Here is a 72,089-nt window from a genome sequence, read left to right as displayed (position 1 = left end):
TACAAGTGCTTCATATGCAAGGAAGAAGGACATAAAGCTGCTGATTGCCCAAAGAAGAAGGGACCAACTGTTGGCAAAGCTTATGTGATGCATGCCAAAAAAGAAGAGGAAGAGCCAGACACGACTTTGATCACTGGTAACTTAGTTATTTAACATTTTTATAATGCTATTATTGCATGAAATGTTAAATTGGTTGAGGTATTTGATTGGGATAATAAGAACCTAGAGGAAAATAGGTTGCATGCTCTACTATAGTTGGATTTAAGGTATGACTTGGAAAATCGTAAAAATTGAGCATAAAATATATGCTTTAATAATACAAGGGAATGAATTGGACAAAATTAAGAATTTTAATGCTTGATAATGGGAAAATCGAGAAATTGGGGTAATTATTGCATAAATTCAAAATTTTATGGACCAAATTCCAAAAAAACGAAATTATAGGGGCTAAATTGCAAAACCAAAAATTTAAGGGGCTAAATTGCATAGGGCCTAAATTTCAAGGGCCAATCCAAAAAAAATTTTGAGTCCAAAGACCGAAATTGAGATAAAAAAAATTCGAAGGTGAAATCCGGAGTTCAAGAAATTCGAGGGCTGTTTTGCAAATTCAAGATATATAGGGGCTGATCTCGCAATTTCTTGAAATTAGGGCAAAACAATAATTTACGAGATTTTAGGGCTGGAATTGATGGAATTTAGAATTTAATAGGGCTAAGATGCAATTTTTGAAAATCTTAGGGCCAAATATGAAGAAAATTCAAAATTTAGGGGTTTAAAGTGCAAATTTCGAAAATTATTTGGGTAAAAGTTTGTAATTTTTGAGAAATTTTGGGTAAATAAGGGTAGAAATTCTATAAGTTTCAACACGATTGGATTTAATGGTATATTTGTCTCCGGAAGGTTATTCATTTTAGGTTTAGCTACCTATGCATTGTTGGATTCGGGAGCTACACACTCATTTTTATCTGAGACATTCGTCAAGCGACTAAAGATTATACTCGAGAATATGGAATTACGCTTTGAAGTTATTATTCCTTCTAGTGATCAAATGGTAACTTCGAGCATTGTGAAGAATTTAGAGTTTCGTTTGCAAAAAGATGTGATTCAGGCAGATCTCATCGTACTCCCAAAGCCTGAATTCAACATCATTCTTGGCATGGATTGACTATCTATGAATGGAGTTTCGATAGATTTTTGGCAGAGGTCAGTATCCATTCGACCACCCAGCGAAAAATTGTTTGTCTTCGAGGCAACGAGGAACAAGCAAATGCCACACATTATATCTTGCATCTGTGCGACGAAGCTTATGAAACGTGGCTGCCAAGCCTTTCTATCATGTGTTGTTTCAGCACTTGTTCCAATCAGCCAGAAGATAGAGGATGTTGAGGTTGTCAGAGACTTTCCTAGTGTCTTTTCTAAGGACGTTTCTAGCATTCCACCTGACCGAGAGGTGGAATTTTCTATTGAGATGATGTCGGGCACTGTGCCAATTTCTAAGGCACCCTATTGTCTATCACCCGTCGAAATGAAGGAGCTAAAGGATCAAATTCAAGAATTGTTGGACAAGGGTTTTATTCGCCCTAGTTGTTCTCCATGGGGCGCGCCGGCATTATTTGTGAAGAAAAAAGATGGAATTATGAGACTATGCATTGATTCTAGAGAGCTGAACAGAGTCACCATCAAGAACTAGTATCCCTTGCCTAGAATCGATGATTTATTTGATAAACTGCAAGGAGCGTCGATTTTCTCAAAGATAGATATTCATTCGGGATACCATCAGCTGAAGGTGGAGGAGTCCGATGTTCATAAGATGGCTTTTATGACTCGATATGGGCACTACGATTTTATGGTGATGTCATTCGGGTTGACCCATGTGCCAGCGATCTTCATGGATCTCATGAATCGCGTATTTCAGCCGTATCTGAATCAATTTATCATAGTATTCATCGATGATGTTTTGATCTACTCGAGGAGCAAAGAAGATCACAGTCAGCACTTGAGAACGACACTACAATTGTTGAAAGATAGAAAGTTAAGTTCACCAAGTGCGAATTTTGGCTCGAGAGGGTGACGTTCATAGATCACATTATTTCTAGAGATGGAATTGAGGTCGATCCAAGCAAAGTTGAGGCAGTCAGAGAATGGCCAGTAGCAAAGATCGTAATCGAGATCCGTAGTTTCTTGCGTCTAGCTGCTACTACCGGAAGTTCATTCAAGGATTCTCTTCTATTGCAGTACCCATGACTGTCTTGAAGAAGAAAAATACGATGTTTATTTGGGGATCAAGCAACCAAGAGAGTTTCGAGAAGCTGAAGCAAGCTTTGACTTCAGCATCAGTTCTATTGATGACTTCAGGGCAAGGAGAATCTGTTCTCCATACAGACGCTTCGAAGCTTGGTTTAGGCGCAATTTTGATGCATAATGATCGAGTGATTGCATAAGCGTCTAGAAAGATGAAGGTTAATTAGAAGAATTACTCGACTCATGACCTCGAGATTGCAGCAGTAGTATTTGCTCTAAAGGTCTGGATACATTACTTATATGGGGAAAAGTGCAATATTTTCACTGATCATAAAATCTTGAAGTACTTCTTCACCCAAAAAGAGTTGAACATGAGGCAACGAAGATGGTTGGAGTTTGTAAAAGACTACGACTGCGATATTAGCTACCACCCAGGTAAAGCTAATGTAGTTGCGGACGCTTTGAATAGAAAGACAGCAGTCATCGTGCAATTGACAGCTCAAAGACCATTGCCAGTGGAGATTAAACGATTCGAGCTTGCAGTGTATGCTAGGAGCGAGGCTCTTAATCTTTCTGATGAGCAGTTGAAATGGTCTTTGAGCTGTCAATTGCAGTTGACACTTCAGTCCAATCTGAGAGATAGAATCCGTAAAGGCCAGTCTTCTGATGAGCAGTTGCAAAAATGGAGACTGAGAGACGAGTCTAAGGGTCGGAAACTGTATTCCGAGGAGGATGGCATAGTTCGATACCGAGATCGACTATGGGTTCCTAGTGGCGATTCACTGAGAGAGGTTATTATGAAAGAAGCTCATAATACTCCATACTCCATTCATCATGGAAGTACGAATATGTATAAAGACATGTAGTCATTGTATTGGTGGCCGGACATGAAGCGAGACATCTTGTGTTTTGTGTCCGAATGTTTGACATTCCAGCGAGTTAAGGCAGAGAATCAGAGGCTAGCAGGGAAGCTAAAGACACTTTCTATTTCCGAGTGGAAATGGAAAAACATTGTAACGTACCGTACTTTTAACTATTTTAAAATTTGCGAAAAAATAAAAATTTTCTTAAATAAGAAGTAAACCTTCAATCAAAAACTATTCATCCAAAATATTTGCAACATAAAGATCACAATCAAAGTTTTGCTAAAGAAAAATACGTGTTTGAATATCGTAAACCAAACTTGAAATCAGAGTATTAAAATTAGTCATGCTTAAAATCTTAAAATAAAACGTGGGCGGTCATCGGGTTTAGCCTCCTGCGCAGTCCAAGCCGGCTCATTAGTCCCCACCCCTCGCCTCCTCAAACTCATCATCACCTGCATCGATCAAGTCTAGTGAGTCTAAAGACTCAACATGTATAAACTGGAAGTAGCGAGTAATACGTAATAAAGCCACATACATCTTTAAAATAGAGCGTACATACATGAAACTTGAACATCTCATACATAAGCTTGAACATACATACATACATACATAGACGTGCCATCAACGTAAAACTTTTCGTAAACATGCTTGCTTCATACAAACTTGAGCATACATAACATCATTTTGCGTAGAGGCATGTTTCAAAGCAAGTGACCCATACATAAAAGTGCATGATCAGATTAAACCACAGTACTGGGTGGATTGGTCCCTGGTCATACTTACCACTTTCCAATCCCACATACATGAGATCCCCGTTTATACTTTAACGGGTGGATTGGTCTCTGGTCATGCTTTACCGCTTTCCAATCCTGATCTAAACCTGTTCATACTTTAACGGGGTGGAAAGGTCCTCGACCACGTTCATCGACTTCCAAACCCATGCATAATTTGGTCACAAGACATTTAGCACACCTCAAAATCTTAAAATATTTTCTTTGCACGTCGAACATACTTGGCGTTGAGGGATTCGTTGGATCTCGAATGGGGTCATTGCTGCACATGCTAATATGAGTTCAAACCCTTATCTTTCATTGCTTAAACGTAGGTACTCGTGCTCACCACCGAAGTAAATAAATAGCTTATGACATTCTAAATCGCTCGGGACTTGACATCGTTTAATCATCGTACTAAACCAAGACAAAGAACCCCCAAAACATATCCTATATTTTTACATAAATAAATTTTAACCATCGTACTAAACCATGATATAGAACCCCGAAGCAAATTAAAAAAAAATTAAATTTTTTTTAAAGAGGTACACGGACCCCATGTAGGGGTCCGGGTAGGGGTCCGGATACATGCTGGAAATTCGCATTTTGAAGTAAAAAGGGCACGGACCCCGTGCCAGGGTCCGGCTACGGGTCCGTGTAGGTGCTGGAATAGCGAAAAAACAAAATTCCCTACACTTGTGACCTAATCCTACCTCAAAACTCATTCTTAGGATGCTAAGACACTAATTCAAACTCAAACGAACGCCCCAAAACAACTACGCATCACAAACAACGCAACCCAATTCCGGAACACGACCTTTGACACCAAAACAATTCCTACGGCTTCTAATACAACCAAGTGCCTAACGACACGAAACGAAACACCAACAATCATCCCAACATCATTCTTGATATACCTAAAGGCAGCAGCGATCACCCGTCGATCCCCAACGAAGCCTGCAACAATAAAACTTCAAAAACATATTTTCAGAAAATTTTAGTTTGAGCAGTCCCACGGAAACGATCATAACTCACTCGTTTCTTATCCAAAAGTTACGAATTTTATATCAAATCGAAGGTATCAAAGAGTACTACATTTTATTTTTTGAAAGGTTTCCAGAAACTTGACCGAAAAATCGCAGTTTATAAAATGACAGCAAAAACGAATTTCTGAGATCTAAAAACGTTTCAAAATCAATCCAACAACTTTCTGCTCAAACTTTGAACATCACACATGGATTTTTACGCATAATAAACAACAACACAAATAATATGACAAGATCGATGCAAGAATGAAAGAATATACATGACTCTAAATCATTAACGTTACCGAAATGACGACACCGAAGCGGGGAAAGATGCGAGGTTGATTTGGGACGAACGTGGCACGATTTTTCTTGAAATAAACTTCATGAAAATTTGCTGGAATAATGAAGGGAATGGGGCGGCTGCTCTCTCCTTCAAGAACCCTAGTTTTGCTCTCAAATTCTGAAAATAAAATGTGTAGGTGTGTGTTTTGGGTTCTGGTGTGTGTAAAAACATGTAAGTGTGTGTGAGTGTGTGTAACGTGTGTGTGTGTGTTTTAATTAGGAGAAATTATTGCTATATTAACTAATTGAAATACTAATAAAAAGGTTAACCCACACCAATTTAATCAAACACCTCAATTAAAATAAATACACACTGATTTTATAAAATTCTCCTCTTTAACAAAATAAAATGCACAAAGCCAACTTTAAAAGTTTTAAAATTCTAAACTCACTAAATACATAATTTAGGCTTTAAAATGCTGAAACTTATTAAATTAATTAATATGCCCAAACCTTAACTTAAAAATAAAATACCACGTTTAAAAATTGCCAAAATCGTCACCGGTCTCTTTTCCTCGATCCCGCATCGAATAATCGCCTGAAACATGAAACTCAAAAAAACGTTTAACGTGCATCACATAAACATAATAAATTTAAAATAATGCATTTGGATAAAGCATGCAACGCTAAAACTCATTTTAAATTAAATAAAGATTTGACAATTAAATAATGCATGGGTTTTACGTGTACTGATTTTGGGCTCTACAATTCCTCCTCCACTTATATAAATTTCGTCCTCGAAATTAAATCTTACCGAACAACTCCGGGTAGCGAATTCTCATATCCGCTTCGGTCTTTCAAGTGGCCTCTTCTATTGATTGTTTTAGCCACCGGACTTTGACCAGCTTCGTCACCTTGTTCCGAAGTCTACGCTCCTGTCTGCCTAAGATTTGGACAGGTCTCTCCTCATATGACAGATCTGGAGCAAGCTGCAACGACTCATAGCTCAGAATATGCGAAGGATTAGTTAGGTATTTCCTCAGCATCGAGACGTGGAACACATTGTGTACACCGGTCAAATTCGGCGTTAAGGCTACACGATAAGCTAGTGTCCCAACCCTGTCAAGAATCTCGAAAGGTCCAATAAACCTCGGACTAAGCTTGCCTCTCTTCCCAAATCTCATAACACCCTTTATGGGTGCTATCTTCACGAAAACCTGATCACCTATGGCAAACTCTAGATCCCTTCTCCTCTTGTTAGCATAACTCTTTTGACGACTCTGGGCGGTCTTCATTCTATCTCAAATCTTGACCACCACATCTGCAGTCTGCTGAACAATCTCTGGACCAAGTTCTGCTCTTTCACCGACTTCATCCCAATGAATAGGTGATCTGCACTTCCTTCCGTACAATGCCTCGTAGGGAGCCATACCTATTGACGATTGGAAACTGTTGTTGTAGGTAAACTCCACTAGAGGTAGCTTAGACTCCCAAGTCCCATGGAAATCTATTATACAGGCTCGCAATAAATCCTCCAAAATCTGAATCCCTCGCTCAGACTGGCCATCTGTCTGCGGGTGAAAAGCTGTACTGAAAAGCAACTTCGTTCCCATGGCTGCATGTAGGCTCTTCCAAAAAGACGATGTGAATCTCGGATCCCTGTCAGACACAATAAAAACTGGGATTCCGTGCAACCGGACTATCTCCATGATATAAAGCTCCGCATACAGCGTCATGGAGAAAGTCGTCTTCACTGGCAGGAAGTGCGCTGACTTAGTGAGTCGATCCACTATAACCCAAATAGCATTAAATCCTCTGACTGACTTTGGCAACTCAATGACGAAGTCCATGGTGATATTCTCCCACTTCCACTCGGGCATAGGGAGTGGCTTAAGCATTCCTGCTGGCCTCTGATGTTCTGCCTTCACCTGCTGACAAGTGAGGCATTCAGACACAAATCGGCGGATGTCTCGCTTCATCCCTGGCCACCAATACAAAAGTATGTAGATCCTTGTACATCTTGGTACCTCCTGGGTGGATAGAATACAGAGATGCATGTGCCTCTGTCAGAATATCATTTCTGATCAAATCAACACTAGGCACCCACATTCTCTCTCTGTACTTCACAATATCATCAAACACTGTGTAGAGTACACTGCCCTTAGTTTCATCCTTTAGTCTCCATTTCTGCAACTGCTCATCTGAAGACTGACCTACTCGGATACAGTCGAGCAAAGAAGATTGGACTGTCATATTAGACAGCCTCGGAGCTCTGCCCTTACGATAAACCTCAAGGCCAAACCTCTGAATCTCAGACTGAAGAGGTCTCTGCACTGACAACTGTGCTACAACTGCCAATTTTCTGCTCAAAGCGTATGCGACAACGTTAGCCTTTCCCGGATGGTAGCTAATTTCGCAGTCGTAGTCTTTTACTAACTCTAACCACCGTCTTTGTCTCATATTCAATTCTTTCTGCGTGAAGAAGTACTTGAGACTCTTGTGATCAGTGAATATCTAGCATTTCACGTCATACAAATAATGTCTCCATTTCTTCAACGCAAAGACAACGGCATCTAACTCAAGATCATGAGTCAGGTAGTTCTTCTCATGTACCTTCAACTGTCTGGAGGTATCAGCTATAACCCGACCATGCTGCATCAAAACTGCGCCTAAACCGAGCTTAGAAGCATCGGCGCATAGCAAAAAAAAATTGCCTTGCCCTGCTGGCATGGTTAACACTGGCGCTAAAATAAGAGCTTGCTTCAAAGTATCAAAGTTCTTCTGGCACTCATCACTCCAAAAGAATTTAGCATTCTTCTTAGTCAATGAAGTGAGTGGCACTGCTATCGAAGAAAATCCCTGAATAAATTTCCTGTAGTAGCCTGCTAGGCCTAGGAAACTGCGGATCTATGACGCATTCTTCGGCTCAACCCATTCCTTAACCGCTGCTACCTTAGCAGGATCCACCTCAATGCCACTGCTAGAAATTACATGACCCAAAAGCGCTACCTTCCCCAACCCAAAATTCACACTTACTGAATTTTGCAAACAACTTGCGACTCTGAAAGACCTGCAAAACTGTACCCAAATGTTGACGGTGCTCTTCATGGCTCTTCGAGTATATAAGAATGTCGTCAATGAACACTTTGACGAACTGATATTGGTAGGGCTGGAATACTCTATTCATGAGTTCCATAAACATCACTAGAGCATTCGTCAGTCCAAACGGCATCACTAAAAACTCATAATGTCTGTATCGGGTCCTGAAGGATGTCTTAGGTTTACTTTACTATGACCTCGAATTTTGACTTTTCTCACAATTCCCACTATTAGAAATGGAGGTTCAAACTTATCGTATCATTATACCCGTAATGTTCATCGATCTAATACATTATTATTTATGCAGTTCAACCTAAGAAATCTTAACACCAAAAGTTACTAATCAACTTCTATCCTTGGTACTACACTCAAAAGTTAAATCTTATCTTAACCCCGTAAGAATATTAACCTACGATCCTTGAGTCGAATCCTTACATTATGACACCAAACTTACGTAACTTAGTTATTTACAATTACATCCCAAATATAAAATTGTTGCTAATCTTAAATTTCGAGTAACATTAAACCATAAAACCCCAAAATATATAATATCGATCTTCTGCTTAAATAATAAAACTTTCCTAGCATCAAACACATGCTTAAACTATTTCCTTCCCAATTACAATATAGTTGAGGCCTAAGATACTTGGACTTTCCTCATTGGAACGAATGTCACACTTTGACATATCCTCAATAGTTAATTCATTCTACTGTATAAAACTTAATAAGTTTCCCACTGTTAATGATGGACTAATTCTAATAAATCAACTTCACTTATAACCCATAGAATTCAAGAATCCTCATATAAAGATTTTAGATTTTCTTACTCGGTAAAAAATCTTAATATTTGACCATTTATAACCTATGTTGAATACAACTAATTCTCTTTTCTTTTTATTTCACCCAATTTCCCCGTATGAACACCTATTTGACAAATTTGAAATTAAAACTTACACAATCCAAGTAGTCTTAGATAACCTAATTCCAGTACTCATATCCACTTAATCCTAAGTTTCTTAATGACTTACAAAGGTTCCTCAAGACAAGGTGCCTGATAGGGCCCCTTGCCCTGCCTATTGACCTCAATGTCTCTCTAGTCCTGCTTTGCCGCCAAAGCTCTTGACACGGCAACTGCATAAGTCGTAGGACCAGCAACCCTGACATCACGGCGTGATATCGGCCGCAACCCATCAATAAAATGCCTCAACTTCTCCCGGGCATCATTCGCAATCAAGGGTACGAAGTGACACCCCTCTCTCGAATTTCCTCACGAACTCAGCTACGCTACTGTCTCCCTGACTCAACGCCATAAACTCTCTAGTCAGTCTGGATCGTACTTCTTCAGTGAAGTACTTGGAGTAAAAGACCTCCTTAAAGCCATCCCATGACCGAGTCTATAGATTCACCGACACGAACGCACTCTCCCACCATAGCCTGGGGTCCCCTGTCAACAAAAAAGTGGCACATCTAACTATGTCTGCATCCTGCAGCTCCATGAAAGCGAAAATCACCTCGATGGACTTAATCCATCCTTCAATTATCATCGGGTCAATAGTCCCCGCGAACTCCTTCGGATCCATCCTCCTAAACCTCTCGTAAACAGTCTCTGGTCTGGGCATTGCCCCTATATCCACTGGAGCATGGTTCCCGCAAACTGTGCGAATAATTGAGTCATCCCTGCAAGCATCTGAGCCTGCATATCTGGCGGTGGAAGAGGAGGAGTGACCCTCTCCCCATCATGGGCTTCCCTATTCTTATCGCCTGCTCCACGACTAACCAAACGTCTAGGAGGCATACTGTTCCAACATTTCCCCATCACGTAAACCCAATATGCATGAACATAATACTAATATCATAAGATGCACGTAATTTGAATTTAAATATGCACTAGCTGAAATCATGATTTGATGCTTACTACATGAAATAATTTAAAACTTCTAAACTTACAGACTTGAGGTGTGACTTCGTGAGCTTCTCGCAACTGGCTGTAAGTGTAACCCTTTACGAGAACACCGCTCTGATACCAACTGTAACGTACCATACTTTTAACTATTTAAAAATTTGCGGAAAAATAAAAATTTTCTTAAATAAGAAGTAAACCTTCAATAAAAAACTATTCATCCAAAATATTTGCAACATAAAGATCACAATCAAAGTTTTGCTAAAGAAAAATACGTGTTCGAATATCGTAAACCAAACTTGAAATCAGAGTATTAAAATTTTTCAAGCTTAAAATCTTAAAATAAAATGTGGGCAGTCCTCGGATTTAGCCTCCTGCGCAGTCCAAGCCGGCTCATTGGTCCCCACCCCTCGCCTCCTCAAACTCATCATCACCTGCATCGATCAAGTCTAGTGAGTCTAAAGACTTAACATGTATAAATTGGAAATAGGGAGTAATACGTAATAAAACCACATGCATCTTTAAAATAGAGCATACATACATGAAACTTGAACATCTCATACATAAGCTTGAACATACGTACAAACGTACATACATAGACGTGCCATCAACATAAAACTTATCGTAAACATGCTTGCTTCATACAAATTTGAGCTTACATAACATCATTTTGCGTAGAGGCATGTTTCAAAGCAAGTGACCCATACATAAAAGTGCCAGACCAGACTAAACCACAGTACTGGGTGGATTGGTCCCTGGTCATAATTTACCGCTTTCCAATCCCACATACATGAGATCCATGTTCATACTTTAACAGATGGATTGATCCCTGGTCATGCTTTACCGATTTCCAATCCTGATCTAAACCCGTTCATACTTTAACGGGGTGGAGAGGTCTTCGGCCACGTTCACCGACTTCCAAACCTTTGCATAATTTTGTCGCAAGACATTTAGCATACCTCAAAAACTTAAAATATTTTCTTTGCACGTCTAACATACTTACTTGGCGTTGAGGGATTCGTTGGATCTCGATTGGGGCTACTGCTGCACATGCTAACATGAGTTCAAACTCTTATGTTTCATTGCTTAGACGTAGGTATTCGTGCTCACCACCGAAGTAAATAAATAGCTTATGACATTCTAAATCGCTCGGGACTTGACATCGTTTAATCATCGTACTAAACCATGACATAGAATCCCCAAAACATATCCTATATTTTTACATAAATAAATTTTAACCATCGTACTAAACCATGATATAGAACTCCGAAGCAAATTAAAAAAAAATTAATTTTTTTTAAAGACGTACACGGACCCCATGTAGGGGTCCGGGTAGGGGTCCGGATACATGCTGGAAATTCGCATTTTGAAGTAAAAAGGGCACGGACCCCGTGCCAGGGTCCGGCTACGGGTCCGTGTAGGTGCTGGAATCGTGAAAAAACAAAATTCCCTACACTTGTGACCTAATCCTACCTCAAGACTCATTCTTAGCATGCTAAGACACTTATTCAAACTCAAACAAACGCCCCAAAACAACTACACATCACAAACAACGCAACCCAATCCGGGAACACGACCTTTGACACCAAAACTATTCCTACGGCTTCTAATACAACCAAGTGCCTAATGACACGAAAAGAAACACCAACAATCATCCCAACATCTTTCTTGACATACCTAAACGCAGCAGCGATCACCCGTCGATCCCCAACGAAGCCTGCAACAATAAAACTTCAAGAACATATTTTCAGAAAATTTCAGTTGGAGCAGTAATTTTATATCAAATCGAAGATATCAAAGAGTGCTACTTTTTATATGTTGAATGTTTTTCCAGAAACTCAATCGAAAAATCGTAGTTTTTAAAATGACAGCAAAAACGAATTTCTGAGATCTAAAAACGTTTCAAAATCGATCCAACAACTTTCTCCTAAAACTTTGAACATCACACATGGATTTTTACGCATAATAAACAACAACACGAGTAATATGACAAGATCGATTCAAGAATGAAAGAATATACATGTCTTTAAATCTTTAACGTTACCGACAAGACGACACCGAAGCGGGGAAAGATGCGGGTTGATCCGGGACGAATGTGGCACGATTTTTCTTGAAATAAACTTCACGAAAATTTGCTGGAATACTGAAGGGAATGGGAGGCTGCTCTCTCCTTCAAGAACCCTAGTTTTGCTCTCAAATTCTGAAAATAAAATGTGTAGGTGTGTGTTGTGTGTTTTGGTGTGTGTAAAAATGTGTAAGTGTGTGTGAGTGTGTGTAACGTGTGTGTGTGTTTTAATTAGGAGAAATTATTGCTATATTAACTAATTGAAATACTAATAAAAATGTTAACCCACACCAATTTAATCAAACACCTCAATTAAAATAAATACACACTGATTTTATAAAATTTTCCTCTTTAACAAAATAAAATGCACAAAGCCAACTTTAAAAGTTTTAAAATTCTAAACTCACTAAATACATAATTTAGGCTTTAAAATGCTGAAACTTATTAAATTAATTAATATGCCCCAACCTTAACTTAAAAATAAAATACCACATTTAAAAATTGCCAAAATCGTCACCGGTCTCTTTTCCTCGATCCCGCATCGAATAATCGCCTGAAACATGAAACTCAAGAAAACGTTTAACGTGCATCACATAAACATAATAAATTTAAAATAATGCATTTAGATAAAGCATGCAATGCTAAAACTCATTTTAAATTAAATAAATGATTTGAAAATTAAATAAAGCATGGGTTTTACGTGTACTGATTTTGGGCTCTACAAACATCACCATTGATTTTGTAGTGGGACTGCCAAGGACTATGACGGGATTTAATGTCATTTGTGTGGGGCCCTTAACTCCTAATCGTTATTACAATGCAATTTGATTATGGTTAATTAATTACAGCGGAAAACGAGTTTAAAATTTCTTTACAATGAGCCCAAAATATAATTTGAATACTAAAAATAGTATTTCATCTCACATCATAAAATCTGCCCACACATAATCAAAACAACTCATACAACAATAAATCATAGCCTCGGGACATGTCCCGGTATATAGCTACATATATATACTGGAAAATATAAACCTCAGCTCAACTCAAACTGTGACTCCCTCCAGAAGTACCATCTCCGGTCTCCTGATATCCTGGAGTACCTGTCATTGTCCACATACAAAGACAACAACAGCCCATCTGGGGTGAGCAAAGCTCAGTCTGAAGCAACCACAATATATACCACAGATATCTAAACAATGATATATGATATGCAATGCATGTATGTCGTGGAGGTATCAGGTCAAATGCCCATCCACTTAGCACATATCAGAATCAAACGAATCGCTATCAAATCAATGCTCGAGCTGGCACACCGGCCTCAATAAGGGATACTCGTATGATAGCGTCGACAAAGCGCCATCAAATCCCAAATCTCATATCCAATCATCGGGGCCACAATTGTCTATGCTTTACGGGTCATATAATACCGGCATAGCGACTGTGTTCACAAACCGCAGAATCCAATCAAATCATATCAGGGTATCCAAGGATCATAGCTCAATGTGCATGTCATGTATCGATGTATGCATCAAACGATGTGTGTTAACAAAACATTTATTTTATACATCGATATCTCAATCTCAATGTCATGTATGCCACATCAATCAACAAATAAGGCATATAGACACATAATCTCATTCTAATCAATCCAATCTAACCGACATATATCATATAATACAGATACCTGTCGTATGTTATCCGGTCGTAACATACCTCAATTCTTCGTTTCCAATTGATGTAGCTTGAAGATTTCGGTATAATAATCTATCTACATCAGTAACATATTCACTTCAATCAATAACATCATTCAAAATCAACAATATAAGTTTCAAATATCTTTTGAAACTTTGAAATTTCATATCAAATTGAAATCATAACATAATTCAATTCCGACTTCGAATACGAGTTTCTTGTCGGTTATTCTATCGCATATATTAAAATCGCCTTCAATTACATGCTATTCCAGCACTTTAATATTTAGAGCTGCTGAAACCAAAAGAATCTTACCTCAGTCAGAAGCCCTCGACGCGACGATCACAAATATATAATTTGTTTCGCGTTTAGACAGCGTTTCGAAGTCGATTCGGACGAAAGAAAATCGAAATCTCTCGTTTATTCTCGAATTGTAGCGAAGGAAATAAAGAAAATGATAAGGAAACCTCGTTCTTATCACTCCACCGCTCTCGCGCTCGAGCGCGAGACGTTCTGCCCCCGAGAAATATTTGTGCCGCGCTCGGGCAGTCAAAAGTTACCGCTCGGGCGCGGAATGTTCTGCCCAAACATTTACAGATTCTACCCTGGCGCTGGGGCGGTCACTTTCTACCGCCCGGGCGCCACAAGTTCTGTACAATATATTGGCGTACGGCTTCTCCACTCGAACTCTTACAATGTCAATTCATATTCATTATTCATTTTCTCAATTTCATTGTCATGATATACATCACATACATAATTACATGACAATTTCATAAATTATCGATAATCAACATATGATTTACGATAATACGATACACGGTCCTTACAATTTGATTGATAGTTGATCGTCTTACGAAATTAGCGTATTTTTTACCTATTAAGACGACATTCACCATGACGCATATGCAGAGCTGTATATTTGAGAGATAGTCCGACTGCATGGGATTCCAGTGTTTATTGTTTCTGACAGAGATCCGAGGTTTACATCGTCTTTCTTGAAGAGTCTGCATTCAGCGATGGGAACAAAGTTGTTGTTCAGCACAGCATTTCATCCTCAAACCGATGGTCAGTCTGAAAGTGTAAGGTCCAAAATTAAGACGACGTAATCCAACTGCATGAAAATATAGGGAATATGAAAAATGGTCAAATAAATTATTTTAGTTGCTAAATTGATTATGTGACATGTTTATGTGATGTTTTAATAGTTTATCTACTTACATGCATTAAAGTATATTTTTAAGGGTTATTGGAGTTGCGATCGAGGAACGGAAACCGAAGGCTAATAAATGAAAAATGTTTTTATTAAATAATTGTTTTTAATTATTTAAAATATGATTGATGCTTTTTATGATTTTTGATGATAAGAGATTTTGAGGTGATTTTATACGCCGTGATATAAATTTTATCAGTATTCGATTTTCAACAAAAATACGAACGAATTGGCAACTCGGCTAATAAATTCACAATTTTTTCTGCTCAAAATAAATTTTTATATTTCAATTAAGCACTAATGGGCCTAATTAACCTCCTTAATAGGCCTAAGCCTTGTTAATGGTTTATTAAGTATTTAAAATACAAATTTCACCCCCACACCTCCATAACACACACCCACACCCAAACACAATTCAAACTCTTTTCTCTCAACACCACACACGACACACACATCTTATTCAAGGGAAAAGTTCGAAATCTTCAAGGTTTTCAAAGCCAAGGTTCTCCTCGTCGTCGTTCTTCAATCGTCAACAATAATTCGTGCGTTAAAAACACAAAAGCACGCCATAATTCTTTCCATCAAACATCTATAACACCATAATATTTATTTGAGCATATTTTGAAAGACAACAAGGCACAAAACTTGATATTTTCGTAACTATGCATATAGGTATTCTAAACTCTTAATTTTGCAACTAATAACTTGTTTATTATGCTGTTAAAGGGGCTGCCATGGCTAGGATAGGATCAAGGATGTATTTACACGAGTTTTGAGTCCTAGAAGACAACCAAAACATTGCACAAAACGAAACAAACAAGCTGGAACCAAAATCGTGTAGGGTTATGGTGTATATCGCTTGGCTTGGGTCACGGCTGGGATCAGGGCTTAGCCAGGGTCTGTGAGGGGTCAAGGGAAGAGTCTTATCCATGCTATGACTCAAGTCAATGGGCTGGGGAGGTGTCCTAGCTCCACATGCGCAGAGGAGATTAGGCTCGGCCAGGGGGTTTTGGGCTAGGATAGGTCAAGTCTTTAGGGTCCTAGGAGGATAGGTCAAGTCTTTAGGGTCCTATGAGGGTGCTTGAGGGGCTGGTTCAGGGACTGGTTCAGGGGCTGGTCCAGAGGCTAGGTGCGATTCGAAGTGTCTTAGCATGAGTAAGAGTCTCGACCGCCGCTTGCACCTCTTGTTGTGGCTTCGGTTTTGGGGCTAGTATTAATTCCAAAGGGTTATAAGGGTCCAGTAGGGTCCATAGGGGGTCTGGTTCGTGGGTGGTTCGAGCATGGCTCGATAAAAATTAAAGATGACTCAAGGGTAGGCTTGGTTCGAAGGTTAGGGTTTTCTTTTTGGAATTTAATTCGAAACATGGCTCACGGGAGTCGAGTCATGGTTCACGAGGGCCAAAATAATATAAAAAGTTTAAGTTTTGAATTTGATAATTTTATGTCAAAGTTTGAAATTATTCGCGATTAAAACGCCGTAAAAACGAATAATTAAGGATTAATTGAAAAATATAGTATTTAAGATAAATAAAATTATGGAAAAATTAATTTAAGCTTAAATAATTATTTGGAACATGTTGGAGTCAATGGAATGAAAAAAGTCAAAAATGTGAAATTTTACGTCTATGGGTAAAACGGTAATTTTACACCCGAAAATTAGTAAACATCATGGCAGTGCTCTGAATGTTGTTTTACATGCTAATATGATTATTTTAAATGTTTATGAATTTTTATATGTTAAAATATGATTTTTAAATGTTTATGGATTATTATGATTTAATACTGACATTTAAAAAATATGTTGCATGCTTGGTTTAAAAGAAAAACGGTATTATATGCATATTTTTATTAAGTGATGAAAATACGAAATGTTGAAGGATGTGAAGGGATTGTGACTAATACGATGATATGTTGGAGATATCGTGAGGGTGAATGTCCTAGTGGGAGCCCGACGATCGTATTTTCATTGATACAAATATGATGATATGTTGGCCAAGGCTCAGTTGATGTGTGATAGTGTCACTGATGTCCCTGCTGCCCAGTACCGTGGTTATATGTAGATGGATCCATCGCCCAATACGAATACGAGTCACAATCACTATCTGAATTCAACGAACACGAATATGAATATGAATATGTTTATGATGAATATGTTGTTATGAAAATGTTTAAGTTTAAAGTTATGCATCTTTATGAAAATGTTATTTTAAGTACATGTATTTTTCACTGTTGTATGTAGTTATCAAGATTATGGTGTGTTGAGTCTTTAGATAAACTAGGTGTGACTGATGCAGGTGATTATGATAATAATGTTATTGGAAATCTTGATGGTTGACCTGACTGGACTGAAGGTGCACATGACCCGAGGACCAACGCTTCTATTATTTTTCCGCACTTATGATTTATGTTTATGATTTACGTTAAAAGATTTTACGACTTTGTATTTATGTTTGATAGGTTTTTGAGAGGAGTTAGTATGAGCTATACTTTTCAAATTATTGCTTTTTAAGTTTCATAAAACATTTGACGATTTCATGTTTTGACTATTCCCTTTGATCTTCAAATATTAGTTAGTTGTTTATTTTAAAAATGGAGTCAAAAATATTTTATGTATGTATATGTGTTCGGCCGATCCTATGAGATTTAAAAAAAATCTTGTACTTTTTAAGCAAAACGAATAGTGGACGTTTCAGAAAGGATGATTCAAAATTTGGAGGATCTACTCCGAGCATATGTGATCAATTTCCAAGGAAGTTGAGAACCGAAATTACCTCTAGTATAGTTCACCTATAACAATAGCTACAAGTAGTCTATATGCATGGCTCCTTATGAGGCACTTTACGGGAGGAAGTGTAGATCACCAAACTTAGAGATTAGCGATTTTGTGAGTATGTCTCGTTTTGGTCGTTCCCAACAAGTTAGGTCTGCTGTTTCAAGATTATAGGAGGTATAAGGCGGGTCATATGTTAGGAGCCATCGAACTATGAATCAAGTTAGGTCAAGTCCCGGGTTGATTCGGGTTAAGCGTGACCCCGGTCTAAGTTTTGAAACGAACTGTAGAACCTAAGACGAGGGCTCGAGGTTACGTCTAGGAATTTATGATAGCTATGTTTCGGGATTTCTCTAATAAGTTAGCGGATCTATCAGCGCCTTGATCAAAAATTCAGCATGTTTTTAAATATTTATGTATCATGTTTATGACTTTTTACGTAAATATGAAAATACATTCCATGCTTGATTTTAAGGAAAATTTTTTTATATGCATGATTTTGTTAAGTGATGAAAATGATGATGTTTTGAAGGATGGGAGTTGGTTGTGACTGACGATGTATATGTATACGATGATGATGAGGCCAAAGCTCAGTGTATGGGTAATACTATCGCTGATGTCATCGCCACCGGGTACCACGATTATATAGATGGATCCATCGAATAGAGCTGATACGATAAAAATGATACGATTAGAGCTAATACGAAAGTCACAACTAATGAACTGAATACAACTAAAGTAAATGTATAAGTATATGATAATATGATGAAATGTTTTGAAACGTTGTGCTTTTACGATATGTTTATGTTTACGTTTTTAAGATCATGAAACGTATTTTATTACATCACTTTTCAATGTTGCTTGTTATATATATATTTGCTATTAACGTTATAGGTATGTTGAGTCTTTAAACTCACTATGTGTGACTGATGCAGGTGAGTTTGTTGACGAAGAGGCTGGAGGTGCCGAAGTCTGAGTAGGCGGGGCTGGCTGTGCGCACGAGAATCCAAGGACCACATATTTTCCGCATATCATGATTTGAGACAGTAGTGGACATGAATATTTATTACTCACTCATTAGGATTTTTACTCGTTCACAATTGTTTTATATTCTTTTAAAACTGCAGTATTTTCATCTGGTTATTATTATTATTTTTGAAAGGGATATTTTCAGCAGTGTTGCATACATGCACAATTCATGAAATTTTCGAGATTTAATTTGTAAAAAAAAATTTATTAGCGCTTTTAAGTAGTAGATGTTTCAGCACAAAGCCGACAAAAGAGCTACGCCGATAAGCGACGAAGAGAACTAGAGTTTGCAGTAGGTGACCACGTATTTGTGAAAACAGCACCTATGAAGGATCTTATGAGATTTGGCAAGAAATTCAAACTCAGTTTGAGATTCGTTGGACCATTTTAAATTATAGAGGAGATTGGAACATTAACTTATAGAGTGGCGCTGCCACCAACGGTAGCTGGAGTGCATAATGTGTTCCATATCTCGATCCTACGAAAGTACATGTCGAATCCTTCACATGTACTGAATTATGAACGTCTGCAGTTGACTCCAAATGTATCTTACGAGGAAAGACCTATAAAAATTCGTAATAGGCAAGAAAGAAGGCTCTGAAACAAATTTATTCAAATTGTCAAAGTCAAGTGGCTAAATCAGTCGGGGGAGGAAGGTACTTGGGAAACTGAGAGGAACATGAAAAGTCGCTACCCGGAGTTATTCGATAAGTTTTAATTTCGAGGACTAAATTTCATTTAAGGGAGTGAGGAATTGTAAGGTCCAAAATACGATAACGTAACCCAACTGCATGCAAATCTAGGAAAAAAATGAAATATTACTAATTGAATTGTTTTAATTGCATTTATTAAATGTGGAAGACATATTTATATGTTTAAATAGGGTTTTCTATTAGGATGCATAAAACTGTGTTTTTAAGAGTTATCCGAGGCGCGATCAAGGAACGGAAACCTGGGACTGTACATGAAAAATAATTTTATTAAATAATTATTTTTAATTATTTAATATATGGTATATTTTATATGATATTTTCGAAAATGGCAAATTTTGAGATGTTTTTACGCGTCGAGTCGTATTTTAAAATGACAATCGATTTTTTACAAAAATATGGACTTTTTGGAGGCTTGGTTAATGTTTTCAAAAAGTATCCTACAGAAAATATTTTAATTACTGTCTAATGGGCCTATTATACTATGATTAATGGGCCTAAACTTGCAACATGTATTTATATCAAAATTGAAGCTATCAAACCCTACTTTTACAACACAAACTCACGCGTGCAAGCACCTAAAACCCAAGGACTCTCCCATCAACAGCAACACACACACACTCCACACTTTCAAGGTCTTCAAGCAAATCGTTTTCGTGCGTTAAATATGCAAAGGTACGTCTTAGTCTTCCTTCACTCATATTTCACGCCATATTATATGTGTTAATACATGTGTGCATGTAAAGGGTCATGAGATGCATGTTTAAGGGCTGGACAAGATAGGGCACCTTGATGAACAAAAATTTGATTTGCATAGACTAGGGTTTCGGCTTTGGGCTCCTAGAGGGGCACAACTCTTAGCTGTTGTAGGGTAACATCCATGAGACCTAAGAGGATGGTATGATGGTTCTAGGGTGGTTGCATGAGGGCTGGCTCGAAGGCAAAGGGCTGTGGCGTGAGGCTTGGGAGTGCATGGCTTGTAACAATCGGGTTTGGGGGCTGGGGCTGGGGCTTCTAGGCTTGTTAATTTCTGTCCAGTAGGTTCCCTAGGGTTCTTTCTCACCAGCATCCTTCTGAACCTTTCTTTCCCTAGGGTTCTTCCATGGTCCTAGGATGGTCAGCTAGGGTCTGGTTGGGTCGGCCAAGGGCTAGGGCCGAATGAAGTCAAGTTTTAGGCAAGTTAGGGTTTTTGGAATTAGGGCAGAATTTTCCGGCAGAGAGGCTTGTTCAAGGGTTTTAATTTGCCTGATTTGGGTTTAATAGGGTATGGTTAGGTGTTAATAATCTATGGTCCAAGTTTGGTAAGGTTTGGTTAAGTTTTGAGTCGATTCGGGTTAAAACCGAGGCGTAGGGTTATGTTTTAAAACAAATTGGGAAATTAGTCGAAGAGCTTAAATTTACGTCCAAAAAATGTTTATGGGTGTATTTTAAGGTGTTATGTTAAGTTTGGATGGATTCGGATCGTCGTTTTGAGGTCGAAGGGTAAATTGGGAAAGTCAGGGTTTCAGTGGCAAAACAGTTATTTTACAAATGAAAAATGTTAGACGTCCTAGTAGTATCCTGAATGTTGTAATGAATTTTAAAATGTTTATGGAATTTTATGTTGAAACATTAATTCTAAAATACGTGTTGCATGCTTCGTTTAAAAGAAAAATGATATGTATGTGCATGAATTTTTATAAGTGATGAAAGGAAGAAGGAGATGACTTGATTGTGACTAATATTTATGATGATATGTAAGCCCAAGGCTCAGTTGACGGATGAGAGTATCGCTGATGTCCCCGCCGTCTGGTACAATGGTTATATGTAGATGGATCCATCGAACTACAGCTAATACGAAAGTCACAACTAACGATCTGAATTCAATAAAAATAGGAAAACGTATGCGTATATGGTGAAATGAAATGTTTATAATGAAAGGTTTAAATTTATGCATATCTATGAAAAACTATTTTGTTAAAAGTATATTTCACTGTTACTTGTAAATGTATATGTATTACTTGTTATTATGGTTAAGGATTGCTGAGTCAGTAGACTCACTATGTTTGATCGATGCAGTTGAGCATGATGTTGTTGATGATGGAGGACTTGATGGTTGAGCTAGCTGGACTGATGATACACATAACTCGAGGACCTTTGCTAGTTTTCCGCATTAAGATTACTTTAAAGTTTTTATGACATTTATGACTTTTGATGCTTTTGAGCAGTTTTGAGAGATTTAAGAGTTTATATTTTATTTTGAAAAACACTACTTTGAGGTTTTGGTTTACGATTTATGATTTTATGTTTTGCATACGTTCTTTTGGATTTTCAAATAATAGGTTGGTTGGTTTATTTTAAATGGTGCAAAAGTTTATTTAAAAATACATATACACATATATAGTATATTTCGGCCGAATGGAAGGAAAGGAAGGAAAAAAAAAAATTTAGTACATTTTAAAGAAAAACGAGTAGTGGACGTTTCAAAAAACAGAGAAAGTAAGCCTGAAAGATAAATCAAGTAAATCTACCTACTTGTAACGAAAGAAACTTGACAGTCTTAAGGTAAAACTAAGTTTGTTAGCCACTGTGAATGATTAAATGAGAAGAATGTTCCAACACACTTTGAATGAAAATCAAAATTGCTTAAATTAATTAACACTTGGAACCAATCTTTAGTTTCCTTAAATAAGATGTGTGAAAAAGAAAAAGCAAGTTGGTGATAGAATCGGCCTAGGCATTGGCAATGGTGATTGCAATCCTATTGAAACAAGTACTCAATCATATCTGGACAAATGCAAGTCTAAGATGATAAACTTTGTCTGGTACAATATGATACGAACATGATAAGCTCGAAATCCAAGCATACTGGAAAGTGCCTTATGTGAACAAGGCTACGCATAGATGACTGGGATACGGTGAACCTCAGGGCACTAAGTCTGCGAAGACATGGCTAAAGCCAAGATCAAATGGAACGGGACCAGGTAATTGGTTGAGTTCCAACCAGTTTTGGAAGAAACCGTTTCAATCTAGAAAAAGTGCTCCAAAGGTAAAACCAAGACAATAATTTAATAGCAGACCAGCTCAAAAAAAGGACAGACTGGATAGCAAGGACAAACGGCGTAAACAACATGTGGTTAAATCTAGAACACTGCATAGCAATGCACACAACTTTACTTGACCGCTTAAATTTCTGGACACACACACTGACGGGCCCAAAAGGGTAATTGAAGCATTGGTCCAAAAAATATTAATCCAATCTGGAACTAACTAGATGTCGGTACTAAAACTATTTTATGTTGGTTACAAGTACGGAAGGAAAAAACGGTAAAAGAGTCAACCTGATACCTTGACAGTAGATGCTCAAGGCACATGATTGGAAACAAAAAGTTTCTGACAGAAGTGAATGAATGAAAAGGACGAAGAATCAAATTTTTTGATAACTCAAAAGGTAGAACCAATGGTAAGGTGGTGGAGTCATTGTTAAATATTTCTTTTTAGTTGAAAATATTTGCAATAATTTGATTAGCATCACTTAGTTTTGTGATAATGGCTACTCAGTTGAAATTCATTAATAGACGTGCACGATATAATGTTTGCAGTTTGTGTATGTGCTAGATTTCAAGCTGCTCCTAAGTAGTCTCATTACACTACCCCAAAAATATATCTTAAATATCTTAAAGGAACTACTAATGTGGTCTTTCGTATCCCAAAGACTAAAGCTTTAACCTTGTTGGATCTTTAGATGCAGATTATGCAGATTGCTAGATTGATCGAAAAGTACTAGTGGATCATGTCAATTTCTTGGAGACAGGCTGATCTCCTGATTCAGCAAGAAGCAGACATGTGGCGCCACAAACATCGCCACGTAATCATAAAACATGTGACGTCATATGCATAAAATTTTTTTTTTCGACGACGTAATAATATAATGCATATACGACAAAATAGTGCAATCACCACACTATCTGCGTCAGTGTAGCAGAAACAGTATAATAAATACACACATACAACTCAAATAAGACAATAAGTTATACTGACTCTATCTACTATTATCTACAGGACTGTTTGACTAGACACACCTAGTCATTCACCACTATCCTGTCTCACGGCATAGTCCTGTAACATGTCCAACAGAAACAGCCCCCAAAGGGTGAGCATACACAACAATCATCATCGCAATACATAACAGTTATATTAACACCATAAAATATAACTGAAATGATAACAGAAATACCCCCTTTGCCGTTTCTGGACAATCAGCCATCAACAACCTCAACAACATCACACTACAACAATAACATCGACGATACGTCGCACCCCAACTCCGGCGACAGCAATATCGTTGAACGAACAACAAAATCAACGATACGTCGCACCCCAACTCCGGCGACAGCGATATCGTTGAACGAACAACATCAACGTGACGTCTCCCAACAACGACAGCCAACAACATCAACAATAATAAACGACAACATATATAATATCAAATCACCCAATTCCAATGATTTATCATCGTTCAACGCAATATTATTCATCAATACTAAACAATAACAATATATGCTCGTACGTCAACACGTACCTGATAATCGAGTATATATAAAATCTTGATATTTCTTTGATCCCGAGGCTTGTGATGTATCTAAATAATTCAACAACAATTATCAGACCATTGTCACTGTATCAACACAATCATAACAGCCTCAATATATAACATCAAATATCTCAACAACAATTAATTCAACAAAATATAAAACTCGATTATAAATTCTTATCGTTCAACCATTTAATATTCTATTGTATTTAATTCACAATACTACCATCAATTACACCCTAATTAATTAACTTCAAATAATAGGCTATTTTACAACATCCATCAAATTACGAAAACTTTATATCAACGTGTAGCCTATACTTCGTAGATTCCGAATATACAATCAGAATTAATAACAACTAACAAACAACTCTCCAATCTCAATCCAATGATTAAAAATTCTTAATTATAATAAATTTGGAATAATTCAAAATAACACCACTATAATCTTCTCTACTTCGTTAAAATCATACACTATACAACAATCTTCAATTTCAGTATGATTTAACAATTTATCGGATTTATTCCAAAAATCGACGAATCTCAAATATCACTAAAAATATAAAATTTATACCTCAAATCGAAGATCTCATGTCAACGATCCCAAAACTGAAGTCGGTTCGTCGATTGAATTAACCGATAAGTCACACGATCAAAAAGAAAATTAAAAACCTTATTCTTTCTTCTTCTTTCTCCCCTCTGTAATATAGGTTCGAATGAATTCGGATTCATTCTATTCATATTTATTTATTTTTATATTATAGTAATAATATAATATAATATATTTAACATTTTAACACCGATTTATCTCTTTGGACCAGTAAAACGATCAAATTTTTCAAAACTCAAAACATGAAACTTTTATATTTTTCAGTTTTCTACTTTATATCCAAAATTTCAAATCATTTGGACTTCATATGACTAAAATATGTCATATTTCATTCTTTAAAAATCATTAATTATTTAGTAATCTCATATTACTAATTCAACAACTTGTGATATTTACTTCAGGCATTACAAGACATGCATAGCCACTTCAACCTTTGAAGCAGAATATCTAGCATCCGGAAGCTGTTGTGCACAGATACTATGAATTCAACATCAACTCATAGATTATTAGTTCCGGTCGAATGAAGCTCCAATCTTCTATGATAATACATGTGCAAATGCTAATACACATAATCCAGTGATGCATACTAGAACAAAGTATATTGATATCAGAGATCACTTCATAAGGAATCATGTCATGAAAAAGAGATTCGACTATAATACATCTCAACAGATCAACAAGCAGCAGAGATTCTCACCAAAGCACTACAGGACGCTATGTTTTCTTATTTTTAGGAACATTCTTGGCTTAGTTGAATTATCTTAATACACGGATTTATGGGGAATTTTTTTTCCCATTAACAATAATGAATCAAAAAGTTGTTAAACTTGATAAAACAATTATCCAACCGATACAAAAGTTGCCAATCAAAACAGTTAAGCAATCTTTGAAAGGAAGCGATTTATCCAACTGCTGACATTTAATGATTTCTTTATTATATTTAATCTGATTATGGGACAAAGAGGTTGACATTTTTTAATATTGACTGAAAATGATAATTTATTGATTAAACACGTAATCATAAATGTGTATAGTTTTGCCAGAATTTCGGCGCCTCTTCAGATTCTTTCAAAGTTTGAAATTCCAATCCACAATATAATTGACAAGTCTTTTTTTCATGGATGTCTCGTTAAATCATATAAATAAATCATCTTTAAACCCTATAAATTTTCTTTTCATCTACCTTAAAATTTATGTATCTTCAAGTTATCTTTACTCTTAAAATTTCCTGCATCTTTCACTTGTTATTCGAAAGTTTTTTCCACAGATTCAAGATGTTTATCCCAAAGACCTGTGTAGCAGTTGATTTCGTGTAGAGAGAAAAATTTTGTTGAGGGAGAGAAAAATTTCGTGTGCGAAGAAAATGTACAAGTGCGCCGTTATTTATAAACAAATTGCGACGGGTTTTGTATAAACCGTCGCCATTTGCAACGGTTTTAGATTAAACCGTCGCTATTAGCGACGGGTTTTATAAAATCGTTGCTACTAGCGACACATTTATACAATCGCGACGGCTTTTTAAAACTGTCACATATTTTAAATTAGCGACGTTTGTACCGTCGCGAATTTAAACCCATAGCGACGGTTTAATACAACCGTCGCTAATTGAAAATAGCAACGGTTTTTTTCATTCCGTCGTTAAATACCGATTTTTTAAAAAAATTTAGCACAATCACAACAATTTTTGATAAAAAAAAATTAGAAAACGACAACGTTTTACAAAACCGTTGTCGTAGTTCTACAAAAACCACAAGAAAGACAACGGTTTACATAAACCATTGTTGTAGCCCAAAAAAACACATTCATAGACAACAGTTTTTAAAAACCGTTGTCGTAGCCTAAAAAAAACGATCATAGACAACGGTGGTTAAAACCGTTGTTGTCGCCCAAAAAAAATGCTTTTAGACAACGGTTTTTAAAAACCGTTGTTGTAGCCCAAAAAAAAATGCTCATAGACAACGGTTTTTAAAAACCGTTGTTGTAGCCCAAAAAAACAAGCTCAAAGACAACGGTGTTTAAAAATCGTTGTGGTAGCAAAAAAAACGTTCATAGACAACGGTACACATCAAAGACAATGGTTTTTTAAAAACCGTTGTCTTTCAGCGCGTTTTTATAGAATACCACAACGATTTTTGTTAAAACCGTTGTTAAATGAAAAAACACAACAGTTTTAACAAAAACCGTTGTCTTTGATGTGTTGTTGAATTAGTATTTTCTTGTAGTGACTACCAGATTTGGACAACTTTTCTGATGAACATCGATCCGAAATGGAAGAACTGTTGAATGTTCCATCTGAACCAAATCCAGTTGTTTAGCCCCTGGAAACCACCAAAACAGTTGATTCGCACAAACCAGAGGACAGTGCAGTACTTGAACAGCCTACTGCTTGTGAAGGAACTTCTGCAGAACCAGCAACATCTCCATCTACTGCACAAACAGAAGTTGTCCCCTCTACTGCATTGATTGTCCCTCCCTCTGGTTCAGCTGCTCACATTGCTCATATTGCAGACATCAAGAAGCGTCTTCAAGAGAAATCTCCATCTCCAGAAGAAGAATTTGCTCTTGAATTCGAGATAGATATTATGCAAAGAAATCTTAACAATCTCTCAAAGATAGTAAAACAGTTGTTTCATGAACATGCTGGTGAAATAAGTGCTACTAAATTCTTCCGTGACCGCATCTCTAAAGAAGTCACTCGCAGGACAGAATATTTGGCCAAACTACATGTTGAAACCAGCATCTTCAGGGATTCTGTTTTCACAAATCAAAGCAACATTTTGCTTCGGTCAGGGTGAGATAACCAAAACCGTCTCCGACCATGATTCCTCTATTCTCAGACTATCCAACAACGTTACAGCTATAGATTCGAAGCTTGAACTAATTGATGCCAAGATTGAGTCTCAATCTCAATCTCTTCATGCTCTTAATGAACGAGTTTCCAACCAAGCACCGTATTTGGAGTTGCTAAATGATGGAATTCATACCCCTACTAGTCGGGTGGATGATTTGCTCACTCGTATTCAGGCTTGTTATGCCAAAAAAAAGGGAATCAAGCAGAACAAGGGGCAGAACTGGAGATAGCAGAAGAGATCAAGATCCTCAGAACGAGGAAACTATTTTCAGAGACATTGGCACCGACTAAGCTCTTTTACATTTATTATTGTTTATTTTCTTATCGATTATCTTGTTATAAACTTTATCTGCTTTTCGTTATAACCGTTGATCTTTATCTTTACTAACATCTAGGTTTTGGCATCACCACAAAGGGAGAAATTGTGAGACTTAATTTAATTGTAATGATGAGCGTCAAAACCAGTAGGTGGTGATAGTAAAATCATAGGAAAATATAAATAGCAAAAGCACTCGTTTCGCTAAAACAGAAGGGTACATATCGAGTATTTCCTAGCTAAACTTAACGGTTAGCAGAAGCAGAACGTAGCCAATCAAAAGCAGAACTTAACGTCTTTCGTTTGATAGTTACAAGTCTTAATGTTACCGTTACCTTACATAGTACTAGTATTAATTGCATCATTTAATGTTGTACGAAGACATTTAACACGCCTTACTAGTTTTGGTATAAAACAAAGACTGATTATTCTGAAGCTTTCTGCAGGACTTTTTTCGGTGACAAAGCTAATTCACTCAAAGTCAAAGAAGCTGTTTTGTTTATAGACGTTGGATTCAAGGTTTTCATATATTAAAGGATCAATCTAATATAGAAAACCACCGATTATTATCAACAAGAAACACATTCTCTGTCTATCATTCCAACATTATTTTGAGCAATCAAGAACTACTCTTTATCTTCAAGCTCAACATACAGAAAAGCAACACACTCTTTATAGCAGATATCTGATCTTCTGAGATCGTCTTGTGTTGCTGTTTCTTTATCTCTTCACAAGCTATTCATCTTATTACATCTTATTGAGAAGAGTCTGTAATGTGAAAAGAGTCTTTGCAGAACCTTGTTGTATTCATTACATTGGGTTGTGAAACTAATAGTTTCAGTAGGCAAAGGGTAAGTCCTACTGAAGTGGGTGTGTACAAGACTTGTACTGTAAAAACCAAAGTCTTTTAGTGATATCTTCTAGAAACAGAAAAAAGGGAGACGTAGAAAATTTCATCTTCGAATTTCCAGAAACACCTACTGTCTACTGTTTTATTGTTTTCATCTCAAACCATCAGATCGTTTCCGCACAAGTTATTGTGATCTGATGGAAATATATTAGAACAAGATTAGCTATAATCTCTAACATGATTCTAGCACCTTTGCAAAAACGTCAAACAAAGGAACGAGTCTATTCACTCCCCTCTCTAAACTCTAAATCGATCCCCCAACAGAATTGTAAAATTTAAATTATTTATATTGATTGTAAAAAAAATGAAAAAAATGACGTCAAAATGATGCAAACATGATAACGATAAATACTATTCAAGATTCCGAAAATACACTCGAAGATACCTATAAAAAGAAGACAAGTTCTCCAAGAGAATGCAAGTTTTATTTCAAGTTTTTATTCCATCACTTTCTCTCTATCTCTCTTTCTTTCTCTTTCTCTCTTCTCTTTTTTACTTTTCCTACTTTTTCCACTAACATTCATAGTGTTTTTATCCTTCAAGTCTTATGTTGTTAAAGAATTTGTAAATCCTTTGAAGATTCATATTGAAGTTCTTATTTTGATTCCAAGGTGTGTTTTATTTATGTGTTAAAATACTTGTATATATATTATATGGCCGGTTAAACCTCCTAAATATATATAAATTCCTTTAAAGATATATATTTATCTTTGAAGATTTTGTAGTGTTCTTGGCAAAAGTATGTTGTACATACATTCCTTTAAAGATTGTATGAAATCAAAAACCGGAAGAACCTCAAATCTTTAAAGATATTTAAATTCTGCGCAACATTTATATATATATATATATTATACATAATATATGACTGGTTAAACCGCCTATTTTATTTATTGCTGCTGCATTTTCTTTTTATTAATTGCTCAAGAATTATTATTTTTTATGAATATTTATATTGGTGTCAAATTATTTCCTTAGTATCTTTGGGTAGTCTTATATATACCGTGTGAATGACTAAATGAGGTACACTTGGTGAAAGAACGTCCTAATTAATATAACCACTTTGTAGTTTGAGAAATATTATATTGTATTTGATTTTATTCTCATTGTGAACCGAGAATTCTATATGTATCTACTTCAATTTGAGGAAGTGCTGAATTATTATTTTTAATTAGAAGTGGAGTATGTTGAAAGAAATTTGAGTAATTGGGACAAAAATTTCCAACTTCCCATGATTTTTCAATACCAGATTGAAAGGGCTTCAAAGTTTTTCACAGAGGGAGGGAAAAACACTCTTGGTGGTCATTATTTACTTAAATTACGTGGTGCAATTTTTAATGATTTTATTGACATAAAACAACTATATTGGTGGAAATTAACCAACAAAAATGCTTGGTAACCACTTTTAAAAGAGGAAATGTTAGTAGAGGCCTCTTCTTGGAGTTTATTATCTGATGTGTATTATTTGCAAGTTACTGCATATATTCGAGATTTACACAATATACACCTGAAATATAACGGCGATTGATTATCTAGTCTTGGAAAAAAATATGTTGGTAGACGAAATAAAAATGAAGAGTAAAAAAACAGATCCGTTTAACGTTTAATGATTTTATTGACATAAAACAACAATATCATTGATGAAAATTATCCAACAAAAAATCTTCAATAATAACCACTTTTAAAAAGTTAAAATGTTGGTAGACGTCTCTTCTTTGCTTTTGTTTGAGCTTATATTCTGTCTTCCGCAATTTATGTGGTTTGGATGTTGCTACATATGTATATTTGAGATTTAATCAGGACACGCTTTAAGGAAGGAAGGAGGATGATGTGGGTTCTTTTGTTCTAGAAAAAATATGTTTGTAGACTTTATTGAATGAATAACTACGTACAGTGGCGTTTCGTAATTTTGTAACCTTAAAGGGTTTTATTTGGGAATTACATTGTCACTCGATTATTAGCGCAGCAATAGGTCCCCCGTTAATCAAATGCTTTTCCATTTCTCGCTCGTCTACGCGTGTGCCTTTTTATACACGGTGTTGTCCTGTTTTTGGTTATCGAAACGATGTCTTTGAGGCCCGGTGCGAAAGCGGAGGTGCGGCGGAACAGGTACAAGGTGGCCGTGGACGCGGAGGAGGGTCGGAGACGGAGGGAGGACAACATGGTGGAGATCCGAAAGTGCAAGCGCCAGGAGAGCTTGCTTAAGAAGCGCCGTGAACTTGTTCAACAACAGCAGCAATTCTCGGTGCCTCGTCAAGCTTCCCCTCTGGAGAAAAAGGTCTATTTTCTAATTATTATTATTTTGTACCCTTGATTGTTGTGCATGTGAAGCTGTGGAGTAAAATATGCATTTTTATATTCATCTGCCGGGATAAAGATTGATTTTTGTGTCAATTAAATTGTTAGATACGATGGACACGAGACTGAAAATTAGAATGCCAAAATAGTTTTTAGTTTAGATGCAATTTGAACTCTAGCTTTTGGTATTTATTTTAATCCGGCCTTATTTTTCGGTTAGGGCTCATGCAACTAGTGGGTTGTGATATTATATTTTAATTTCTGATAATCTGGTCCATTGTTGAAATCACGCACGGGTTGCTTACCTGTATCGGTTTAATACTTTGTTTGCAAGTGTGTGCTCAAGAGCGGTATATGTATCCTAAAAAGTTGCTTGCATCTCTTTGCTTGTAATTGAAGCTTCCGCTATTCTTGTGCAGTGATTTACAGAGAATAGTTAGTAATATGGTATGCTCTTACTTTGTCGGTAATGGATTTGATTATTAAGGATCTTTAAGAATTATGCTTTAGTGTAGGCTAATAATGATGTAAAAAGTTATTACTTGTGATTTTCCTGTTTGTAATGATTGGGCTTTGTTATGTTTGTCTGTTGTGCTGTGTGAACCTAGAAGCGAGAGTCTTTGGGTAGTAGTTGCCTGTCCTTCCCATGCTTCATGATAATGGTGGTGCCCCAAAAAATAGGGGCAGGCCACCCGTTCTGGGTTGCCAGTGCAGCTATGTGGGGCTGAATCCCGATCCTGATGCCACAAATCTCATATTTTTGTTTATTTTGTTCTATGGTGATTGATTATGAAAGTCGATGACAGGCAGAGAGAAAGATTTTTACTTGAATAACCAAAATCCAACCAACCAGCCCCTATTATATAATATAGGGACTACACTATGCTATATCTCGATAATCTAGTAGATAATCTAGGACTAAGATTAGATCACAAAGGAAATTTAAATATAAACTTATCCTAACAATATCTTCAACACTAGCTTGTCTACAAACTTCTCGAATATTGTTTTGAATAGTCCCTTCGTTAGGATATCCACTGTTTTCTTTGTTGTTGGCAGATTAACCATGCAAATTGTTCCTTCATCTTAATCTTCTCCTTTATAAAGTGCCGGTCCACTTCCACATGTTTGGTTCTATCATGATGAACTTGATTGCGAGAAATATTGATTGCAGCTATGTTGCCACAAAACATCCTTATAGGCAACCCAATAGGCACCTCAAGCTCTTCAAGTACCTTTTTCAGCCACAATACTTCATAGACCGTGCGCAACTGACCTTAGCATGGCTTCAAAACTATTTCTGGCAACCACCGTCCGGTTTTTACTTCTCCAAGTCACTAGGTTTCCCCAGACAAAAGAACAATACCCAGAGGTGGATCGTCTATCATCAATAGATCAGCCCAATCAACATCTGAAAAGATTACAATGCCTCTTTCTTCAATTTTTCGAAAAAATAATCTTTTCCAGGAGTCCCTTTTTAGGTACCTTAAAATCCGATAGACAACATCCATGTACCCATTTAGGGGAGCATGCATGAACTGGCGCACACAACTGACCGAGAAAGCTATATCAGGTCGTCATGTGTGAGAGATATATCAACTTTCCCACCAAATGTTGGTATCTTTCTTTGTCTATTGGACTTCCACCTATAGTTTCTCCTAGTTTTACATTCGGATCCATTGGTGTATCAATTGGTTTACACCCAAGCATCATAGTTTCTTTCAGCAGGTCTTATCATATATTTTCTCTGAGATACTGAAATTCTAGTTCTATTTCTCGCCGCTTCCATCCCAAGGAAGTACCTTAGATTTCCTAAGTCTGATTGCTCACCGAAGTGTCATCTTTGAGGTAATAAAGTCCAGAAATTGACTTAGCACTGTCAATTTCCTTCCCGATCCCAGTCCTGAAAAATACGTATAGACAATGTAAAGTTAACGAGGAATCCAAATCTTTAGTGATCTTACGAATATAGTAAATTGCGTGCTAGTTCAAGCAAATGAAGTACGTCCTTGAGAGCAAGTAATGGATTTATTCGAATGGTGTCTATGCCTACGACAATAGTAAACGACCCCATCTGCAATTTTTATTTTATGAATTTCGGGACAGGGATTATATGATATAAACAATTTTTCATTACTCATCGTATGATGAAGCCCCAAAATAAATAATCGAAGCCTCACCTTTGGTAGTAAGATCACTTAGTGCTGCAAATGTGATACCTTTGTCTGTACCATCAAGAAATCCGGACTTCCCTTTCCCTCGGATCACCATTTGTACGGAGTGAGACCATTGAAGGAAGTTTCTGCCATTAAGTTTGTGACTCATAATCTGCAGGGTTGCGGAGTCACTGGCCGGGGAAGCCGGAATTGTAGAGAAGGTAGAATCTGTTTATTTGGATTCTCCGGAATACGCTTCGCTAGAATACGCCATCTTTACCATTGTAATCTGGAAGTATCAGGTTATTGAACAATCTTGGTCTCTGATGCCATGAAAGTCGATGATAGTCAGAGAGAAAAAAAGAGTTTTATTGAAACTTGAATAATCAAAATACAGCCAACCAACTCCTAATATATAAAGGGCCTACAATCTGCAATATCTCGAGAGTCTAGGAGATAATCTAGGTCTAAGAGTAGCTTACAAAGGAAGTTTAAACATAAAATTAAAATATAAACTTATCCTAACAATATCCTCTACAGATTATAGATATAGATTTATCTTCTATAGAACAATATGACAGACAATAGAAGGATAAATAATTATCTTATTTCTTATTCTCTAAAGACATGGATTAATACACTTTATATAGATCAACAAAGAGGAATCAAATCCCACTAAATCTGGGAAATATCCTATCATACCAATAATATAGGATCCTATCCTATCATACCAATGATATAGGATCTTAGTTCAAAATAGAGCCTATCAAATATCTATCAAATCCTTACTATTTCGACACTTCCCTCAAGTTGGTGCGAAGATATTCATCATCCCCAACTTGCTCACTTGTTCTTCAAAGGTTTGTTTGGATAGGCCCTTAGTTAGGATATCTGCAACTTGTAATAGGCTTGGAACAAATGGAATACAGATAACTCCTTCTTCAAGTTTCTCTTTTATAAAATGCTTGTCAATTTCGATATGCTTTGTTCTCTCATGAAAAACTGGATTGTGAACAATCCGAATGGCTGCTTTGTTGTCACAGTACAACTTGATGGGAAGCTTTGAAATCATTTTTAGATCCTCCATTACTCGTTTAAGCCACAATACTTCACAAACTCAATGTGCCATAGATCTGAATTCTGCTTATGCACTGCTTCTTGCAACTACTCCTTGTTTTTTGCTTCTCCATGTTACCAAGTTGCCCCCACACAAATGTGTAATAACCAGAGGTTGATCTTCGATCAGTGACTGATCCTACCCAATCAGCATCTGTATATACTTCAACTTCTCGATTCTCAGTTTTCTCAAAGAGTAATCCCTTCCCTGGAGTTCCGTTTAGATATCGTAGAATTCGATATACAGCTTCGAGGTGTTCTTCACACGCCGAGTGCATAAATTGGCTCACCATACTTACTGCGATGGCAATGTCCGGGTATGTGTGGGATAGATAAATCAATCTCCTGACTAGTCTTTGATATGTTCCTGTATCCACTGCAGCGCCATTGTTGATATCTCCTAGCTTCTTATTGGCTTCTATGGGTGTGTTTTGCATCCACTCATCCCTGTCTCTTTCAGGAGGTCAAGAATTTTCTTTGAGACACCGTGATTCCCCTTTGGGACCTTGCTGCCTCCATTCCAAGGAAATACCTCAACTGCCCCAGATCCTTTATTTCAAACTCTCTTGCCATGCTTTTCCTTAACCTGTTTGTCTCTTCTATATCATCACCTGTCAATATTATATCGTCAACATAGACAATTAACACTGAAATCTTTCCACTGTTGGGCCTTTTTGTGAAGAAGGTATGATCCGATTGTCCTTGACAGTAGTCTTGGCTTCTCACAAACTTTGTGAACCTTTCGAAGCATGCTTTGGGAGACTGTTTCATTCCATATAGTGATTTCTTTAGCTTGCACACTTTTGGTCTAAACTGATTAGTAAATCCAGGTGGTGGTTTCATGTACACTTTCTCTTTTAGATCACCATTTAGAAAGGCATTCTTCACGTCTAGCTGATTTAGTGGCCAATCAAGATTACCAGCAGCAGAGAGAATGACTCGAACTGTAATGAGTTTCGCCACTGGAGAGAGTTTCTGTGTAATCAACCCTATATGTTTGGGTGATGTCTTTGGCAACCAACCGTGGTTTATACCGTTCCAGAGATCCATCAGAGTTATATTTTGGGGAAAATGCCCACTTACAATCTATAACAGATTTCCCACTTGGTAGGTAAGGGGTAAGCCTTCTCGCAGGTAGAGTTTTTTTTTCCAGAGCTCTCATCTCCTCATAAATCGTCTCTCTCCATTCAGGGATTTCTAGAGCTTCCTGTATATTCTTAGGAATATTGATGACATCTAACTGAGAGACAAATAAACACGGTGACAGTTTTTTATAAGATACAAAGTTTGAAATTGGGTGTTTTGTGCATGATCAGGTACCTTTTCTCTGGGCAATGGGAAGATCAATGTTGTTTTCAGGAGTAGTCAAGGCATCATTCTGAGTTTCAAGATCCAGTCCATGAGTTGACTCATGACATTGTTGAATGATAGGGTCTACCCCTTTCTTTGAGTGCTTCTTCCTTGTATAAACCAATCCTTTAAACTGTTTCTCACCTGTCTCCGTTGTTATGTCGGATTGATTAAAGTTTGAAATTTCATAGTTTCCTAGTTCTATATGAAAGTCAGGCTCGGTTGAGTGATCATCATCTTCACTATCTTTCGACTCCCCCTGAAGATGTTGATCATAGAAGGACTTGCCTTCAACGAATGTTACATCCATGGAGATAAAAAAAATTTTGGTAACAGGGTCAAAGCACTTGTATCCCCGTTGGTTTGCAGGATACCCAACAAAGATACATTTTCGTGCCTTTGGATCCAGTTTTGAGATACCAAGATCAAAATTATGAACAAATGCTAGACTGCCAAATACTTTTAGAGGGATTTTAGTGAGAAGACGTGTATTGTGAAAACTTTTGTGGAAAATATTTACAGGGGATTGAAAATTCAAAATCGTAGATGGTATAGTCTATTTATCAAATATGTGGCTATTAAAACTGCTTCTCCCCACAATTACTTAGGCATTTTGGTTTCAAAACTAATTGCCCGAGCAACTTCAAGGAGATGTCTGTTTTTTTGTTTAGCCACACCAATTTGTTGAGGTGTATGGGAAAATTAGCTTTGGTGAATGATTTCTTGGAAAAACTTGCCAAGTATATTGTTAAAGTATTCCCGCCCATTATCACTTCGAAAAATTTTGATCCTAGTGTGGAATTGAGTCTGAATCATTTGGAAAAAATTTTGAAATGTGATCCCTGCATCAGACTTATCTTTCAAAAGGAAAACCCAAGTCAGACGTGAATGATCATCAATGAAGGACACAAACCATCGTTTATCACTAAGCGTTTTTACTTTGCATGGGCCCCGAACGTCACTACTAAACAGACTAATAAGCATGCAAAATTTAAACTTAATAACAACAATTAAACATCGGAAATCAAATAACTTAATCATTTCATAACCTGATGCGACTTTGATTGTTGCACTCCCAAAAGCAGGTTGTCCACAAGTAGTATAATTCGGTGAGTCCGAATATCGTATCCATATGGAAGGTAAGGTAATTACTAGTCCATTACACTATATTTTGTTTTGTTTGTTTGTTTGTTTTTTTACTTATAATTGTTTGAATCTTTAATTGGTAATTTTTAATTGTTCAAATTTTAATCTAAGTAGTTGAGATTAGAGGATCCACTCTTGTTATTTTAATAAGGTTAACATTAATGAACATTATTGAAATCCACTTAATAAAATGGTTCCAATATATTAAATAATCATATTTATATTATGTTATATATTATTATCTTATAAGTATATAATATATACCAAAACTTATAAATGTTGTCAAGTATTTATTGTGCTATATATATATTTGTAAACACTAAATCAAGGTTCCCACTTTAAATGGTTGGTAAAACCAAACAAACATTTAAATGGTACCAAGAAATCAATATTATGATGTATTCATATACAATAAATCAAGGCATCCACTTTAAATGGTTGATGATACCAAACTAACATTTAAATGGTTCCAAGAATTTAGTGTAACTTATAGCAACAATAAATCAAAACTCCCACTTATAAGTAGGGTATAATAATGCTTAAAGAAATAAATATAACATTAAAAATAAATAATGATTAAATAATATAAAACATAGATTATTATCTTTTAATAACCTTATTATCATACCAAAAGTTTCACATCTTCATCTCAACTTTGGGAAGTTAGCTACTCATTATTCAAAGTGTAAAACTTTGAATATGAAATTAACATGATAAATATATTTAAATGAAGAAATAAAGGAAAAACAAAGAGAGAAATATTATGAACTCAAGGGTTTGTTCATAAAATGAGGGATATCTCAATGCATTACAATACACCTCTATTTATAGCCAAATTTGGGGAGACAATCACAAATAAAATATTATTTTTTACACATAAGTCTTCATTGGTGTTTCAAGAAATTATGTCATCATACACATCACTTTTGAAAATCTTCCCATCCAATTTTGCTTTTCCACATAAAACAAAACATGCTTAAAATTCCATAGATCTTCAACATCTTTTTTTTTTCTCTTTTTCTTCCAAGAAATATCAATTTTTTTTTAAGACTCGAAAGCTGTTTTTTCAATCTTCTCCACTCACTAACAAAATATATGTGAGTGTAAAATTTTAGGCAATCTTATCAGGTATGTCTTGGGCCATATACTTTAATAACTGATCTTATCACAATGGTTAATCACTCAAAAAGATTTCATAGATCATATTTTTATAGTTATCGGAATATTAAAATTTACTTTTTTTTTTCAAATAAAAATTTAAACATCCTTAGATAGATTAATACATTTCTAATTTAAACCTGTCAAACATGTAATATATGATATTTTTGTAAAAATTACTATGATATAAACAATAAACATGCTTTTATTATAAAATAATATTTTTTAAATATTTTTTTTAATTTTTGAATTTTTTTTTAAACAAAGAGTTTGTTCTCTCCTTAATCAGAATATGACATTGTCCTTAATGTCAAAATAACTATTAATAATCACGACTTTTGAATCAATTATCCAACTTTCTTTTCTTACTGCTTGATTGCGACCAATTGATCTTTGTTATCATCGGATCATGCTTATGAACAAAAGCTTTCAAATCATCAATTAATTGGTTGGCAGTCGAAGCAGGGATGAGCATCCGTCGTGAATTTTCTGAAATGAAATTCTGTTCCACAGCTTTATCAAGAAATGTCAACAAACCGTCATAATAATTATTGATATTCAACAAGCCCACATGTTTATTATGGATATTAAGTTGTGCCCAAGGAACAATGTGAAAAATTTCTTCTAATGTACCAAAACCATCTGGTAGTGCGATAAAAGCATCAGAATTTTCAATCATTTTGGTGATTCTTTCATACATAGAAGAAACTTTTAATTTCTCCCAAATCGTAACACCTGTAATATTTTATTCAGTTAAAGCTGTAGGAATAATACCCAAAACATGACTACCTCCAAGATGAGCAGATGTTGAAATAGATCCCATTAACCCAATATTACCTCCCCTATATACCAAGAGAATTTTTCTCTCAGCCAATATATTTCCAAGATTATTCGCTGCTTCTACAAACACTTCATTTTTTCCAGGACTCGACCCATAAAATACACAAATATTTTTCAATGTTTGTGCAGAGGATCCAGCCATGGTTTTACTTTCTTTTTGGTCTACGAAAATAGAGAGAAAGATGAGAGATTTTATAAGGATAATATGTTATCATGACAAAACTATGGGTTACAACTGTAAGCAGAATAAACAGTAAAAATAATAATGACACATATGCATATAGATAGTAGCGTGATTGTGGTTCACAATTTTCCTCTGGTTTTACGTCCAGAAACGGCTTCAACGCCTTCTATGAGTCGATGATGTACTTCCCATCCAATTTTCTTAGTCGGATTCCCAAGACTATTACGATGACGCTCATCTTGGAATTGTTTCTATAAACTGAGAAGTTCAATAGGCATGTGTCCTCTAGAATGCGTCTCAAGAGTCGATAAGATGTTATCTAAAGACTCTGTACTCAGCCCATTCTTAATGAAGCCAATTTTATCTTCTCTGTCATTGGAAACACAACCTAAAGATCTGCATCGTTTGTCAAAGTCCATCTTGAATACTTATGACAAACACCTAACCTTTTGGCCCTTCGTTTTCGCATAAGTGCTTTTTCCTAATCCAGACATATACCGAATGAGCAATGACTGTGGAGCTTCTCCTTCTAATCGGACCTTAGCTTCTATTACAAGACGAATATCTTCTGGAATTCTTTTTTGCATTAGCAATCTCAATCTTTCACACTTACCTGATTGTCGGGTATGCAACGTCGAAAAATTTGATCTGGACAATACTTAAACAGATACGGATCATCCCAATAAAAGTTTTTTTACCTCATTCAAAAATTTTCTTTTATCTTGGGAACTCTATTGCGGTGGCATTTTTCCTGTCCCAAGAAAATTTACTATGTAAGCAAACGAAGTGTAGTAGTAACTGAAAATAGATGTTTATCAGGAAAATTATCATCAATTGGTGCCCTTTCACAAGATGATCCTGTTACTAGTCTCGATACATGATCAGCTACGACATTCTCGGTTCCTTTTTTTATCTTTGATTACAATGTCAAATTCAGTCGTGGCTTTTCATCGTGTTTGGTCAATAATATCTAATAGCAGAATGATAATTAAACAGAATAGTCGTTGATCCAATCAAATAAGAACGAAATTTATCTAATGCAAATATTACATCAAATAGTTCTTTTTCAGTTGTGGAGTAATTCATTTGAGCATTATTTAAAGTTTTACTTGCATAATATCTCACATAAGACTTACCGTGTATTCTTTGACCCAATACTGCACCGACTGCATAATCACTCGAGTCGCACATGATTTCAAATGTTAAAACCAATCAGAAGGTTGCATGATAGGAGCTGATGTTAAATGTCGAATGATTTTATCGAAAGCATTTTGACATTCTTGAGTCCACTCAAATGCAGTGTCTTTTGTTAAGAGGTTACAAATGGGTTTAGAGATTAAACTAAAGTCTTTTTAAACCTCCTATAAAATCCAGCATGTCCCAAAAATGAGCGAATTTCTTTAATGATTTTTGGAGGGGGTAAATTGGCAATGACATCAACTTTTGCTTAATCAACTTCAATTCCATGAGATGACACGACATGTCCCAAAACAATCCCAGAAGTAATCATGTAATGACATTTTTCTCAATTTAAAATAAGACCTTTTTCCTCACATCTTGTTAAAACTTTATCCACATTTTCAAGACAATTATCAAATGTATTCCCAAAAACAGTTAAATCATCCATGAAAATCGCCAAACAATTTTCAACCATGTCGCTAAAAATGCTTAGCATACATCTTTGAAATGTTGCTGGGGCATTGCATAAACCAAATTGTATCCTTCTGAATGCAAATGTTCCAAAAAGACATGTGAATGTAGTTTTATCTTGATCTTCGAGTGCAATGGGTATTTGATAATAGCCTGAATATCCATCAAGAAAACAGTAGTAAGGATGACCTGCTATTCTTGCTAAAATTTGATCCAAAAATGGTAATGGAAAATGATCTTTTCTAGTGGCGTAATTTAATTTTCTATAATCAATATACATCCGCCATCTAGATGGGACTCGACTTGTTAACAATTCACCTTTTTCATTTTTTATCACTGTGATGCCAGATTTTTTTGGAACTACTTGTGTTGGGCTTACCCACTTACTATCAGAAATAGGTTAGATAATTCTAACATCGAGTAGTTTGAGAACTTCAATTTTCACAACATCTTTCATTTGTGGATTTAATCTCCTTTGTGGTTGTTGAGATGTTTTAGCATTTTTTCCTAAGTGAATTTTGTGAGTGCAAATTAGTGGATTAAAGTCCTTGAGATCTTTAAGTGTCCAACCAATTGCATTTGTATGTCTTTTAAGCATATCAACTAATTTACCTTCTTGATCACTTGCTAGTTTAGAAGAAATTATCACCGGATATGTTTTATTTTCTCCAAGGAATGCATACTTTAATTCTTCTGGCAAGGGTGGTTTCAACTCCGATATGTGGTTCATCTTTGTTATCATATTTTGGCTCAAATTCTTTCTCTGATCCTAGTAACAAGTGATACTTGATAGAATATTTTCTTTAACAGTATCAATTGAAGAAATATCTAGTTGGTCACGAGTACTCCCTTCTTGAATGTTTTGTTCCACAAGAGTTTCAATAAGATTTTCATCATCACTTTTATCTTCTTTGTGATGTGGTTGGTTACAAAGATTAAAAACATTAAGCTCCAAGATCATGTTACCAAATGACAACTTCATTATTCCATTCCTGCAATTTATTAGAGCATTAGAAGTTGCTAAAAATGGATGACCCAAAATTACAAGAATTGCATTACAAGCTTCAATAGGTTGTGTCTCTAAAACTATGAAATTTATAGGATATACAAAGTTTTCAACTTGGACCAACACGTCTTCTACCATACCTCTTGGCACTTTAACAGATCTATCGGCCAGTAAAAGTGTTACCGAAGTAGGTTTTAACTCGCTTAGATTGAGTTCTTGATAAACTGAACATGGAAGTAAATTCACACTAGCTCCAAGATCAAGCAAGACTTTTTTAATCTTTCGTTCTCCAATAATACATGAAATAGTAGGACAAACAGGGTCTTTATATTTCAAAGTATTATTATTTTGAATGATTGCACTTACTTGTTCGGCTAAAAATGCTTTCTTTTTTACATTCAATTTTTTTTCACAGTGCAAAAGTCTTTCAAAAATTTGGCATATTATGGTACCTGCTTTATTGCATCTAATAAAGGAATATTAACATTTACTTGTTTAAAAATATCATATATATCAGAATTCAAATTTGATTTTTTTATATTTTTCAATGCATGAGGGAATGGTGGTGACACTGTCTGTTGAACCTCCTCTTCGCAAGTTATGGGTTCCACTTCCTTACCCTTTGGAGTTGATTTATAATCATCTTCACAAAGGTTCAAAAATGGATTTTTCCACAACCTTACCACTGCGAAGGGTAATAACAGATTTTACCTGATCTATCGGTTGAGTTTCAGAAGTTCCAGTTTGTGAATGATGATCCTTGGGATTAGGCTGTGGTTGTCAAGGAAATTTATCTTTTTCATGAACATTAAGTGCAGATGCAAATTTAGCAAGAGTTTCTTTCAAATCTGTCATAGTTTGAGCAGTTTGAGTATTGGTAGACTCTTGCTTTGCAATGAAAGAATTCAATGTATCTTCCAAATTCCTTTTAGGTGGAGGAACATAAGGTGCATAATTTTGAAAATTTTGTTGATTTTGGAAATATGATTGTGAAAATTGTGCAGCATTATCATTCCTCCAACTAAAATTTGGATGATTTCGCCAACCTGGATTGTAACTTTGAGAAAATGGTTCAAAATTTGGCCTTTTGAAATTGTTTAAAACATTGGCTTGTTCATGGTGACATTCTTTAAAAGAGGGCAAAGTGGGACAATTTTTTGTAGAATGATAACTTGTATCACAGATGTGACATGTAATTTCTTTAACAGATTTTAATTGACCATTTTTTAATTCAAGTGCCTCAACTTTTCTTGCGAAAGAGGTAAATCTGGCTTGGAGATCATGTTCATCCTTGAGGGTGTACGTACCTCCACCAGATGTCGGAGATTGAATCTTGTTTGATGGCTCGATTGTACCTATAGTGTCCCAATTTTGAGCATTTTCTGCTAATGAATCGAGATACTCAATTGTCTCATTTGGATCTTTATCTTCAAATGTTCCATTACCCATAAATTCAACCATTTGCCTGTCTTTAGGTGTTAAACTTTCATAAAATTGAGAAACAACTCTCCAAATTTGAAAACCATGATGTTGACAAAGATTAAGCAATTCTTTATATCTATCCCAACATTGATAAAAAGTTTCTCCTTGTTTTTGAGTGAAAGTGATGATTTGCCTTTTAAAAGAATTTGTTCTATGAGATGGAAAAAACTTTTTCAAAAATTGTTGTTGCAATTCATCCCATGTTCGAATGGATCCCGATCTAAGATTTTGTAGCCAAGTTTTAGCTTTGTCTTTTAAAGAAAAAGGAAAAAGCTTAAGTCGAATGGTGTTCATGCTACAATTTAAATCATTATATGTGTTGCACACTTCTTCAAACTCTCGTAAATGCATGTATGGATTTTCAGAATGTAAGCCATGAAAGTTGGGTAAAAGTTGGATAATACCAGGCTTAAAATTGAAATGAGATGCATCGGAGCGAAAAACTAGACATGAAGGTGCACTAGTACGTATAGGATTCATGTGATCTCTAAGTGTTCTTCGTCTATCATGATCATGTTAAGCTTGAATTTCATCCTCATTTTCTTGGATGGTTTCTTCCGCCATGTTTTGTGAAAATAAAGGGTTATTTTAAAATGGTCGACCACTAGGTGTACGTGACCTAATGTTAATGCAAATGCAAATGCAAAAGAAGAAAAACACACAAGCAATAAAAATTAAAAGAAAGAAAAATAAACTATAAACAACAATTAAACATCGGAAATCAAATAACTTAATCATTTCATAACCTGATGCGACTTTGATTGTTGCACTCCCAAGAGCAGGTTGTCCACAAGTAGTATAATTCGGTGAGTCCGAATATTGTATCCACAGGGAAGCTAATGTAATTACAAGTCCACTACAATGTCCTTTTGTTTTTTTACTTTTAATTGTTTGAATCTTTAATTGTTTGAATTTTAATCTAAGTAGTTGAGATTAGAGGATCCACTCTTTGTATTTTAATAAGGTTAACATTAATGAACGTTATTGAAATCCACTTAATAAAATGGTTCCAATATATTAAATAATCATATTTATATTATGTTATATGTTATTATCTTATAAGTATATAATATATACCAAAACTTATAAATGTTGTCAAGTATTTATTGTACTATATATATATTTGTAAACACTAAATCAAGGTTCCCACTTTAAATGGTTGGTAAAACCAAACAAACATTTAAAAGGTACCAAGAAATCAATATTATGATATATTCATATACAATTAATCAAGGCATCCACTTTAAATGGTTGATAATACCAAACTAACATTTAAATGGTTCCAAGAATTTAGTGTAACATATAGCAATAATAAATCAAAACTCCCACTTATAAGTAAGGTATAATAATGTTTAAAAAATAAATATAACATAAAAAATAAATAATGATTAAATAATATAAAACATAGATTATTACCTTTTAATAACATTATTATCATACCAAGAGTTTCATCTTTTCATATCAACTTTGTGAAGTCAGCTACTCATTATTCAAAGCGTAAAACTTTGAATATGAAATTAGTATGCTAAATATATTTAAATGAAGAAATAAAGGAAAAGCAAAGAGAGAAATATTATGAACTCAAGGGTTTGTTCATAAAATGAGGGTAATCTCAATACATTACAATGCACCCCTATTTATAGTCAAATTTGGGGAGACAACCACAAATAAAATATTTTTTCACATAAGTCTTCATTGGTGTTCTAAGAAATTATGTCATCATACACATCATTTTTGAAAATCTTCCCATCCGATTTTGCTTTTCCACATAAAACAAAACATGTAGATAGAGTTGTTTGAATTGTGGTATTTGTTTTTTTACCATTTGACCAAGTAATTTGAGAGATATGGTCAAAATGTTAGAGCATGGTAAAACTGCCACTCTTTTGGTAACTTTATTTGTTGCTTAATTTGATCCCAATTGTGAGAAGATTTTTATCTCATGCTTGCCACCAATATTGTAGATATTAAAATCAACTTTCTACACGTCCAAGAATCATCTTAATCCCATTGGCAAAGCCAAGATTATTCTTGTTTTATCGAACATGTAAAAACAGTAAAAACTTATAATTACACAACAACTTATATTTTATACAATTTATTATAAACATATAATATTTAAACATTTAATAAAACAAAAACTATAATTTTATATTTTAAAACATTTAATTAATATACAATTTTTTATGTTTATCACAACCCAAACAAAAACAGAACAATAATCGCAGTCTCAAACGTTAATACAACTATATCAAAAACATAATGTGCGCGAGAAAACAATAAACCAAATAAAACCTCCTCTGTATCNAGCCGCGGGTCCCGTCAGACATTGTAGCTCTCGATATCCTATCGTCCACAATACAGAATAGGGCTGATCGGCCCCGATCCCAACAAAAGAGGTATATCTCAAAAGATATCAGGCTCAACATGATATGTCATGCGTAATATGTNACCACCGAAAACCCAACTGCTCTAGCCATTGCCCTGGCCGTCCGAACCGCCCAACTTAAGACTTGCCTCGTGGAATGGGGGTGCCCAAGATGAAACAAGGACGTGAGCGACAATCGCCCAATACGAGAACGTACGAGTATACAAATTGATATGATGCATGCAAAATGCAATATGTTCGGATATCAAGGATCAAGTCAAAAATCTAATGCTCAGTCTATAAGCGCCTGAGTGTGTAATCTTTGATCTGTCTTAGGCATGTTTTGGCTCCCACACTCATCATCAAGACGTGGACCTACAATGTCCAGGTCATCAGAGTCCGCGGGTCCCGTCGGACACTGTAGCTCTCAATGCCCCACCGTCCACAATACAGAATAAGGCTGAGCGTCCCCTATAATCGAGGTATATCTCAAAAGATATCAGGATATATCATGCATAATATGCCAAAGCAGTAAAACATGTATCATGCAACAGATAACTATGCATACTACGCATGGATAACTCAGTCAGTACACCACGTAACTTACTAAAACAATCTGACAGAAAGCTTACTCGTCTGAACCTAGACAATACAAACATAATGAAATCACTATAAAACCAGATCATGAATTACCAAACATGCTTCAAAGTTCTTCCTAATGATCTTTAAATCACTATTTAAGGCTTTAGGATTATACCTGCGTCCATCGTCAGCCCGCTGATGACGTCTCGATCTGCCTCCCGGTTCATCGACCCCTCCTCGAGTCGACACTACCTTTGAAACTTCCCTACACCAAATTGCCCTAGAAAATGACTAGAAAACCTAACGTATATGACCAGAACTCTCTCTAAAGGAAGCGATGTAGGAAACAAAAGAAATCAGCTTCCATTATAGGCTGCATTTGGACTAGTTCATAAAATCCGAATCAATCTTATCTGCACGTGTCAAAATCTCATTCGTCTAGTTGAATTTCTCGGGAAAATGTAATCTGAATTAGATTGGGTTATCTATTTTAAATTAAGTGGATCTTAACAGTTTGATCCCGAATTATCAATTCCTTAATAATGTTTAATTAACAATCCTTTAATCATCTCTTAATTAGTAATTGGTTCAAAATAAGAATTTTGGTCATTACAATTCACTATTCGAAGTAGAAATATTTTTTTTGATAAACAACTTTGGAAACATTTTCTTTAAATAAATAAAGTTTGGATGACTTAACCGACTGTGCCATAAGAAAATATCGACACTTGAGTGGGAACAGAAGTGAGACGATCACGTTTGCAAGGAAAAAGTTGGCGGTAAGAAAGTAGAAACCACCATCCTGTTTAGCATTGACAGTCATCTTCCCCGAGGCTAGGTCCTGAAATTCACGATGAGAGGACAAAAATATGACTCGACACGTAAGATTAATGGTGAGTTTGCTGATTGACAAGAGATTGTATGATAGAGAGGGGACATGTGACACATTTGTAAGAATCAAAGACGAGGAACTAACAACAGTTCTTTTCCCTGCAACAGAGCCATTAACAAGTTTAACCTTTTGGTTTCCTGCACACGGAATATATGGGGAGAACACTTGCGATGAACCTGTCATATGATCTGTTGCTCCAAAATTAAGAATCCAGACACTGTTAGTGGTCGAATTAGCAATATTTGCACAAGGATAAATACCTGTCTGGGCCAAGGAACATGAGAGTTTGGATTTATCACGTCTAGAATTAAACAATTGGAATAGGTGCTCCAACTGATCCTTGGTGAAGGGAAGAGAATCTGAGGAGGTAGAGGGCAGTCCAAAATCTTCACCACCTGCTTGAAGAGCTCGAATATCAGTATTTGATCTGTTGGTGCCAAATTTTTTCTTAAGATGGGCTGATTTCCCATGTATTTTCTAGCATGTTTCTATAGTGTGCCATGGCTTCTTGCACTTATCGCAAAATGGTCTCCCATCAGACCCTGTCTCTCGACTTAGAAGGGCCGAACTTTCAGACTCCATGGTGTTTTCAGAATGTTTCAGCAGCACTTGGCGTCGAGTTTCTTCACGTCGGACCTCGGAAAACACCTCCCGAATGTTGGGCTGAGGTTTTCGCCCAAGTACACGTCCTCTAACCTCATCTAGATCCTTGTTTAATCCCGCAAGGATGACAAACATCCTATGTCTGTCTAGTTTGCCTTGTAGCGGGTACAGACCTTGCTACTCTCCCACTCATCTGCATTGAGGAGGTCCAATTCCTACCATAGAACTATCAACTTGTTATAGTAAGTTGTGACGTCTTTGTTACCTTGTTGCGTCTGCCATACCGGAGTATTTAACTCGTACAGTTGAGAGTAGTTTTCAAAATCGGAGTATGTTTCTCGGACTGCCTCCCAAACCTCCTGAGCCGTGGGTAAAAACATGAATGGTTTACCAATTGCTGGCTCCATCGAGTTTATCAACCATGCCGTGACCCATGAATTCTTGGAACGCCACTGCTTGTATCTCAGGTCAGTCGAAGCCGGAGCTTTCACTTCGCCGTTCACGAATCCTAGCTTTCCTTTTCCATCAATCACAAGTTGGACTGATTGTGCCCACTCCACATAAATTTTCCCATTTAATTTGTGGATCCTTATTTGAAGAGATGAATCTGGGGGTGTGACATGTGATTGAGTTCCACCGTCACTGCTTGAACCGGCGTCTTCACTACTAGAACTAGCGCCGACCATAGTTGCTTTGAAATTCATGGCCGATTATAACCTAGAAGCTCTGATACCACATAGAACAATATGACATACAATATAAGGATAAATAATTCTCTTATTTCTTATTCTCTAAAGACATTGATTAGTACACTTTATATAGATTAATAATGAGATATCAAATCCCACTAAATCTGGAAATATCCTATCATACCAATGATATAGGATCCTAGTTCAAAATAGAGCATATCAAATCTCTATCAAATCCTAACTATTTCGACATCTTCAAACTATGATTTTGGTTTTTATGGTCAATAATACCTTTTCATTCACATGCAGTTGGAGAGTCTTCCTTCTATGGTTGCTGGGGTTTGGTCAAACGATAACAATCTGCAGCTGGAAGCAACTATACAATTCCGTAAATTACTTTCCATTGGTAAGACTTGTAGTCTCATTAATCGTGTTCATGACTTTATGGACCACTGATCGTCTTGGAACCAAATTACCAGAGAGGAGTCCTCCTATTGAAGAAGTGATTCAAGCTGGTGTTGTTCCTCGTTTTGTTGAGTTCCTTACGAGGGAGGATTTCCCCCAGCTCCAGGTTTAAATTTGCGACCTGATATATGATTCACCCTTCTTTTCTATAAATTTTGATTTTTCTACAGTTTGAGGCTGCTTGGGCTCTCACTAACATTGCCTCTGGAACATCTGAGAACACCAAGGTGGTTATTAATCATGGGGCAGTCCCAATTTTTGTTAAGCTTCTTGGTTCCCCTAGCGATGATGTTCGTGAGCAGGTATTATTTGCAATTTAATTTAAAAAATTAGGATCATTCTTGTTTCCTTGTGAATTATCTATTTTCTTAAACATATTGTTTTTGCCTTTAAACATAGGCTGTCTGGGCATTGGGTAATATTGCTGGCGATTCTCCTAAATGTCGTGACCTTGTTCTTGGTCATGGTGCCCTGGTTTCTTTGCTTTCTCAGTTGAATGAGAGTGCCAAGCTTTCAATGCTTAGAAATGCCACATGGGCATTGTCAAACTTCTGCAGAGGCAAGCCACAACCACCATTTGAGCAGGTTTCTTTTTGCTTGGTTTGTCTGGATGAGGTTTACTTCTTCTTTTGTTATCATATACTATACGGTGCACTATTATGAAATTTTTTTATCAGGTAAGACCAGCGCTTCCAGCATTCCAGCGCCTTGTTTATTCAAATGATGAAGAGGTTCTGACCGATGCATGTTGGGCCCTCTCCTACCTCTCTGATGGTACAAACGACAAAATTCAAGCTGTGATCGAGGCAGGTGTCTGTCAACGGCTTGTTGAGCTCCTCCTGTGAGTGGAATTATGAATAACATTTGTGAGTTGCTTTACTAATTGAAGCAATAGAAATTTTAATAATAAACATGTTGTTTTTCAGTCATCCTTCTCCATCAGTGCTTATTCCTGCACTTCGTACTGTTGGGAATATTGTGACTGGGGACGATGTTCAAACACAGGTGTTAAATTTTTATCCTGCATTTGGTTGTTTGTGATAACTTAGCTGCTAGCATTTCTATCATAATTTGAGAAAATCAGGCCTTAGATGGGCATTATATACCTTTAACTGTTATTTTTATCACCAGTATATTGCTGATCATGGTGTGCTTCCCTGTCTGTTGAGCCTGTTGACTCACCACCATAAAAAGAGCATAAAAAAGGAAGCATGCTGGACAATTTCTAACATTACTGCTGGAAACAGAGAACAAATTCAGGCAAGTGATGTTTTAATTGAAAGTTGCCAGCATAAAGTGTAAGTCTTAATATGCGATTGACTTTGATGCTTTGGAATTAATCATTGTATTTTCGATTTAAACCCATGTTGTTTCTAAAGAAGTGTATCAGTGGTTGTATTTTTCTCTCTTCCAGATAATCATATATATGAAAATTGTCTTTTTCATGAATTGATTCACCAATAATACAAAAGATTTGTTTGTTTTTATCAAGCTTTTCATAATGATCTTTATTGTCGATTGAATGTTCATATGTTGTTTGCTTTGTAAGTCATTTGGTTTGACTAACCGTTTCTTTTCTTGATGTGGACGAGTGTAAATTGCCATTCCCGTGTTATCTTTCAATCGGTCATTCGTACTGAACATGCTTTGGAATTGCAGGCTGTAATTGATGCTGGATTAGTACCCCCCCCCTGGTCAATCTTCTTCAGAATGCTGAATTTGAGATAAAGAAAGAGGCTGCATGGGCTATTTCAAATGCTACCTCTGGGGGAACCAATGATCAAATCAAGTATTCTATATCTCTATTCTATAGTGCTGTCTAGTGTTTGTCAACTGGTGAAAACTTTACGTAAGATTGTCACGCTGAGATATATACTAGTATAATTTTACAGGTACTTGGTGAATCAGTGTTGTATTAAGCCTCTGTGTGATCTTCTTGTTTCTCCTGATCCAAGAATTGTCACTGTATGTTTAGAAGGATTAGAAAACATATTGAAAGTTGGGGAAGTTGAAAAAGGTGACACTGGAGATGTCAACTATTTTGCCCTGCTCATAGATGACTCTGAGGGCTTGGAGAAGATTGAAAATTTGCAATCTCATGATAACAATGAAATATATGATAAGGCTGTGAGAATGCTTGAGACATATTGGCTTGAGGAGGACCATGAAACGTTGCCTGCTGGTGACGAGTCACATGCTAATTTTAACTTAGGAGGGGGGAATGGTATTCAACTTCCACCTGGAGGACTATTCGATTTTAGCTGAAGGTATGCCCCAGTCTTCGGAATCTTTACTTCCAAATTATCGATCACTTGTGGTTGCGGATTCTCAAGAATCCTTCCTATCTTTCAAAGGATAAATGCTTGTTTTAACTTTCTGCAAACTGATATTGCACACAAATATGTCTCAGTTTTGGTGGATTAAGTTGGTCAGGTCGAGGCAAGCCACATCATCCCAGTGAGTTTGATGAGTCGGTGAGGCGGTGCAATAGGAGGGCCGGTCGGATGTTGAGCAGCTTAATACTCGTCAAACCAAATAGAAATGCATGCATGTTTGGCTCAGTGTTAAAAAAAAAAAAAAAAACAAATATCCGTTGAGAGAGCCGATTAGAATGAGAATGCAAAGTATCTTATATATATTAAAAAATCTTAGAGGAGCCGTTTGTTATGGTTAAGCCATGTTGCATCTCGAGCAATACCGAAGCTCGGGATGGTTATTGCTCGGGATGATGCAGGTATGTTAGGATCAGTTAACTCGGGTAAAATGTTTAGAAGAGAGTTGAATAAATACTTTAGATTTTTGAGTTCTTTGTTGAATGTGAGTCAATTTTTTGAGAAACTGATATCTAAATTTTATATTTCAATATTGATCATTTAACTGAAATAGTGTGGAAAGAAACTGAAGGATGGATTTGAATATTTTGGTTAGGGTACTGTGAAAATTGAATGAAAAAGAAAAATGAAAACACGAATTTTTATGGATGTTCAGAGATTTTTCAAATGCTACTACGTTAAACATTCCTATCTCGAGGATGAATATTCAATAAAATACTTTGATTAATCACAACAAAATGTAATGATATATTTAGTTTGAGCTTAAACACTGTCAAATTGAAACTCTTAACTTCTCTTACAAAACTTATTAGTTGATAACTTAATAGCTCAAAGTGAAGTGTGTGCTTGAGATTGCGATTAGCAAAGTGAATGTAAGCTTGAAAATGAATCGCAACTGATTTGAAAAACATATTGTTCTTTGAGTAGTTGTGAAATTGATGTTTGCGTGAAAATCGCCTCTTGTTCTATTCTTTTGTACAATTGAACTCTTCAGTTATATATAGTTTTCGATTCCAACGATCACATTTATGTATTAATTAATGGTGTTCGTTGAGTCAACTTTTTGTCCATGTAGACATCTTTCTGACCGTAATACGATGTATGAGACTATACGCGTTAACTGTTTTGCTCAGGTACGGTATGCCAGTTTGTTTTCTGAGATTGCAAACTGCAACTGGTGGCGTGATCAACTGACAAGGAATCAAACTGGTCGACTGATCAGTTCAGCTGGTTTATACTTGTTAATAAGTTCTAACTGATGTCCTTTCAGTTTGAATGTTCTTTAACTTTAGTTCTAGTTTTCAGTTATGTTATATCAGTTCACATTCAGTTATGCTCTTCAGTTCTGGTATCAGTTGGTTTGTCAATCTTCGTTTCATCAGTTTTGAGAATTATTTATATTTTGAGAACTTTAGTTTATTTACTTCAGTTCTACTTAGTCTATTTTAGTTCGACAAGTCTTTTTCAGTTCAGAGATCAGTTTTGTGCTTTCAGTTCAGTTGTTGTTCAGTTCGGGTCTTCAGTGTTTAAGGTTTAGGGTTGGATTTGGGGTTTCGGGGTTCAGGGTTTCGGGGGTTTTTTTTTTTTTAATAAAACACCGTCGGAAGCAGGGGGTTAGACAGACCTTTACCTGTATATAACATCAAAACAAAAATACAAGATAAAACCTAAAGAGAGGAGGACAAAACCAAGACCTCTCGAAAGGCTAATGAGACAATACATAAAAACAAAAAAACCTAGGGTGACAAATACATGAGCCAAAAGTTAATCCCTAGGGAAAGCGAATAATACAAATGAACACGTAAGAGCAGTGCTAAGTACATGAAGACAAATCGAAACCTATGTAAACAGTAAAGATCCAGCTCAGAAGTAGGTGCAAAAGACCGTCGATGGTACCCATCTCTGAGCCGTCTGTCAATGTACGACCAAACTGAACTGAAAAGTACCAACAGGGAGTGATGGAACCCACCCAGATCCAAAGGAACAAAACATGGAGGGTGCAAGTGTCTGGGCCCACTTGCACAGAGCAGAGAGGAATGAAAAACAACCTCCAAAAACGAAAGACCTATCTTTGAGTCGTCTATAAGTGTAAGGCCAAACTGAAAAAGACATCTTATCATCCCAAAAGGACACGTCTCCAAGGCCAATGCGCCAGCGAATGCCAGGCTCTGCGCGAGGTCGGATCCGTAGGAGACGACGCCAGGTGGGGGATATAGAACCAAGAGGGGGAACACAAGCAAGAGCATCCATCTGGCAATATTTTCGTAAAAGGAATCTCGCCCAGAGAGAGGAGCCCTGCCGAAATCTGAACCACAACTTAATAGAAAAGCTTTCCACCAGATCTTTCAATCTGCGGAAGCCAAGACCATCCTCCAACACTGGGAGGCAGGCCCGAGACCACCTGGCCTAATGCCATTTTTTTTCCAAGGGCTGCGGCCCCCAGAAAAATGCATTGAAGGCCAGCTCAAGCTTCTCCAAGACAGTAAGCGGTGGCTAAACCACCTGAAACAGATAAATCGGCATGGAGAGGAGCACACTGCGGATAAGGGTCATTCGGCTTCCCGGAGAGAGCGTCCGGATCTCCCAACTCTCTAACTTCCTACGAACAGACTGTAGGAGGTGCTCAAAAAAGGAACAGACACGGTTACCCCTAAACAAGGGGACTCCGAGGTACTTGAGGGCAAGTGACCCTCCGCGAACCCGGTGATGCACAGAATCCGGGAGCGGAGGCTCTCAGAGCACCTGGGAGGTAAGATCACAGAGCTCTTAGCAGCATTCACCAGCTGCTCCGAGCAATTTTCATATTGATGCAAGAAGCCCATAAGGCGTTGCATACCACGAGACCCATCGTTGGCAAAAATAATGGCATTATCAGCATATGCCAGTTGGGAAATCAGAATATCACAACCGGAGCGGTACCTGAGCGCAGGATGCTGCAGGTAGAGGCGGTCAAGGCCGCGCGAAAGATACTCCGTCCCCAAGATGAAAAACAGGGGAGACAAGGGATCACCTTGCCTGAGGCCTCTAGTGGAGCCAAAAAACCCCGAAAGAGAGCCATTGATTTTAACGGAGAAATGACAGTGAAGATGTAGGCCGAGACCATCGCCACAACCCGCTCCGAGAAACCAAAGTGTCTCAAAACCTCGAATAAGAAAGACCACTTAACCCGATCATAGGCCTTGGCCATATCCAACTTCAGGATAACATTACCGCCACGAGTGGGGAGAGCGAGACTGTGAGTGAGCTCCGTGGCGAGTCCAATTAGTCTGTGCAATGTCTCGAATAAGATCATCTCTAAGTTGTTGTATTCTCGGCTGAGGGTTGTGATGGAGAGGCTGATTTCACCGAATCAGAGTGGCTTTGTTCCGGGGCGGTTGATCTTTGATAATATTCTCCTCGCCCAGGAGCTCACTCACAGTCTCCCTCTCCCCACTCGTGGCGGTAATGTTATCCTGAAGTTGGATATGGCCAAGGCCTATGATCGGGTTAAGTGGTCTTTCTTATTCGAGGTTTTGAGACACTTTGGTTTCTCGGAGCGGGTTGTGGCGATGGTCTCGGCCTACATCTTCACTGTCATTTCTCCGTTAAAATCAATGGCTCTCTTTCGGGGTTTTTTGGCTCCACTAGAGGCCTCAGGCAAGGTGATCCCTTGTCTCCCCTGTTTTTCATCTTGGGGACGGAGTATCTTTCGCGCGGCCTTGACCGCCTCTACCTGCAGCATCCTGCGCTCAGGTACCGCTCCGGTTGTGATATTCTGATTTCCCAACTGGCATATGCTGATAATGTCATTATTTTTGCCAACGGTGGGTCTCGTGGTATGCAGCACCTTATGGGCTTCTTGCATCGTTATGAAAATTGTTCGGAGCAGCTGGTGAATGTTGTTAAGAGCTCTGTGATCTTACCTCCCAGGTGCTCTGAGAGCCTCCGCTCCCGGATTCTGTGCATCACCGGGTTCGCGGAGGGTCACTTGCCCTCAAGTACCTCGGAGTCCCCTTGTTTAGGGGTAACCGTGTCTGTTCCTTTTTTGAGCACCTCCTAAAGTCTGTTCGTAGGAAGTTAGAGGGTTGGGAGATCCGGACGCTCCCTCCGGGTAGCCGAATGACCCTTATCCGCAGTGTGCTCCTGTCCATGCCGATTTATCTGTTTCAGTTGGTTCAGACACCGCTTGCTGTCTTGGAGAAGCTTGAGCTGGCCTTCAATGCATTTTTCTGGGGGCCGCAGCCCTTGGAAAAAAAATGGCATTAGGCCAGGTGGTCTCGGGCCTGCCTCCCAGTGTTGGAGGATGGTCTTGGCTTCCGCAGATTGAAAGATCTGGTGGAAAGCTTTTCTATTAAGTTGTGGTTCAGATTTCGGCAGGGCTCCTCTCTCTGGGCGAGATTCCTTTTACGAAAATATTGCCAGATGGATGCTCTTGCTTGTGTTCCCCCTCTTGGTTCTATATCCCCCACCTGGCGTCGTCTCCTACGGATCCGACCTCGCGCAGAGCCTGGCATTCGCTGGCGCGTTGGCCTTGGAGACGTGTCCTTTTGGGATGACATGTGGTTTGGGGACACCCCTCTGTCCAGCCAGTATGAGGTCAGTGGGGGTCGTGATGTTCGGGTTTTTAACTTTTTGTCTGAGGGGGCCTGAGATTTTGGTCTGCTCTGCTCTATGGTGGCCCCCTCAGTTGCTGAGGCGATCACTCTGACCCCGAACGCCTTGGGAGAGCATGATCTGGCTCTTTGGAAAAGTTTTCATTTATAGATTGCTATAGTGGGTATAATCAGATATNCTTTCTTCTGTCAATCGTTCCGGTCCCTTTACTAGTAAGCCTCTATAGGCCTCTATCTCGAATCTCTCGTCGGTCGCAACTCTTGCATCTGGAAACGATCTCTTGCTTGTTGACTTGCGGTCTGTCCATTCCAGTGGTTCAGGACTCGGGCTATATGCCCTCTTTTCGATAGTGAAAAGCTTTTGAAAAGCATAAAATGGCACTAAGCGATAAAATGCTCTCTTTTAAGGCCTAGGAGTGAATTCAACTATAGCAAAGTATAGAGCGGTGAATCCCTTATTATCTCCTCCTTCTGGTAACAGGAATCTGTCCAACCTCTATCGGTCATCTGGAAAGGGTCCTCTTTTGCTTCTTCGATTCTCGGCCATATGTCCTCTTCTCCTTCGGACCCTTGTTTGATTGGGAAAGGCCGGGCGGAGCTGTGGATGCTGAGTCCTTTCCTTTCCGAAGAGAAAGGATTCACTATCTCTATCTCGAAGTCACTATTTTATCCAGTGAGTACTGAAACTATTTATTACTCCAAACTGCCCCCAACCGGCTTAAACTATTAGGCTTTCAATTCAAGATATTCAATCCAGGCCTGGATTTAGTGCTTAAGGACTAACCTATGTTGCTTATGTTGACCTATTATGTCGAACCAGTTATTTCTTCGAATTAGACCAATCGACATTCGTCTATATGCCTCCTATAAAGAAAGATAAGAGCCTCTACAAACAAAGCTTTCCGACTCGGCCTTAAGGCCGAGCCAGCTTTCCGAGAATAACTAGTATGGCTTTTGTTTCATTGACAAATCAATGTTTTGGAATAGTGAAGTGTTTAAGCTGCGTTTACTACAAATGGGCTGAGCCCGGAAAAGAGGGCTATTCATCTCTTATGGGACAGGGAGACTCTGTACAAAGGGAGAGATGGAGACAGAAAACCATCCCAAGAAGTGGTCCTAGATGGGTTTAGCTCACAACCAAATCAGAGGGAAGGGCAAATGACAGATATGCAGACACTTCCAAAAGGGGGATAAGATGAGTCTTCACTGTAAGCTAGGGCAAAAGTCCCGTCTCACACTCTGTTGGTTCTGTGGATGAAATTCCAAAAGAGAGGGCCCCGATAGAAAGATAGAAATCGTGTTCAGGCACCGTACCCTGACGTTAGGCACCAACCTCACGAGTCTGATTTTGCTCTCTATTGTCCACCAAGGGGCACATCATTAGAGGAGACCAAACGAAAGAGGATTGGAATGGATTGTTTAATGTTTCCACTGCATGAGGCTATGGAATGAATAGGTTTTGTCCGTTTAATCACTCTTAGCCGGTTCCTTCTTCCGCTGACTAAGGCGCTTCGCTTGTGCGTTTTTAACATCCATTGCTTCTGACTATGTCGATGAAATTTGTTGGAACCAGGAAGACACCCCACCGCTAGGGCTTGCTTTGCTCTTCTATGTAATAATATAGGAGCTTTTTACCTATAACAGATTTGAGCATAAATAGATAATCCGATTTATCAATCGTTGATAACGATCTTGCTAAATCCACGCGATAGGGGTTTTAGGGTTTAGGGTTTAGGGTTTAGGGTTTTTTTTTTTTTTTTGGGTAAAAATTTTATTTTTATACAATCAAAGAGCAGTACAAATAACACCTAATGAGAGGGGGACGATGCCAAAAGAGCCACGGGAACAATCTGCAGTAAACTCGTCCATCGCAACTGGAGTTCCCAAAAGCTTGGCAATCATAAAGAGGGTACGCCGCGCATAAAGATGAAGAGGTAGATTAGGAATTCTAACTCAAACCGGAGCAAGAGGAGACTCCTCCGTAAAATTAAATTCCGGAGTCCACTTAGAAAACTTAATGAACACCGAACCAATAGAGAGAGTGCCAAGAGACGAGAATTTCAGAAAATCTTCCTCTCGAGTAAGAAACAGAGCCATGAACCCCCGAGGAAGAAATCTGACTCTAGGCGAGCCCACTAACTCAAATTGAGAAATAGCAGTTAAAATAGCACTATTGGGTGTGACACCCCTATTCCCAGTAATGCGTCCAATCAAAGAAAATTTAAAAGGAGCAACCAATTTAGAAATAACCTCATCCGGGAATAGTATACCCGGTACACCATCAAGTACCTTTGGCTCAAAATACTTATCCATAACTTGCGCAACATCAGCAAACGACTTAACTCGAGATGCAGAAGGTGCAGGAGCAAGTAAATCCCGGAATGACCTAACAGTTCTGGACGATTTGGCGGATGGGGATGAAGTGTTGACTGTCGAGTCAACCCGTTGAGTATGGCCGAGTGACTCGGCCGAGTCAACTAGAGAGTCACCGGTCAGAGACTTGCCGTCGGCCAGCGATGAGGAAGGGACCTCAGAACCGGTCAATAAACTGGGAAAACCGGATGAACTTGACCCCGAAATGATTAAACTCGGCGAAGAACTCGAGCCAAACCCACAAATTTGGGCGTTTTTGATCCGCGAAGCATTTCCGGAAATTGAAGACATGGATCGATTACCCATGCTTTGGGGAGAACACTGGCCAGAGGAATTTGAATTTGGCCCAGCGACGGCGACGGAATTGAAGAAAAGGACCGGCGCAGGCGTGTGTACAGTAGTAGCTTGCGTAGATCTGAAATTCCCGGTTACCGGAGAACAATTAGACGATGAGGGAGGTACCAAAAGATGCGCCTTATCATGGGGATCACAGATCGGTGCCCCAATCGAAAATTGGGGGCTTGGTTTCGGTTTAGGGTTTAGGGTTTTTTTTTTTTTTTTTTAAGAAAAACACCGCCGGAAGCGGGGGGGTTAGGGTTTAGGGTTTAGGGTTTAGGGTTTTTTTTTTTTTTAATAAAAACACCGCCGGAAGCGGTGGGGTTAGGCAGACCCCTACCTGTATATAACATAAAATAAACGATACAAAATAACACCTTAAGAAAGGATGAAACCAAACCTCTCTAAAGGCTAGTCATACAAAACATAAAAACATAGGCCTAGGGTGGCAAATACACAAGCCAAAAGCTAATCCCTAAGTGAAATGCATAATACAAATGAACATCTAAGAACAGCGCTAAGGACTTGAACACAAATCTACACATATCTAAACAATAAAGATCCAGCTCAGAAGTAGGGGCAAAGGACCACCAATGATACCCATCTCTGAACCATCTGTCAATGTAAGGCCAAACTGATAAATACATCGTAGTCGGAGATCCGTCTGCTGTACAGGGTTCCGCGATCAAAATAATATCCATCTGGAAAGTCTCTATGCAAAGACATTCAAAGCACAAAAAAATGACCGCAACCCAGCTCAAGTCAGAGAAGCTCCAAGACCCAAGAAGAGAGTGAAAACGCCAGATCCACCAAAGTGCGAAGCAAAATAGATAACAGATAAATCCCGACATGAATGGAGCTCCAGGCCAAAGAAACCACTGAAAGAGATCATCCAGAGCCACCAGAACACTCGGCAAGTCAAAGATAAAATATGGCGAGCAAGGAGAAGCCTGCAGAGAACGTCCGCCAGAGAACAAGAGTGTTCCAAAGACAAGCACCAACTGAGAAGGTACCAAAACCAAAGGAACCAAACATGTAGGGTGCAAGTGTCTGGGCCCACTTGCAGAGAACAAATGCGAGATAAAAAACAACCTCCAAGAACGAAAGACCTGCAAGAAAAATATATACGTATATATAGATATAGAAAAAGACCCAAAAAGAAAGAGGGCTGCAAAGAGCTAAGAACATCTGCATCTCAGGTAGGGAAGCCCTGAAAGATCAGAGCGGGCAAGGGTGGAGATGGGGCTAGGAAGGGAAGGACCTAACTCTAAGGAATACTGCCGAAGGGTATGAGCCATCGCTGCCAAAGCATCCGCCACCGAATTACCCTCCAGGAAAATATGAGATATATGGAACGTACGCCCCCTCAAGAGAATCAAAATCCGAGAAACAAGATGATCCAAACCCCAACAACACCGACGAGACCGAATTACCTGAATGGAAGTCTTAGAGTCAAGCTCAATCCAAAGAGGGAAAAAGGAAAGATCAGAACAAAGGAGAAGACCCCTCCAAACCGCCCAAAGTTCTGCCCGGAGAGAAGACCCAGCTCCAATGAACTCACTGAACGAAAGAAGAACCCGCCCGGAGTCATCACGAACCACACCACCAACAGAAGAATCTCCAGGGTTGCCTCTCGAACTCCCATCAACATTCAACTTAAAACACCCCGAAGGCGGACGAAGCCAACGTACAATCGCCATCCTACGAACTCTATGAAAAACAACCGATATACCCAGCAATCTCGCCGCATGAGAAACACCCACCCAATGGTAGGCCTTGGCTATATGGGCAGCATGGGCGAGACGCAAGTAAGACAAAATCTGAGACTTCACAGTCTCAGAAGATATGGTCAACTGACGGTGCTTCGAATCATTACGAGCCGTCCATAAAAACCACAGCACAATAAAAGGCAGAAACTCCTTCACATGGCCACTGGGTGTCCAGCGGGGATTCCTCTTCCAAGCACTGAGGAACAAAGAGAAATCCCTAGTGTGGGGAATCCGAACACGGAAAATAGCCCCAAAAAAGTGCCAGACGGATCGAGCAATGGGGCTATCGAGGAAAATGTGAGTGAATGTCTCCGACATATCACAACACTGGCATCGGGACGCTAACTCAAAGCCACGACCCTGGAGTACATCATCAGCGGGGAGCCATTGATGCCAAAACCTCCAAAGGAAGAATGACATGGTAGGTCTCAACCAGCTACCCCAGCAAGGAGTCAAAATATCAGAAGATTGTGCTCTCAAGCGGACAAGCTCCCACGCAGATTTCAACGAAAAAGCACCGTCAGGACTGTAAATCCAACGAGCCACATCAGGCTCACCAGAGGCGATGGGAACCAGAGAAATCGCCTCAGCCATCGAGGGGGCAACAACCGAGCAAAGAAGAGCAAAATCCCAAGCCCCCTCAGAAATAAAATGTGATATACGGGCATCGCGGCCCCCTCTAATCTCACTCTGGCTCGACAAAGGGGTATCCCCGAACCAAATATCTTCCCAAAATGAGACATTGCCCAGGCCAACTCGCTAGCGGAGACCAGGCTCTGCCCGAGGCCGAATATGAAGGAGGCGACGCCAAACAGGGGATATGGAGCCAGTAGAGGGGGCACAGACAGGGTGAACCACGCGACAGTATTTCTGCATCAAAAATTTGGCCCAAAGGGAAGATACCTGCCTAAACCGAAACCACAATTTGATGGAGAAGCTTTCCACAAGATCTTTCAGTCGACGGAAACCAAGACCCCCCTCAAGAACAGGGAGGCAAGCCCTAGACCATCGGGCCCAATGCCATTTCTTATCCAGGGGTCTAGATCCCCACAGAAAGGCATTAAAAATACGCTCAAGCTTCTCCATAACAGCTAACGGTGGCTGGACCACCTGAAACAAATATATCGGCATCGAGAGGAGCACACTACGGATGAGGGTAATGCGACTCCCTGGAGAAAGTGTCCTGACCTCCCAACCCTCAAGCCGCCTCCTAACCGACTGTAAGAGGGGCTCAAAAAGAGAGCACACCCGATTACCGCGAAACAAGGGAACTCCAAGATACTTGAGCAGCAAATGACCCTCCACAAACCTGGTAATACGCAAAAGCCGAGAGCGGATACGCGAGGAGCACCTCGGAGGCAAAATCAAAGAACTCTTGGCAGCGTTAACCAGCTGCCCTGAACAGTTCTCATAGTGATGCAGAAAATCTATGAGAGCCTGCATCCCACGAGACCCACCATTGGCAAAAATAATGATATCATCAGCATAAGCCAAGTGGGAAATCAAAAAATCACAACCAGAACGGTACCTAAAAGCCGGATGCTGCAGGTAAAGGCGGTCAAGGCCACGTGAAAGATACTCCGCCCCCAAAATGAAAAGAAGAGGAGACAATGGATCTCCTTGTCTAAGGCCCCTGGTAGAACCAAAGAACCCCGATAGAGACCCATTGATATTCACGGAGAAATGACAATGAGAAATACAGGCCGAGACCATTGCCACAACCCGCTCCGAGAAACCGAAATGACGCAACACATCAAGGAGGAAAGACCATTGAACCCGGTCATAGGCCTTAGCCATATCCAATTTCAAAATAACATTAGCACCACGAGTGGGGAGAGTGAGACTGTGAGTGAGCTCCTGTGCGAGGAGGATATTATCAGAAATCAGCCGGCCCGGAACAAAGCCACTCTGATTCAATGAAATCAATCTCTCGACCACATCCCGCAAGCGAGAGTACAACTTAGAAATGATCTTGTTCGTAACATTACACAGACTGATCGGACGAAAGTCTGACCAAGGATGTGCACCCTCCACTTTCGGAATCAAAGTAATCGTGGTGGCAGTAAAACTTTGAGGCAAGGGAGAACCTCGGAAGAAATCCAACACCGCATCCAAAACATCCTGATGAACGATCTCCCAGCAATGCTGGAAAAATGCTGAAGAGAAGCCATCAGGCCCAGCCACACTATCCGGATGAATGGAGAAAACAGTAGTGCGAACCTCCTCTAAAGAAGGGATTGCAGCAATACCATTATTCTCCATCTCAGAAATCACCGAAGGGAAGCCCGAAAAATCAGGACGAGCAAGCACAAAGGGATCCCCGGTAAGCAAACCCTGAAAATAAGAAGCACCCGACTGCTGAATCAAATCAAGAGACGTCAGGCAAACCCCATTATCCCAAATGCGGAATATCTTATTCGCCACACGCTTCTTTTTAACCATGTTATGAAAGAGTTTGGTGTTCCGCTCACCATCCTCAAGCCAGTTGCATGCAGCTTTTTGTTTCCAAAAATCCGCCTCCATGGCGGTGACACGAGCCAGATCCGAATTGCGATCGGACAGTGCAGCCCAATTCAACTCAGAAGGATCTGACTCACAGGCAGCCTCAGCAGATCTAACAGCCCTCTCCGCCGCAGTGATTTTATCGAAAATATTACCAAAAACATCCCGATTCCACCACGAGAGGTGACGCTTGAGGCGCTTCAACTTGGCAACAAGCCTAGGCATACCAACCAGACTGCAAGGTAAATGCCAATTGAGCCGGACAGTCTGCAAAAAACCATGATGCCTAAGCCACATTCGCTGGAAACGAAAAGAGCTCGGCCCACGGGCAAAAACAGGAGCGGTAATCAAAAGCGGACAATGGTCGGAGACCGAACGATTAAGATGCTCTACACGAATAGAGCTAAAATGATCTCCCCAGTCAACCGAAACCAACACCCTATCCAACCGCTTCCAAATGGTCTTATTCGTCCAGGTGAACGAAGACCCCTCAAAACCAGCATCAACCAAACCAGAATCCAAAATGAAAGTGTTGAACTCCTCCATGGGTAGCAATCTACCACCACGGGTGCCCATACACTCAGAGGCATCTCTAACAACATTAAAATCCCCACCGACAAGCCAAGGACCCAGTTCAGGCTTAACCTGAAGTAAGGAAGCCCAAAGATCCCGACGCTCAATGTAGTCACATCGGGCGTAAACAAAAGAGAAAAAAACAGATGTCGGCAAAAAAGGAGCAGAGACTTTGATGTGAAGGAACTGAGCATGGTCAAATACACACTCAGCCTGCACATCAGCAGCAAAAAAGACCCAAATATGACCAGAGAGATTCGAAATGACACTAGAAAATCCCAAACGACGAGTCATGAATCTCTGATCCAAAGTAATCATCGGCTCTAGAATAGCCAAAACCTTAATCTGTTTCTCCTTAACTAAGGCATGAAGCCTCTGTTGGGACTCCGAGTTCCGAAGTCCGCGGATATTCCAGATTAGGTAATTCAAGGGGAGTGAGACGCAGAAGCGCTCAACTTCTTCGTGGACAACCTAAGAGGATCATCCTGTTTTCTTTTTTTCACATCGTTCATATCTACATCCGGAGCACACTCCGCAGACACACGACCATCCCCAGACTCAGAGTGTCTATCAAAATCCTGATCGGGCTCATCAACAGATACCTCTCGAACAGAAGTCTCACAAACAGGGGACCCCTGTCGAGCAACTAAGTCCTCAAACTGAGATGAAACCTCTAAAGAGGAAGAAATGGAGGGGATCGAATGGCAACTATGATTCTCAAGGTAAAGAGCGGGTGCAATAACCGGAGATCTCAGCTCATCTGCACAAACATCAAAAGAACCAATGTCCTCTCCCTCCACACCACGAGCCCAAGATTGGGCTGACACACCGGCAAAACCGATAGGTAAGACTTCAATAGTGGATGGCTCCGCCTGACCAGGATCAACATCAACCACGGGACTCTTCTCTACAAGAGAGTCCACAGGGAGGTCGACACCAACACTCCCCAAGTGAGATCCAATGTCAGGATTGTGACCAACCAAGCCACTAGCATCAAAACGCTGAGCCTCATCCTGCCAGGGTGACAAGACTTCGAAGGCATTTGAGGAAATCACAGGCGGTGAAACAGCAGGACCTGAAGGGGGAACTCCAACTAGAGGACCCCGACGCAATGGCCGCCTCCTTCTTCTTCGTCTGGGACCGTCACCAATTTCTTGAAGCTGGGGCTGTGGTCCCGGATGGAATTCAGGAGTGGCACCCCCTTGGGGTTGTTGAACTGTAGGAGCAGCAGACTGCTGAAGATTAGGATCCTCCTTCTTAGGCCTAGAAGGCCTGGGGTTCTTCCCGTGGGAGTAACACACGCTAGTCGCATGTCCTAGCATCTTGCAATCAGTGCAATACGCAGGGATTTTCTCATATATAACATCAATCTCCTGGGTGTGATCAGCCCAGCCAACCCAGACCTGCTTAATGGGGGGATCCAAAACATTAATCTCCACACAGACTTTGGCAAAAGCACCTCTAGAGGCATTGGCTGTGAAATCATCCATTTTCACCGGCTTACCCACAAGTTGAGCAAGAGCAAAAAGAACACGTTTATCAAACAGATGCAGGGGTAAATCCGGGAAACGGATCCAGACTGGAGCGATAGGAGATTCCTCGTGCAACTTAAATTCAGGTGTCCACTTAGAGAATCTGATCCCCAGTGGTCCCACATACATGTTCCCCCGCGTCCAGATACGCGCATAATCCTCTTCACAGGAGAGGGAAATAACAAGAAAACCACGGGGCAAGAATTTTAAATCAAAAGATCGCACTAGACCCATTTTTGCAAAGGCCGCAGAAATCTGGGAATTGGGGACTAGTGATCTATTGCCCGAGATTTTACCAACCAAAGCATATTTGAAGGGCTCAGACAAGGAAGAAATTACCTCGACCGGGAATCGTATACCCGGCTTACCATCCAACAAAGACGGCTCGGGCATCTCTTCCATAGAATTACGCACATCATCAAAGCTTTTCTTCACCGTGCGAGGAGACGGTGGACACTAGGCATCCCGGAAAGACACCACAGGCGGAACAGGGATGCTCGGACCAGCTTTGACCGCAGATTGCAAAGGGTTGACTGTCGAGTTGATAAGAGTTGACTGACCGAGTGACTCGGCTGAGTCAACCCGTGAGTTACCAGCCGGAGTAGCAGCGATCGACGACGAAGGCTTGGGGAGTTCGGAACCGGTCACCAATCCACAAGACTCAGGCGTTTGAGGGAGCGATTGAACAAGATAAGGAGACGAAATCGATTGAAAACCCAAAAATTGGGCATTTCCGATTGCCGGCGAATTTCCGGCAATTGGTTGAACCAAAAGATTACCCATGACCTGACGATTATGCTGCTCCAAGGAATTGAAATTTGGAGCAAGCAGGCCGGAGTAATTGGCCATGGAAGACGTCGCAGCGAGTGAACAGTGGCTCGCAAATGTAGATCTAAAATTTCCGTCGCCTGAGAACGCCATTGGGGTTAGAACGTGAGGCGAAATGACCGTCTGGGAATGGGGATTCCAGATCGGGGCTTCGCTTGAACAAACGTGGCCGGAGACAGCCGTAATCGGAGAAAAACCAGTCGACTGGTTCGTGAACAGTACTGGCGAAGCTTCAACAGCCGATTGCGGCTGATCGGGGAAGAATAAAGGTCGCGCATGGGGTGCATTGGAAAGAGCACTGAAAGACGATTCAGGTGGTGTACATCCGGCGCCGAGAGAAGCAGGGTACGCCGGCGACGAAGGGTTGGACGGAAATGGCAGAATTTCGATCGGCTTAAAGGACATGCAAACGGACTCCGATGGGGCTGAAACTTGGACAGTGTTAGGGTTTAGGTTTTTTTAGGGTTTTTTAGGGTTTAGGGTTTAGGGTTTAGGGTTTTTTTTTTTTTTTTAAAACACCGCCGGAAGCGGGGGGTTAGGCAGACCCCTACCTGTGTATAACATAAAATCAACGATACAAGATAACACCTTAAGAGAGGAAGATGAAATTAAACCTCTCTTAAAGGCTAGTCATACAAAACATAAAAACATAGACCTAGGGTGGCAAATACATGAGCCAAAAGCTAAGCCCTAAGTGAAATGCATAATACAAAATAACAATTAAGCACATCGCTAGAGACATAAAAACATAGCGAAACCTATGTAAACAGTAATGATCCAGCTCAGAAGTAGGTGCAAAAGACCATTGATGGTACCCATCTCTGATCTGTCTGTCAATGTAAGGCCAATCTGAAAAGAAGTACATAATCCGATATCGATCAGCAGTGAATCTCCAAGGCCCAAAAAGAGAGTGATAGCAGTCTGAGCTCATAATGTCTGAAGTGAAAGCATGAATCTCATGACTAGGAGAAAAGAGACAACCAAGAGAGAAAATCCCGATCCACCAATGCATGCAGTAGAATATATCACAGAGTAGTCTCAACATGAGTGGAGCCCCTATGTAAACAGTATTGATCCAGCTCAGAAGTAGGTGCAAAAGACCACCGATGGTACCCATCTCTGAGCTGCCTGTCAATGCAAGGCCAATCACAGAGTAGTCTCGACAAGAGTAGAACCCCGGGACAGAGAAACCAAAGAGAAATATCATCCAGACCAACCACACTCTCGGCAATTCTAACTGAAAATTCGGCGGGTAAGGAGAAGCCTGCAGATAACACCCGCCAGAGAACAGGAGTGGACCTGCCGAAAAAGGAGAAGAACAAACCCCCAACAAGCAGAACATGTAGGGTGCAAGTGTCTGGGCTCACTTGCACTGAGCAAACGAGTAATAAAAGACAACCTCCAAGAACAAAAAACCTGCAAGAAAAATACATACATAGATATATAGGAAGAAAAAGATCCAAAAAGAAGGAGGGTCCCAAATGGCTAAGAATATCTGCATCTAAGGTATGGTAGCCCTGACCGATCGGATCGGGCAAGGATGGAGATATGGCTGGGTAAAGAAGGTCCTAACACTAAGGTGTAATGTCTAAGGTCATGAGCCCTCACTGCCAACGCATCCGCCACCGAATTACCCTCCCGAAAAATATGTGAAAACTGAACCATACGCCCCCTCAAAAGGACCAAAATCTGAGAAACAATAGAATCCAAATCCCAACAACACCTACGAGAACGGAGGATCTGAATAGATAGCTGGGAGTCAACTTCGATCCAAAGAGAAAAAAGAGAAAGATCGGAACAAAGGAGAAGACCCCTCCAAACCGCCCAGAGTTCTGCCCGAATAGAAGATCCCGCTCCAATGAACTCACTGAATGATAGCAAGACCCGCCCAGTATCGTCACGAACGACGCCACCAACCGTAGATTCGCCAGGATTGCCTCTCGAGCTCCCATCCACATTAAATTTAAAACAACCCGACGGCGGCCGAAGCCAACGAACAATCGTCGTCCGATGATATTTGTGTAAACCAACCAAAATCCCCATCGACCTCGCCACATGAAAAAAGCCCACCCAATGTTTGGGTTTAACTGTACGCGCAGAATGGCTGAGGCGCAGATAAGACAGGATCTGAAACTTCACCGTCTCCCCAGAGATGGAGAGCTGGCGGTGCTTCGCATCATTCCGAGCAGTCCAGAGAAACCACAAAACAATAAAAGGGAGAAACTCCCTCAAATGTCCCCCTGGAGCCCAGACAAGATCCCTCTTCCACGCACTAAGGAATAACCTGAAGTCCTCAGTGTCAGGGATACGAACCCTAAAAACAGCACCAAAAAAATGCCAAACAGATCGAGCCACGGGGCTGCGAATAAACAAATGAGTGAAAGTCTCTGACATGTCACAACAGTGACAACGAGATGCTAACGCAAAGCCACGGCTCTGAAGGACCTCATCAACTGGGAGCCAATGATGCCAAAATCTCCAAAGAAAGAATGACATCGTAGGCCTCAACCAACTACCCCAACAGGGCCGAAGAATATCAGAAGTCGGTGCGCGCAGTCGGATCAACTCCCAAGCGGACTTGACAGAAAAAGCGCCATCTGTGCTATGAATCCAACGAGCCAAATCCGGCTCTCCCGAAAGAATCGGGACCAACACAATCTGCTCCGCAATAGAAGGAGCCACTACGGAACAAAGACGATCAAAATCCCAGGTTCCCTCAGAAATGAAATGAGAAACCCGGACCCCACGGTCACCACGTACCTCAGTGTGACTGGACAAAGGGATATCCCTAAACCAACAATCATCCCAAAATGAAACGGCACCAAGGCCCACACGCCAGCGAATATCACTCTCCGCACGAGGCCTGATATGGAGCAAACGCCGCCAAGTGGGAGAGATAAAACCACGAGAGGTTTAGGGTTTGGGGTTTGGGGTTTCGGGTTTAGGGTTTAGGGTTTTAGGGTTTAGGGTTTAGGGTTTTTTTTTTTTTTTTCAAACGATTATTTTTATACAACAGAATAGCGGTACAAAGAAAGCCTTATGAGAGGGGGACTAGGCCAAGACCTCCACAAAAAGGCTACACAATCACAACATAAAACATAAATAACAACATACTACAACAGGGCAACCCAAAATACCGCATAACAAAAATCCAACAAACCAGCGGGTGCCCCGGAATACATCAAGCAAAATAAAACACAACGATGGGCAAGGAGAATTCTGCAGTGAACGCCCATCACAGATAGCCCAAAAAGGCGAAAAACTAGATCAACCTGAATCAGGCGGTCGCCCATAAGGTAACCCCACCTGACTCTTCTGAGTCCTATAAAAGCGGCGCATCTGTGAGCGCGTGCGACCTGGGAGTGGCAAGGACTGACAGGCAGTAGTAGGAAGAAGAGCCAAATCAGCCTCTCGAGGACCACTCCCATGTCCAATCGGTAACGGAGTAATGGGACCAGAAGCTTTAGGAACTACCATCTGTGCCGGAGCAGTGGAAACAATCATCGGGTCTATCACAACTGGAACAACATCAACCGGAGAAGTGCTAGCCCCAGAACTAGACCCCTGAGCATCACCTGCAATAACGGAAGTAACAACCACTGAAATATCTGGAGGAGTAGGCATCGGAGCCACCACAACCTGAGGCACCAATGAAATATCCTCAACAATAGCATCTGAAGAATGAGAAGAGGACGATGGGCATGAAGATGGACCAACACCAGAATCAACACATGGGAAGGAATCGCTTGGAATAGAGTGAAGAACCTCAAACTGGTTACTCGAAGGAGGAGCCTGAGGAGGAACCTGACTAGAAACCTGGCGACGCCTACGTCGCTGCTGAATCCATCCGGGCTCATCACTCATGGAACCAGGACCACTAGAAGGAGCCGAGCCAGCACCACTGGGAGGAAACGAACTAAGCGGAACACCCTGAGGCTGACCCGAAGACAATGGATCAGAAGCTGAAGAAGGCTGAGGCTGCTTCCCCTGAGCTTTGGAGCGACCACCAGAAGATTTGTAACCAGTGCGAGCACAACGTTGGGAAGAGTGACCCAACATCTTACACTCTGAACAGTAAAATGGAACTCGTTCATAAACCACATCCAAGTGAAGAACAAAAGAACCCCATCCAACCCAAATCTTATCCGGACGGGGTTGAGAAACATCAATCTCCACGCACATACGGGCAAAAGAACCGCGGGAACACTCTGCAGTAAACTCGTCCATCTCAACTGGATTCCCCAAAAGCTTGGCAATCATAAAGAGGGTACGCCGCTCATAAAGATGAAGAGGTAGATTAAGAATTCTAACCCAAACCGGAGCAAGAGGAGACTCCTCCGCAAAATTAAATTCCGGAGTCCACTTAGAGAACCTAATGAACACCGAACCAATAGATAGATTGCCAAGAGACGAGAATTTCAGAAAATCCTCCTCACGATCAAGAAACAGAGCCATGAACCCCCGAGGAAGAAATCTGACTCTAGGCGAGCCCACTAACTCAAATTGAGAAATAGCAGTTAAAATAGCACTGTTGGGTGTGACACCCCTATTTCCAGTAATGCGTCCAATCAAAGAAAATTTAAAAGGCTCAACCAATTTAGAAATAACCTCATCCGGGAATTGTATACCAGGTACACCATCAAGTACCTTTGGCTCAAAATACTTATCCATGACTTGCGCAACATCAGCAAACGACTTAACTCGAGATGCAGAAGGTGCAGGAGCAAGTAAATCCCGGAATGACCTGACAGTTCCGGACGAAACAACACTTTTCGGACCCAATTTGGAGGATGGGGATGAAGTGTTGACTGCCGAGTCAACCCGTTGAGTACGGCCGAGTGACTCGGCCGAGTCAACTAGCGAGTCATCGGCCAGAGACTGGCCGTCGGCCGGTGATGATGAGGGGACCTCAGAACCGGGCAATAAACTGGGAAAACCGGAGGAACTCGACCCCGAAATGAGTAAACTCGGCGACGAACTCGAACCAAACCCACCAATTTGGGCGTTTTTGATCCTCGAAGAATTTCCCGAAATTGAAGACATGGATCGATTACCCATGGTTTGGGGAGTACACTGGCCAGAGGAATTTGAATTTGGCCCGGCGACGGGGACGGAAATGAAGAAAACGTCCGGCGCAGGCGTGTGTACAGTAGTAAAATTCGTAGATCTGAAATTCCCGGCTATCGGAGAGAAATCAGACGGTGAGGGAGGTACCAAAAGATGCACCTTGTCCTGGGGATCACAGATCGGGGCCCCAATCGAACATACAATGCCGGACGACGCCGGAATTTGAGTTGGAATGGACGATGGCGCGATGAACAGTGACGGCGTAACTTCGCCGGCCGATTTGGGAGAGCAAATGAACTCCGATTTAGCTGAATTTTGGACAGGAGAATCGCCTGGAGTAGACGAATCGAGTGATATATNCGATCAACAATAACCCAAATAGAGTTAAAACCTTTCTGCGTTCTGGGAAGACCAGTCACGAAATCCATCGTAATGTGCTCCCATTTCCATTGAGGAATCGGCAATGATAGCAATGTCCCAGCAGGTCTCTGGTGCTCGATCTTCACCTGCTGACAAGTTAGGCACTGAGAAATAAACATGGCAATATCTTTCTTCATACCTGGCCACCAATAGAGTCTACGAAGATCCTGATACATCTTAGTGCTGCCTGGATGTATCGAGTATGGCGCGGTATGTGCCTCTGTCAAGACGTCTCGCCGAATATCATCTCCAGCAGGAATGCAAATACGGCCTCTAAATGTCACCAAACCATCTCCATTCGTCGCGAACTCTGAATTACCTCTCTCCTCTGCTCTAGCTCTCAACTCTAACAACTGAACATCAATAGCTTGCTCTCTACAGATCCTGTCCGTCAATGTAGCCCGAATAACCAACGCTGAAAAACGAGCAATGGTTCCAGGAACCACCAAAGCTATCTCCTCTCGCTGCAAATCTAACAACAATGGCTGCTGAATCATAGAACTCAAAGAAGAACTCGACTTACGGCTCAATGCATCCTCTACAACATTCGCCTTCCTTGGGTGGTAACTAATAGTCACATCATAATCTTTAACAAGCTCTAACCACCGTCTCTGTCGCATATTGAGTTCTTTCTATTAAAACAAATACTTTAAACTCTTGTGGTCTGTGAAAATTTCACACTTTTCGCCAAACAAATAATGTCTCAAAATTTTCAGGGCGAAAACCACAGCTGCCGTCTCCAAATCATGCGTAGGATAATTCTTCTCGTAATCCTTCAACTGGCGAGAAGTATAGGCTATAACTTTACCTCGTTGCATCAACACTGCACCGAGGCCCTTCTTCGACGCATCGGTAAA

General features: G+C 39.2%; 1 long non-coding RNA gene and 1 pseudogene across 1 annotated transcript; one reads left to right on the top strand and one right to left on the bottom strand.

Annotated features, from left to right (window-relative positions):
• Window positions 1–30,930: 30,930 nt before the first annotated feature.
• LOC140962396 (importin subunit alpha-2-like) lies at window positions 30,931–51,747 on the top strand (annotated as a pseudogene).
• Window positions 51,748–52,894: 1,147 nt separating this feature from the next.
• On the bottom strand, window positions 52,895–59,045 carry LOC140962388 (uncharacterized). Its single transcript, XR_012172536.1, has 2 exons — window positions 58,942–59,045; window positions 52,895–52,934 (listed from the first exon to the last, which is right to left on the bottom strand). It is a non-coding gene; the product is annotated as an uncharacterized lncRNA (long non-coding RNA).
• Between the last annotated feature and the right edge of the window lie 13,044 nt (window positions 59,046–72,089).

This window comes from Primulina huaijiensis, chromosome 2 (genome assembly GCF_012295235.1).
Source record: "Primulina huaijiensis isolate GDHJ02 chromosome 2, ASM1229523v2, whole genome shotgun sequence".
Classification (NCBI taxonomy): domain Eukaryota; kingdom Viridiplantae; phylum Streptophyta; class Magnoliopsida; order Lamiales; family Gesneriaceae; genus Primulina; species Primulina huaijiensis.
The sequence above is the reverse complement of the archived record's forward strand: the minus strand, read 5'-3'. Positions and strand labels throughout refer to the sequence as shown.